This window comes from Malus domestica, chromosome 03, assembly GCF_042453785.1.
Source record: "Malus domestica chromosome 03, GDT2T_hap1".
In the NCBI taxonomy this organism is placed as follows: domain Eukaryota; kingdom Viridiplantae; phylum Streptophyta; class Magnoliopsida; order Rosales; family Rosaceae; genus Malus; species Malus domestica.
In genome coordinates this window covers 37,699,314-37,760,261 of record NC_091663.1, presented here as the reverse complement: position 1 = coordinate 37,760,261, position 60,948 = coordinate 37,699,314, and the positions used below count along the sequence as shown (strand labels likewise).

Here is a 60,948-nt window from a genome sequence, read left to right as displayed (position 1 = left end):
GTTACCTAATATCTGAATGTCTGTTTTTTACAATCTTTTACGTATGTGATCTTGAAGCATATAGAAACAAGTTTGACGGTTAGATCATTCAAATTAATTTTCCATACTGCAAATATTAATTTTTGATAATGTTCAGGGTTTTGGCTTTTTTCCTTAAATGAATGGTATGGAACAATATTATTTTATATTTAAAAAAAAATGTTTGTAGAATTTAGTGTTTTGCCGTTTCCCAAAAATAAATTTGGCTTCCCTCTTCTTTTTCCCACAATTCCCAAACTCTTGTTTTTATGCAATTTAAGCAGTTTGGCTTTTTTTCCAAATTAATTAGGGTTTTGGCATGTCCCTCCCTTTTCTCCCCCAATTTCCAAAAATGTTTCCTAAAATTTGTTCCGCCCACGGCCAAAAAAAAAAAGGAGGGAAACTACACTCTTGATTAGATTAGGGTTGCATCTATGCCATTATTTATATTAATGCCTCCAACCTTCAAAGGAGGGAACAAAAACTCTCCATAATCAATATTGGAAGTGCACAACCGTGAGCATACAGGTAACCCTAAAGTCATCATGTTTGTCTAGTTCGTCCAGTTTAGGTTTTGTGACAATGAGTTCTCCTTGTGCCAATTTTAAGTTTAGGGTTTATGTATATATTAAATTTCAATTTTATTCATTTTTCATGGCTGCTGGGATTTTCTAACAATTAGGGTTTATGTATATATTTTGCCTTCTGCCATTGAAACCCTAATTCTAGTCGATTTTATTTTAGCTTTCATGGTTTCGTTTTTTCATTTTTCTATCTTTCGGTACTATTGGCATCTAATTTTCTTGTATTTGTATGATTGATAGATATGGCAAAAAAGGGAATGGAGCCAAAAAAATTCATCTAGCACACGTCGTCTGTCATCTAGACTCTCTTTAAACCAACATGATACCACCACTGAACTACATGACAATGAAATACAAGAGACCCAACATGCAAATATACAAGGTAATTTTATATGTGGATTTTTAATTTATATGTACAAAAAGAAAAGCTACAATGGGATTTTGACTTTGCCTAATCAAGTCTGGGTTCTTGGCCATCAGACTTGTAGCTTTTCCATGACTAGACGATCAAACTTGTAGCTTTTTAGGTCTATGACTAGACGATCAAACTTTTAGTTTTTTTGATTTGGTAGTTTTTAGGTCTATGACTAGACGATCAAACTTGTAGCTTTTCCATGATATATATGATGGATTAGTTTGAATCATTCTAATTTCTAACAATTTTTGTGTTTGACAACACGCATCATGAAATTAAAATAAAAAATGTATGGGTTTGATCATAAAATTTATAATCAAATACCTGAAGACAAAGGAAGATCAACTAAGAGGACTAGATGATTCGTCTCTAATTTTTTTCTCCCATCCCCGAGTTCAAATAAGCTTGATAGAAATTAAAAACAAGTAAATCATATGCTCAGTTGAAAACTTTATTCTTTGGTTAACAAAATAAATAAGTCAATTTCAAGTAGGCCAACTCTTAAATCTTGATGTTAGGCTAAAAACAATCCAACCATGTTTGCCATGCACTTGATTAAAAACTAATTTTTTTGCAGTTTAAATTAACTAACCCCGTTTGCCTCACACTTATTAAAATCATGATGAAAAAAAAAACAATATATGCACAAATTCAATTTAATTTGGTTCGATTTTTAATAATATATCCTTAAAAAAAATTATATCAAACTAGTGTTGAACGGTTAGATATAAAACCAATTATTAAATTGGAATGTATAGTTTAACTTCAAAGTATACTTGAAGATAAAAGAGAGTGATATTTCGTTTGCTTAATTTCATGATTCAAAGGTTGTTGTTTGTTTTATAAACTTTGTCCCATGCTAAAAGAAACTAATTGTCTCATAATTATGTCTTACTTAGCTTTGTGTTTTCTTTGTAAAATTGTAGCCACGGCAACAAGAGGAATGAGTCAAAATAGAGCACCGCACACTACTACTCATTCACCTACATCCTCTTCAGACCAACTTGGTGTTACCCAACCATCACATGGTAGCGAAATACATGAGACACAACAAACATCTATTGAGAATCAACCTTCAAGTGTCCAAGGTACCTTATTTATATCGGTTTGAAAAGGCTAAAGAACTTTATGTATGTTATCATAATTTCAATCTTTTTTTTACATGATATTGTGTGTATTACCTATGCTTACATATTACAATTTTATTGAAGGAAAAAATGGACAACAAAAAGAATACTGCTATGGAAGAACAAAATGAAGTAAATGATTGGGTTATATACAAGGAGGTGATTGGTGGCCCAAGTCATGGTCGTCTTCTTGGTGTAGGTGCTGGCTTTAGTACTAAAGATGCATATCCCTCAAATAGCCAAAGTTGTAATAAACGTATGTGCTTAGAACGTGAAGAAAGCCATGAGCAATTGAAGGACCAAGTCCACACTTAACAAATAAGTTGAATTCTTTGCAAGAATTAGTTGAAAGATTGATGCCAAACAACTCAAATAATTATGCGCGCTCAGGACCATCTGCTTCTATGGTAAATTGTTTTATTTCATTTTTATTGTTTGTCTTACTGTTGAATAATATATTATTTCTTTACTTACTCTCTTTATTGTTTGTTTGACAGGAGAATGTTGAAAGTTAGTCAGATGCTCAACATGAAGATTAGTAGTGCATCATACTTTCATTTTGATATTATCAAATATCTGAACTTGTTAGGTTTTATTCGTGGGATATTGTTCTTTTTATTTTTTCCAATTTAACTATTGTCCATTTTCTTTTTTAAATAATTTATGAATAATCTTGCTTGGATATTGAGAAATTTAATACAATGGTTTGGTTAATTTATTAGTAACGATTACATACCTATTTTTATCATATTTTAATTTCAATATATAATTTAATTATAAATAGAATAATAGCTTTTTTGATTGTAAATTCCTCTTGTTAATGTGCACATTTCTAACAAAGACGCTCATATAGAAAAAATCCATTTTCAACCAAATATTGGTTATGAAAAAATTTGCGACGACTAAATATGGTCAATAATATTTATTTCCAATGAAGCTTCACCGTCAAAAATATATATTAACGACAAAACTTTACCATTGCAAATATATATATATTCGACGAGTCTTCATTGTCGAAAATATATATATTCCTGACGAAGCTTGCCATTGCAAATATGTATTACCGACAAAACTTCACCGTTGGAAGTACATATTTTCGACGATGCTTGATCATAGCAAATATGTTTTTATGCCTATTTCTGTCAAGCCGTTATGTATTTTCGACAACCTTGTATGGTCGGTAATTGTAATTGCGATGATTGTGCACTCTTGTAAAAAAAGATGATTTTGTTGGAAAATGATTTTCTGACACAATTGTTTGGTCGGAAAAACGTGATTGCAAAAAACATTTGTCGTCACTTAAAAAGTAATTCTGACAACTCTATAAGTATTTGCGACCAAAATTCCATGTCGAAAATAAAATAAGTTTGCCATTTTGAACATTCATTTCCAACATAAATATAACTATTAACAACGAGTCATGTGTGTCGAAAATGCATTAATTCCAACGGCTGGTCGGAACAAAAGTATTTCCAATGGGACAATTTCCGACGCTCAGCGAGGGCTTTTTCCCGTCGGAAATAAATAGTTTCGACGACAAAATGCCTTTTCCAACAGTATTTGACCCTCACTAATGACACTTTGTTTTGTAGTGGCTTATTCAGAATACAACCAAATCCTCATGAACCCCTCAGACCAAGAACACACAGCCTTCACTACTGATAGGGGATTATATTGCTACAAAGTCATGCCCTTCGGTCTAAAGAATGCAGGAGCAACTTATCAGAGACTGGTCAATTCAATGTTCGCCGAACAGATTGGGAAGAGCATGGAAGTTTACGTTGATGATATGTTAGTCAAGAGCAAATATGCTGACCAACACATCACCAACCTATCTGAAACTTTCACCATTCTAAAGAGGTATCGAATGAGGTTGAACCCCAACAAATGTGCCTTCGGCGTGGGCTCTGGCAAATTCTTAGGCTTCATGATTAGCCAACGAGGCATTGAAGCTAACCCCGAAAAGATCAAAGCAATCATCGACATGAAAGAGCCAGTAACTTCAAAAGACATCCAAAGCCTTACTGGCAAGGTGGCAGCCTTAACCAGATTCATCTCTAAGGCCACAGACAGATGTGCTCCTTTCTTCAAAGCACTCAAGGGAAATAAGAAGTACATTACATGGACGGAGGAATGTGCCAAGGCATTCAGGAACCTCAAAGAGTACATGAGTAAAGCCCCTCTGCTCTCCAAACCAGAAGTTGGTGACACTCTCATTATCTATCTATCGGTTTCGGCTTCAGCAGTTAGTTCTGTTCTTATTCGAAAGGACAATGGGGTCGAAAGGCCAGTCTACTACGCTAGCAAGGCCCTACAAGATGCGGAGACACGATACTCTAACATTGAGAAATTAGCTCTAGCATTGGTCGTGTCTGCTCGGAAACTTCGCCCTTATTTCCAAGCACACGCCATCATCGTGCTTACCAATCACCCTCTTCGACAGATACTCCAGAGTCCTGACACGTCTGGACGAATGATCAAATGGGCGATAGCATTGGGTGAGTTTGACATCTCCTACCAACCAAAACCAGCCGAAAAAGGTCAAGCAGTAGCAGATTTCATCGCCGACTTCACATATCCTGTTGACATTGCTTCTACACCTGAAGCAGTAGCTTCATTACCATCGGAAGCTCAGAAAGTAGAATCAACGACCCCAACATGGAGTCTGTATGTTGATGGCTCATCCAACCAACAGGGCTGCGGAGCAGGATTAGTCCTCACTACCCCCGACAAAGTGGCGATGGAATACGCTATTCGTTTCAAATTCAAGGCATCGAACAACGAGGTCGAATACGAAGCCCTTCTAGCATGCTTACGTTTAGCCAAACATCTTGGGGTTAAACGAATTGATATCTTCAGTGACTCCCAATTAGTGGTCAACCAAGTCACAAACAACTTTGATGCTAAGGATAGCTCCATGGCAGCATATCTTGCGCAAACGCGACTTTTGCTCAAGCACTTCCACTACCAAATCACCCAAGTTCCTTGAGCGGCAAACAGTCATGCAGACGCTTTGGCTCGCCTCGCCTCGGCAGTGGAAGACAAGATTGGGAGAAAAATTCATGTCGAATTGTTGGCAGAACCAAGCACCATGGTCGCGGAGGTGTGCAATTTACAACAAGAAGATAGTTGGATCACCCCAATTTATAAATTCCTTGCTCATGGCACCCTCCCAATTGACAAAGTCCAAGCTAAGCAGATTCGTTACAAGTCTGCCCGCTACCTGATCATTAATGACCAACTCTACAAGCGCGGTTTCACCCTGCCATACCTAAGATGCCTTACACCTGCGGAGGCGGAAATTGTCCTTCGGGAAATACATGAAGGAGTCTGCGGAGATCATGCTGGGTCTCGATCCCTAGCACACAAGACTTTTCGCCAAGGATACTATTGGCCAACACTCCACCAAGATGCCATCAGAATATCTCGCTCATGTGATAAATGTCAACGCTACGTAACTATCCCTCACTCCCCTCCCGAGCCGCTCACTCCTATGATCAGCCCTTGGCCCTTCGCCCAATGGGGACTTGATTTGATCGGCCCAATGCCTGCAGGGAAAGGCAAGGTCCGCTATGCAATCGTTGCAGTTGACTACTTCACAAAGTGGGCTGAAGTAGAACCCTTGGCAACCATTACTGAGGGAAAAATAGAAGACTTCGTATGGAAGAACATCCTCTGCAGATTCGGCATTCCCAATGCGATAGTCACGGACAATGGGCGGCAGTTCGACAACAAGAAGTTCAAGATGTTCTGCTCTAAGTTCAACATCAACTTATGTTTTGCCTCTCCAGCCCATCCCCAGTCTAACGGACAAGTCGAGGCCGTTAACAAAATAATCAAGCGCACTCTGAAAACTAGCTTGGACAAAGCTAAAGGTTGTTGGCCAGAATTTGTACCCCAAGTCCTTTGGTCATACCGCACTTCATATCGGACTTCCACAGGAGAAACTCCATTCTCACTTGCTTTTGGTACAGAAGCAGTTGTCCCAGTTGAGCTTGAGCAAGCAACATACCGAATCCAGAACTACATACAGAGTGAGAACGACAAGCAACTCACCCTCAACCTGGATCTAGTCGAGGAACACAGAAATCAGGCTCACCTGAGGAATGTCGCCTACAAGCAGCGCATCTCCAACTACTACGACTCAAGGGTCAAACCTCGCTCTTTCAAAGTGGGAGAATGGGTACTGAAGAAAAGATTACTCTGTGATAGAGTCCCGAGTGAAGGAACATTCAGTCCTAATTGGGACGGACCGTTCGAGGTCGTCGGCATCAGCCGCCCTGGCTCCTACAAGCTCAGAAACTCCGACGGCAAGACCCTTGGCTATCCATGGAATGCTGACCACTTGAAGTACTATTACAAATAGACTCACATTGTACAAGTGTTAAGCTACAGCCGTTCGGCATCCTATGTAACAAAGACCATTTGGTATGAATTCAATAAAGAAGTGATTTAGCCAACTCGGCCATAAACTCTTTTCCATTCTGAGCAATGAAACACTCAAGTGTTGAAGCTTCAACGCAAATGTTTCCAATACAAAACAAAATCTAAGTATGTGTCAACAAGACTATACAAAGGATCTACATCATACATTCCAACACATTCATACATAAACATCATACATTCCAACACATTCATACATAAACATCATCATTCCAATACATTCATACATAAACATCATACATTCCAACACATTCATGCATAAACATCATACATTCCAACACATCCATACATAAGCCAACTATGCTTCGAAAGGGTTCAACACACTTTGTGTCATTCGACATTTGCCACAATGTGCCTCGACACCTTGCCCTTATTCTCACCAACTAGGTGATGAAGGAACTCACCTTCGTACCACCAACTAGGTGATGAAATGTACAACCCGTACTCTAATATTATTTGGAAACTTGCCACCCTTATCACCAATCAGGTGAAGAAGGAACTCATCTTCATGCCACCAACCAGGTGATGAAATGTGCAACGCATACTCTCCTTCATGTCACCAACCAGGTGATGAAATGTACAACGCGTACTCTCCTTCATGTCACCAACCAGGTGATGAAATGTGATGAAAGGTGATTAAGGAATTCACATTCGTACCACCAACCAAGTGATGAAAGCAACCTATCATTCATTCCATTAACCAGAAGACGAGTGGTACAACTTGTACATGTGAACTCCTAGCATTCACAAATAATCAAAAACCATCAAGCTTTACAACTCAACTAGGGGAGCACTTATGCCTAACAAGAGCTATAGTCACCAACAAAGTCTTATTGCAAGCCCACAATGGCTTTAATGCATGGTATACGAAGATCAAGCTCTTCAGCCCTCTTGCATCTGCTTCAGACATTTCTCCTCTGTAACAATGCAAACACTACAACTCATAGAAAGCTTCAAACGCTCTTGATCAAGACTGTTCGAAGCAAATTCAATTTATATGGTTCATCCAAACCTTCGACTACTACAAGAGGTGGCTTGCATCACAATCTCTCGCTTAACAGTATGGAAGCAAAATTTGTATACGTTGTCTCTCCCACATTTTCAAATTTCTAGTTTTCCCAAAAAAAAAAAAAAAAAAAAAAAAAGAAGAGGAAATTGGAAATTGGGAAATTCAACAAAGCTTCATCAATGGAACACAACTACAAATCTCAAAAGCTTCGCACTATATTCATCAAGATAGTGCGAAGCACAATCAATTTATGGTGCCAACAAAAGCTTCATCAATGGAGGACAAATATCAATCTCAAAAGCTTCTCACTATGTTCATCAAGATAGTGCGAAGCACAATCAATTTATGGTGTCAACACCAAAGCTTCACCTATAAAGCTTCAACACCAAAGCTTCACCTATAAAGCTTCACCTATAAAGCTTCAACCCCAAAGCTTCACCTATAAAGCTTCAACACCAAAGCTTCACCTATAAAGCTTCACCACCAAAGCTTCACATATCAAGCTTCAACCCCAATGCTTCACCTACAATACCAAATTTCAACACCAAAACACATAAAAGCTTCACACACTCTTCATCAAGATAGTGCGAAGCTAATTCCAGTGGAGCTGAATTTTGGACATCTTATAGTTCTTGAGCAGATGAACAACTTTCACGAAGGAAATTTTTCTATTTGAGCGACGGAAGTTAGAGTGTTGAAGCTCCAAACATGACGGTCAGATTTCTGCAAGCTTCAAAGCTGCTGCGGTGTTTCGAAGATCTGGAAATATTCAACCGTTAGTTTGTTCTGAATTTTTGATATGTTATGGAAGAGATGATGAGGAACAACTTCGATGAAGAAAGTATGTTGATCTGAACAAGAGAAAATGGAGTTTCGAAGCTCACAACAAGTCTGACGGGTTAACAGAAAATTGATGAATAGTTACTCATCATACTTGAATTTCTGAAGTTGTACTACTCCGATGGATCTCAAATTTGGATATGTTGTAGTTCACAAGATAAGGAACAACTTTCATGAAGACGACTTTGCAATCTGAGCTATAGAGAATGGTGTTATCTTGCATCCACTCAGGCTGATTAGTGGAAACGAAAAGCAATTCCACCAAAGAAAAGATGAAAAAGAGAGAAAAGCTACTAATTGCACTTGATCTTGTCTAGTCAATAGCATGCAGCATCAAACACACAAAAGTTGGAAATATTTTTAGATAAAGCATATACGAATGTGTGACATCGAAACAAGGATTCGTTACTTTGACAAATTAGTAACAAGCGAGACACCTCATTCGGCAACTCTCTTCGCCTGAAGACTTGGGGGACTCCCACCATATGCTACTGCACCTTGATACTCGACAGTCTCACAACCACTCAGTGACTTGGATTTTTCAAGTCTCCAACCGAGAAGTTTTCCTCACTCGGGAAATTAAGGGAACACTACCTCAAACTACACGCTTCACTCACAAAGCTTCAACAATACAAGTTTCAACAAAAGAAAAAATTCAAAGAACTTTCTGAAGAAGGCTTTGGTGTATTTAACACAATATGTTGAAATGAAGCAAAGCTCATTTATTAATATTTTCGATAAAGCCACAAATATGTACATATACATGAGTCAAAATAAACAAACAAAAGGGAGCCTTCACAAAGGTTGCTTAGGGGAAGTCTCAGCAGTCGGTAGAGCCCCAGAAAGAGAAAGCACCGGAGGGTGGTTATCCGGAGCCTCAGTACTTGACAAAACCCCAGAAGGAGGAGGCATTGGAGGTTCATCATTTGAAGCTTCATTACCAGGTACAGCCCCAGAGGATGAAGGCAATAAATGCCTTTGGAACAAACCCACAAACCGCTGATGATCAAGTAAAACCTTACCATCAGATTCCTTCATCTGGTCAAGCTTCCTCTTCATGTTTGTAGCATAGTCATGGGCGAGCCGGTGCAACTGTTTATTCTCATGCTTGAGCCCTCTAATCTCCTGTTTGAGATTCATCACTTCAGCAGCCAATGATTCAACTTGGCGGGTTCTAGCAAATAGGCGTTGGGCCATATTAGACACAGAACCTGCACACTGAACACTAAGAGCCAGAGAGTCCTTAACAGCCAACTCATCAGACCGTTTGGAAAGTAGTCTGTTATCTTTGGGAGTGAGAAGGTTCCTGGCCACCACTGCAGCGGTCATATCATTCTTCATCACAGAATCCCCAACGGTAAGAGGACCAGTAGGGGATATGAAGGATGGGCGCCATATGTTGTCTGGAGAAGGCGTGGCTGTCTCTTCTCCAAGGTTCAAGTCAAAACGACGGTCGGAGGGTCCAGACATTTTCAAATGTGTTGAAGAGGGAAAAGGTCAAACAAATCAAGATCTTAGAAGTGCAAGAAGGGAGCTTCTACTGGTAGAGATTCAAGTATGCTGTGGAACTTAATGCCAGTCTCTATAAAAATCTGCACTCGACGGAGCTTCAGAAATCGAAGAGGCGTTTGCTTTCTCAAAAGCTGGGCTGCTCAGAGACCACGAGGGCTGATCTCAAAAATCGAAGAGGCGGTTCCTTTCTCAAAAGTTAGGCTGCTCAGAGACCACGAGGGCCGATCTTAGAAATCGAAGAAGCACCTTCTTTTTCAGCCTCGTCAGCACCTGTCACATGCACACTCAGCTTTGCGGAAATTACGGGCAATCTGTCGAAGATTTCTGGTGAAGTAGAAAACACGTGAATCTTACTGTTCAATCACCACTCTCCACATGCACCATCAACTCCTCGGGTACCACATATAACTTTGTCAAAGATCTCTGACAAATTTTAGGCACGAGAATTTCGAAGTTCCAGTTACCCTACTATTACCCACAAGGGTAAAGGAACAGCACCACTGCTTGACAACTGGAAAGTCCCTATGTGTGTCGACCTCCGTGTTTTGCGGCAAGACAGGTTGGCAAGAACGTCCAACCTTTACTCACATTCGAGAAAAGACTCCCAACATAATTACTTTCTCAAAAACTGAAGTAGCACCGCTTTCCGAATCTCGAGAGTCAGATCCTCGACAGGATTGCTTGTTCGAAAACCGAAGAGGCACAACTCTCAGAACTTCGAGAGCCAGATTTCCTTAGACAAAGCTTGTCTGTAATCTTCACACGTAACCTCAGCTTTCCAGATACCACATACCACTTTTTCAAAGTGCTCTGACAAAGTTAAAACACGTGAAGCTGGCAGCTCCCACTACATTGCTGTGACCAAGAAGGGTAAAGGAATAGCATTACTACTTGTTATTGGGAAATCCCTATATACATCGACCTCCCTCCTCAACGGACAGGCAAACCTGCAAAAATGCTCAACCCTTTCTCGCATTCGAGAAGGCACCCTCAACATAACCTCTCGAAATACTCAGCTTTATTTCCCCCCGATAATACCTCAGCAAATAAGCCAAACCAAGAACAAGAGTATCTCATATCATCAGGGTCGAAAGCAAGAGTATCCCATATCATGCTTTCTCCCTGTCTTTGTCTTTGTCCTTGTCCACACCTGCAGGACAAGGAGAAAAATAGCAGTCAGTCGGAAGCTGAAATCAAACCTCCAATCTGGAACAGACTGCCTGGAACCTTTGCCTGGTTGCTTACTTAGCATTGCTCTCGAGTACTCATCCTCAACTGCTGTCAAGGTCACGAATTCCACCAGCAAATACCTCATGACAGTTGATCAGATATTGGCTCTTTACACTGAAGCTGCCAAGCGTGGATGAGTCACTATGAAGGAATGTTCTGAATGACCATTTAAATGCAAAGGTTGCACACCACTTCTGCCATGCAAAAGATTGAAGCAGAAGGTTCAACGGTGAGCTGAAACAGATCACTACAGCACGACACCTTTCCATACCACATTCACTATTCCATCAACAGCAACAGTATCCCATATCATCAAGGTCGAACATACTCTAGATTTGATGGACTTGTTTTGACCCTCAAATTCTTGAGTCGGCCTTATACTCTGAAGGGAACCAGAAAACCCTCCAGCACAGTTCAAGAATTAGCCTGTGGAAAGTTACTTATTCAAAAGCAAAAGTATCTCATATCACCTCTTCTCCATTTGTTTCTCCTTATCCTGGCAGCTGAATGAGAGACAAGGAAAAGGAGAATAATCAACCGGAAGCCGAAGACGAACCTTCGATCCTGGGTTGCTTGCTTGGAAGTTTGACTGCTTACCTTGTCTGTCACCTCTTTCGGCAGATCTCTTAGCTCGGCGACTTGGGGGACTCCTACTATAGGGTTTGTATCGCACTTGACCAAGCCCGAAACTACAAGTAAGCTTCAAGTGAAATTGATACATTACCTTGTGCATCTTCATCGGTTAAAGATACCACCCCTGGATAGAGGAAAAGTACTTCCAGAGAAGATGCCACATCTACATATGAGACAGATAAGGCAAGTGAAAATGATACCACACCTCGGTACTTAGAAGTTTCATGATTACTCAGCGGCTTGGATCTTGCAAGTCCCCAACCGAGGAGCTTCCCTCACTCGGGAACTTAGGGGAGCACTGTTTGTACCATACTTGACCAATCCCGAAACTACTGAGCACCGGTCAACGTTATACCGTCAAGGACCTAGAAGAGCTTCCCTTCAACCAGGAGGCCAATCACAATGCGACACGTGTCGACATCAGAAGCCAATCACAGCTCGACACGTGTCAACATCAGAAGCCAATCACAACACGACACGTGTCGATGTTAGAACAAAACTAGAAACTCTCCTCTATAAATAAGGATCATTCTCCCACAATAATCTCTAATGTCATTTTGTACTAAACTATTCACTAGAACTCACTAAACCAGAGCTTGAACCTATGTATTTGTGTAAACCCTTCACAATTAATGAGAACTCCTCTACTCCGTGGACGTAGCCAATTTGGGTGAACCACGTACATCCTATGTTTGCTTCTCTGTTTCTATTCATTTACGTACTTATCCTCACTAGTGACCGAAGCAACCAAGCGAAGGTCACAAAACCTGACACTTTCTGTTGTACCAAAGTCCTCGCTGATTTTGTGCATCAACAGTGTGTATGAGTGCAAATGTGCTCCAATTTCTTTCACAAGCAGATGAAGAAGCTGTTTGTGATAATACTTTGATTGCTAACTTTCTCACAGTTGGTGCATCGGTCTCATACATGATCCACCATTCAGCTACAATGAAAAACAATGTTGATAAGCCTAATAACTCCAACAAATTCTATTATAAACTTATCGTGAAATATGTTTACACTCACTAGGAGACATTTTTGTTTGAGCAGCAACTGATGTTGGTTCTCCGAAAGTTCTTCTTGCATCTTTAAACCATGTTAGCTGAATTCAATAAATCGTGTTAGTTTAATCCAACAAAATAATTATTATAATTTAAGTAATTGTGTACTTCATTTCCAAATTGGCCAACTGCTAGTAATGCAGGGTCTAATTTAGAGTATACATTATGTACAACACGTATAAGGGTACCATCATCTCCAACATCGCGTCTGTATTGGTATCGAGGATTCAAATAATATGTTGTTCAAAGAAACACATACTCTAATAAGAGAAATAATACTTATGCAACTAAAATAAATGAATTGCAAATTATGACATAATTTATACCTGCTGCATGCAAATCGTGGTATAATGTTTTATACCATCGGTCTTCAATTATCTTTATGACCCACCTTGCACCATGTTTTCTTTTCAATTCATCATTCACTACACACATCAACTCATATATTGCCCCCATAGTAGGATACACTTCTATGTCAACGATCCGTAAAACTTTGTAAAGAGGTTCAAACATTTGGCACACATGTTTTGATTGAGTCCAAAAAGCATGATCAAGCACTATACTTTCCACCATACGACCTGCATTTGAGCGGCTGAAATTGTGGTTGGCCCAATCGTCACTAGTGAATAGTTGATTCAACCCTGCTTTCTTCTTAAGTAGACTGTTTAATGCAATATAGTTGGTGGCGAATCGAGTGGTAGCTGGACGAATAATTTCTCCTTTGCAAAATTCATGCATCTTTGTCAACAACCAACCGTGATTATAAATATAATTTGTGATCGTTCTAGCTCTTTTTACCACAGTAGCAACATTCTCTCTCTTCCCCATTGCCTCAAACATGAGATCAATACAATGTGTTGCACATGATGTCCAAAACACATTATGATGCTTCATTAACTTTTTTCCAGCTTTGACAAATGCAGAACCGTTGTCGGTCACGACTTGGACAACATTATGCTCTCCCACCTCTATGATTACATCCCTCAATAATTTGTAAATATACTTGTAGTTCTTTATATTGTCTGAAGCATCAACAGATTTCAAAAAAATTGTCTTTCCCTTGGAGTATACCATGAAGTTTATGATAGACAATCTGGTCGGGCTAGTCCATTCGTCACACATGATTGTGCAACCATTAGTTTCCCACTTTGACCTCAACTTGTTAACATACTCACCAATGTCTTTATACTCCATATCCAAATATTTGTTTCTTATCTCATAGGGAGTGGGAGGTTGTACTCCAACACCGGCCTGTTGACATCCCACTACCATATTTTTGAAATGATGTGATGATGCTTTCTCAACAGGGACATTTTCATAGATAAAGAACTTGCTAATTAGACGCCCCATTCCTCCTTCACATTACCTCCAGTGAAATAACTTCAAACACTATTTTGACGTGCTTTGGATGACTTATATAAACTTGGGGCTATTGGTGGTGTTGGTTGTGATTCTCTAAGACTGCCTCCCCGTCTCATTTGTGCACCACCATTTGTCCCGGAACCTTGTGCTCTATTAGGAATTTTATGAAGGTGTTCTCTTTCCCATGCTGATTGTTTGGAGGCATGTAATGCTTGTTTCAAACTGCGTCGTTCTTCAGGTCCCATGTCATCATCACATTCGTCCTCATCGTCATCATCATCACTGTCAACCGCTTGGCCATAGACTTCTCCACGTAGCCCAGCTCGAATATTTTTCATTCCATGTGTTATCTTTTCCTTCTGCTGTTTTTTATTTTTTAATAATGTGCTGATGAATGCCTTCACTTCTGGGGGGACATTATCGCATCGTTGGACATTATGTGCTGGATCTAATCCACTAAGATGATACTTAAGTCGTGTCACTCTGCCACTCTTCATTACCCGACCACAATATTTACAAATTGTGCCCTGTTTGTTTCCGTCTTTTGGGTCTCCATGTTCCCAAGCTGGATCACGTTTAGTAACTCCACTGGACATCTTAAACGTACCTATATTTATTTTTCATGAAAATTAGGCAATTATTTTTTGGCCAAAAAATATAGTAGTGACAGAAACATATTAAATAGGAAGTAAAGTTATTTTACAGAAGAATTAAATAGGAAGTAAAGAAAATGATTGTAAGAATTTACGTAATTATAAAAATAATATGGAATAATAAAACCTAATATTAATGAATAATAATCCAATTTGATAATAAAATAATAAATAACATTAAACATATTAAAATTATTCTAGGGAATAATTATACAACATTACTTAATTACTTCAAAAAATTAACATGCAAGTATAAATTACAATAATATAAATATAAGTTCGTAAACTTACCTTAAATATGGAACCCTTTGTGTTGAACCTCTGGAATAGATCTGGAATGACTCTGAAAGGGGTAAGGGAAGAAGAAGAAACGAAAAGGTGTAATAGAGGTTTTAATTTTCGAATGGTCAAAAAATGTGTGATGATCTGATACTCCACCTCTGAGAATGTGAAAGAATAACACAGTGGCACACGATTTTGAATGGTCTGAAATTGTAAAAGTTGTCCATGGTCTAATACTCCACCATTATTTTTGTCCATGTTCTGAAATTGTACAAGTTGTAATTGTAAAAGTTGTCTGTGTTTTGAATTATTTAGATGCTTTTGAATGAAACCACCATTATTTTTGTCCATGGTCAAAAAATGTGTGATCATCTGATACTCCACCTCTGAGAATGTGAAAAAATATCACGCGTGGCACACGGTTTTGAATGTTGATGCATGAAACCACCATTATTTTTGTCTTGTAAAAAATTGTACCATTCCTAAAAGCTGTCAAAGTTGAATTATTTAGATGCTTTTCTTTTCTCACACACACACACACGCCACCGACACACACACACACGCACACACAGGGATCACACACGCACACCACACACGCACAACAACACACGCACACACAACTCGTCTCTGGATCCTTCTCTCTTCTCCCTCTCCTTTTTCCCACAAACACACACACAGATCTCACAGATCTCTCGAATTCTCGATCCTTCTCTCTTCTCCCTTCTCCCATACACACGCACAGAGACCTTTCTCGATCCTTCTTCCACATGGCATTCTCCTCCTCCCTCGCCTTCCTCCTCGTTCGCGTATTCCGCCTCATCGGCGAACCCAGGAACTCTCTGGCAAGTTCTCTTGATCCTTCTCCGCCTTCCTCACCGATCCCACCGATAATAACCCCACCTCTGTCGTTGACTCCAGCGACGACCCCCAATCGCCCCCAAACCCCAACCTCAACCTCCACAACAACCACCCATTCTCCTCCTCCTCTCGGAGCCTGCCCCGCCGGCGCCGCGCTCGCCTCCGTCTCTGTTCCACGTCTGCTTCAACCAAGACCACGCCTGCTTCGCCGTGGGGACAGACCACGGGTTCTGGATCTACAACTGCGATCCGTTCTGCAAGCTCCTTCGCCGCGACTTCGACAACGGCAGGGAATCGGCGTCGTTGAGGTGCAGATCTTGGGTTTAAGCATGGATTGCAGAGAGATCTGGGCAGCTGGGGGGATAACGCAGCCTCGGCTGCCTTTCCGTCGACGGATCCACGACGACTTTTTCGATAATATCGAATATATCGCGATATTATCGATAATATCGCGATATTTTGACGATAATGAGACAGATACGTGGGAAAATATCAGAGCCTCTGAAAAATGATAATATCGGCGAAATATCGCCGATATTATCGATATTTAATACATTGGTCCAGACAATATGATAACATTAAAAAACACATTTTCTTCATTAGGAATTCCAACCCACTTTTTCCTTCAAAATGTCTTCAATGTAGTGAAAGTCCTATGCAAGCTAATCTTCACTATCAAAGATCGTAGTGTTAAAGACTCTTTCCATTTGGGCAAGCGATTCCTATGAAGCATGCATTCCTATTGTGGCACTTGGTAAATGGTTGAGGAGTACATACATCGTGTAGGGATGACGGATTGTTTGCATATGACTAGGCGCGCAAGTGGGAGCAGTAACTCAATAAGCCTAAAACGAACCCCTTCTTTTATTTTTTCCTTTTTATTTTTTTAGAAAGAGTACTGGTATCTCTAACCGAATGGTTATAGTCAATAGTACCATGTAGATTAAATACCCCGTTTACCAAACAAGACGTTGAAGGTTTCATTTAACCGTGACCTTATATATATGCTACCGCATTAGTCCCGCTTGCGATTCTATTTTTGTACAATTGAGGAAGAGCAAACCGAACTTATTACCTACGTTTTTAGGTACAAACCCCTTGCAATCTTTTAATTAGTATTTAAATAAAGGACAATGCAGGGGACAACGTAAACCTTATATGGTTATAATTGAAAGATGAAAATCAAATTACAATATCTACATTAATCTCCACTATTACATTCCTATTACATTTCTATTATATATTGTAAACCATTTAAGATTGATTTATATTGAAATAAATCAAAACAGACTAATGTGCAGAGCTGAGTTTTAAGAAGAGTAACACACAAAACCGACTATATTACTGACTGTAATACAAAGGAGTGGTTTTTGCTCGAGATCAAGGATGCTACATACAACATGCTCATAGGTATCATAGGTACCGTTTGGTACGCAGATAGGACGGAACGGGACGGGATTGGACGGAACAGGATGAGATGGGACGGGACGGAACAGGATGAGATGGGACGGGACGGAACATGACAAAACAGACGATGTAAATATTGAAAAGAATAAAGAGAAATTTTGTCATAAAATGCTATAAATTTTTGTTCCACGGATGTGGAACATGTCGTTCTAGGAAGAAGAGATGAAACGAAAAATCAGCCAAATTTCGTCCCATGGAACAACCCGTTCCACAGTTTTTAGGTGCACTAAACGTGGGATGGAACGGCTCGTCCCGTTTCGTCTCGTCTCACGTACCAAACGGTACCTAACGCCATTTGATATATTTATGCAGTACTGTAAATTAATAAAGCTAATTATGATCAAAATAAATGCGGAATTGGGAAATTGTTTACAGATATATATACACAATGAGTAAACTGATCAGAGTTAGAATGACTCCCCACGTAAAGCTCTGAGCACCCTGGACTGAGGAGCATCAGGGTCCCCACGGATGGCATTCTCTTTCCATATCCTTGCAGCTCTACGGAGTGCCTCCTCAGCCGTGTCCAACTGCTCGGGCCTCCATCCAATGACATCTCTACCTGCACCAGACTCCGACACAGAGTCTGCCGTGCCGTCTGTTGCACGCGTAATGGGCTTTCGGGTGTCTGCATACTCAACCTCTGACAGTGGTGAGGCCTTGTGATGCTTGTAGTACTCTCTATCATCCTCTTCACGCTCCTCCTTCCGGTCTCTATCTCTATCTCTCATCGACTGCTCTTTTTCCTGCGTGTCCATTTCATTTGATGAGTCAATTGACAATGGTGTGCCGTCCAGCCCCACACAGCTCACCTTTTCCAACAAACTAGTAGCAGCTTTTCCGTGGCTACTTATATGTCTCTTCTGAGTATAATTGGTTGGGTGGTCCGAGGGCTGCAGGTTCACTCCTGTGTTCTCTAGCCTTGGGGAACTCGCGTTTGTATACGAGGGTTTATTAGGAGGTGCAAGAGGTTCTGTTCCTTTTCCTCTGCCGCTGGCGCCGCGCTGCTCAACAACAGCTGGTTTCTCCTGTGCAACATCTTCTGGACCCTAAACATATATGTATGTATATGTTGGGATTTTAGAAATAAATTAATGCACTACTTGAGAGCAAAATTGATTATATATAATTGGAGTTTAGAAATAGATATGTCTCTGAATTATATGAATTAATTTACTTGATAAAGCTACAAATTAATTAATGTCCATATATATAAAAGTTAACATAGCTTACTTTGTCTGCGGTGGTGAGACCAGGGTCAGATTCATAGTCCCCACCAGCGTGAATGGCTGGGTCAGCAGTGCCGGTGCGACTAGCGGTGGCAGAAACAAGTCCTCGTAGTAGTACTACTCGAGCTGCGGCTAATTGATGAGGACCATGGCCCCAAATCGACCTGCTTTTTGCTACAGAAGCTGCACCCAACGATAGTCTTGAATAATAATATTGCATTTTGAACATCGATCGCTATTCAGTATTCACTAGCTAAAGCCTCGTAAGTATCAATTGTTATTCAAGTTGTAAGCTTTTCTTGAAACTGAATTGATGGGGTTGGAGTGACTAAAGTTGGATCCGGGAAGTCCTGGTAGCTGCTACAATTTATTCATATGGAATGGAAGCAGCTAGAATAGAATAGAATAGAATACAGATCCATTGGTTGCGTCAAGTGGGGTTGGGAGTGTAATGTACATGTACTGACGTGGCAACAGTTTAGAATGTTTGGTGTACTTTGCGTGTCACCTTCTAGGCAAGAGGAATCCAGAAGCTTTGGTTGGACTTGCATTTTCTATTTCGGTTTTTATGAAATTAACTCTCACTATTAGGATGATTTCTAAAATTAAAAATTATTCAATGTAGTTCCTGAAATAGGTATCGCAAATCAATATGGTTATTCTGTCATAATTTTGTTAAAAAATCCATTAAGGGCTGATGTGACACATAAATGGGCTTCATAAGATTTATGAGTTTTTACCACAAATGATTCATGAAATTGACCTAAACCATCAAGATGGTCCCTAAAATTGACTCACACCATCAATATGGTCTCTAAAATTAAAAATCAATCAATATAGTGCTTGAAAATAGATGTCGCAAATAGATATGATCATTCCGCCACTATTTTGTAAAAAAAAATTATTATGTGCTGATGTGAGTTTAATAATTAATTAAAAAAGTTGTCTAAATACCTTTTTGCACAATGGCTATTTTTTTCTTATAGTATTGCTTACTCCAAAGAGAGATCTCTTCCAAAAATTCTCAAAGGCACAAGGCTTAACCAAGGCCTAAGAGGGGGTGTGGAAATATTTTTCAACCAGCAATAGAAGCACATCAGTTATAACCTTATTATCTCAAAGCAGACCTCGCCATTCTTTGCATCACCAGACCACCAGGGAAGCGCCGAATAAGCTCTCCAAGATTAAGGTTGTGAGGATGTTAATCGTCTAAATGTTAACGGTGATGTCCCAGAAGTCGTTGCCAATAGGGCAAGTCGTCACCAAAGGTGATCTCGATCTAAGTTCAATTCGGTGAAAGATGTTGAAGTGTGTAAAGATGAGTGTATTGATTTTTTTTTAGAGAATAGAGAGTGAAGGAGGTAGAGAAATATAGACTGGGATCAGAGGTGATTGCAAGATTGGGGTTTTTGGGTTGACAATTTTTTTATTAACTATTAAATTATTAAACCTATTTGTAATTTTTTTTAATTTAATTACACTTGTGTGACCCATTTATGTATCGCATTAGCACATCACATAATTTTTGACATAATTGTGATGGAAGGACTACATTGATTTGAGACACTTACTTGTGTGACTACATTGGTCAATTTTCAATTTTAAGGACCATTTGTGAGAAAAAATGACTTATGGGGCCCATTTATGTGGCACTTAACAGAATTGTAACGGAATGACCACATTAATTTACGACACGTATTTGAAGGACTACATTGATTGATTTTCAATTTTAGGGAAAATCTTGATGGTGAGGGTTAATTGATAAAAACCCTTTTTTTTTTTTGACAAAGGAATAAAATTACAAAGAAAACTTCTATAGATCTCTAATCGGTACATAACAAAATTAATCGTAGGCATAACTTGGAAAAATTACAAAATCAAACATATACATCTCATAGTTATGGCCTAATTAATTAGTTGAGTCATCTGCTGCCATATTGGTTTTTATGTAAATATGATGAAACATATAATAGATTTTGTCTTGTAAGATGTCATATGTCTTGTATAAGATACTAAATTTGCTGTGAAATTTGTAATTGTTTCTGCATAATTTACATTAAGATTTTTTAGTCTCCTTCCACAACATCATGTTTCAGTTGAAGTCGAACTGCCTAAAACTAAATGAGAGCTTATTTTAACACCAATGCTTCTACCCGTAAAACATTTGAAATTCAATGAAACAGGATGTTTTTTAAATTATTAATCATCGTGTTTAAACTATCTAATTGTCTTAGTGATTCGCGACTAATAGAATATTTAGAAAAGTAATTTGATGCAACTTTGGTGGAAAGGTTTCTTGAATTTGGCACTGGTTTCTTGTGGTTAATAATTGTAATTTCACTTAAGATGAATACGACGTCTTAAGGGTTGCATGGTTTTTCAAAAGGTTTTCAAAAAACTTAATGAGTATTTCATGTTCATATATGTTCTGAATGGCCGGATGGATTGCATGTTGTTGATGCACAAAATCAGCGAGGACTTTGGTACAACAGAAAGTGTCAGGTTCGTGACATTCGCTTGGTTGCTTCGATCACTAGTGAAGATAAGTACGTAAATAAATAGGGACAGGGAAGCAAACACAAGATGTACGTGGTTCACCTAGATTGGCTACGTCCACGGAGTAGAGGAGTTCTCATTAATTGTGAAGGGTTTACACAAATACATAGGTTTAAGCTCTCCTTTTGTGAGTTCTAGTGAATAGTTTAGTACAAAATGACATTAGAGATTATTGTGGGAGAATGATCCCTATTTATAGAAGAGAGTTTCTAGTTTTGTTCTGACATTGACACGTGTCATGTTGTGATTGGCTTCTGATGTTGACACGTGTCGCGCTGTGATTGGCTTCTGATGTCGACACGTGTCGCATTATGATTGGCCTCCTGGTTGAAGGGAAGCTCTTCTGGGTCCTTGACGGTATAACGTTGACCGGTGCTCAGTAGTTTCGAGATTGGTCAAGTATGGTACAAACACATGGTAAATACACGTTCTATGTTGGAGGTTCCAAGTAGGATATATATTAGAAAAACCATGTATAGTAGGAAAACCTAACTGTCAAAATATACATGGGTAATTCACTTAAGATGAACACCACGTTTTAAGGGTTGCATGGTTTTTCAAAAGGTTTTCAAAAAACTTAATGAGTATTTCATGTTCATGTGTGTGGGATAGAGAGGGGGAAGCTAGCCAAATGTGGGATTCCATGGCTAGTTGTATCCGAAAAGTAGCAAAAGAGGTATTAGGAGAGTCCAAGGGCTTTGCCCCACACCAAAAGGAATCTTGGTGGTGGAATGAGGAGGTACAAACAAAGGTGAAGGCTAAGAAGGAATGTTGTAAAGCCTTATACAAGGAGAGGACTGATGAAAATGGTGAAAGGTATAGAAAAGCGAAGCAAGAGGCGAAGAAAGCTGTCAGAGAAGCTAAGTTAGTGGCTTACGACGATATGTATAAACGACTAGATACCAAAGAAGGAGAGTTGGATATCTATAAACTATCTAGAGCAAGGGAAAAGAAGACAAGGGACCTAAACCAAGTGAGGTGCATCAAGGATGAGGATGGAAAGGTTCTTGCTACAGAGAACGCGGTTAAAGACAGATGGAGAGGTTATTTTCATAATCTTTTCAATGAAGGACATGAAATGAGTGCTTCTTTAGGGGAGTTGAGTAACTCAGAAGAGTGTAGAAACTACTCTTTTTATCGTCGAATCCGGAAGGAAGAAGTGGTTGTAGCTTTGAAGAAGATGAAGCATAAAAAAGCAATAGGCCCAGACAATATACCAATCGAAGTGTGGAAACTTTTGGGAGAGACAGGTATAACATGGCTCACTGACTTTTTCAATAGGATTTTGAAAACGAAGAAGATGCCAAATGAGTGGCGAACGAGCACTTTGGTGCCTATCTACAAGAATAAGGGCGACGTACAAAATTGCATGAACTATAGGGGTATTAAGCTAATGAGTCATACAATGAAGCTCTGGGAGAGAGTCATTGAGCATAGATTGAGGCAAGAGACACGGGTTTCGGACAACCAATTCGGGTTCATGCCAGGGCGCTCAACCATGGAGGCAATCTATCTCTTACGAAGATTGATGGAAAGATATAGAGATGGGAAAAAGGATTTACACATGGTCTTTATAGATTTGGAAAAAGCGTATGATAGGGTCCCAAGAGACATTCTTTGGAGGATTTTAGAGAAGAAAGGAGTACGAGTAGCATATATCCAAGCTATAAAGGATATGTATGAAGGAGCAAAGACTGCCGTAAGAACTCATGAAGGACAAACCGAAAGCTTTCCCATAACTGTAGGATTACATCAAGGCTCATCCTTAAGTCCTTACCTTTTTGCGTTGGTAATGGATGAGTTAACAGGACATATTCAAGATGATATTCCTTGGTGTATGCTTTTCGCAGACGATATAGTGTTGATAGATGAAACTCAGGAAGGGGTAAATGCAAAGCTTAACCTTTGGAGAGAAGTGTTGGAATCTAAAGGTCTTCGCCTAAGCCGATCAAAGACAGAATATATGGAGTGCAAGTTCAGTGCAAATGGAGGCCAAAACGAGTTAGGGGTGAGGATCGGAGATCAAGAAATACCAAAGAGCGACCGTTTTCGTTACCTAGGATCTATCTTGCAAAAGAACGGAGAATTAGATGGAGATCTCAACCATAGAATACAAGCTGGATGGATGAAGTGGAAGAGTGCATCCGGCGTGTTGTGTGACCGCCGTATGCCACTGAAGCTCAAGGGAAAATTTTATAGGACGGCAATAAGGCCGGCGATGCTGTATGGCACAGAATGTTGGGCGGTGAAACATCAACACGTACACAAAATGGGTGTAGCAGAGATGAGGATGCTTCGTTGGATGTGTGGGCACACGAGAAAGGATAAGATTAGGAATGAGGATATCCGGGGTAAAGTAGGAGTAGCCGAAATTGAAGGAAAGATGAGAGAAAATCGGTTACGGTGGTTTGGACATGTGCAAAGAAGGCCTACTGACGCTCCGATTAGAAGATGCGACTATGGGACAGAGGTTCAGGGCCGAAGGGGTAGAGGAAGACCTAGGAAAACTTTGGAAGAGACTCTAAGAAAAGACTTAGAGTACTTGGATCTAACGAAGGACATGACACAGGATCGAGCACAATGGCGTTCTAAGATTCATATAGCCGATCCCACTCAGTGACTTGGATTTTCCAAGTCTCCAACCGAGAAGTTTTCCTCACTCGGGAAATTAAGGGAACACTACCCCAACCTACATGCTCCACTCAGAAAGCTTCAACAAAAGAAAATTCAAAGAACTTAGCGAAGAAGGCTTTGGTGTATTTAACACAATACGTTGAAATGAAGGAAAGCTTATTTATTGATATCCCCGATAAGTTACAAATATGTACATATACATGAGTCAAAATAAACACACAAGAGGGAGCCTTCACAAAGGTTGCTTAGGAGAAGTCTCAGCAGTCGGTAGAGCCCCAGAAAGAGAAGGCACCGGAGGGGGATCATTTGGAGCCTCAGTACTGGACAGAACCCTAGAAGGAGGAGGCATCAGAGGTTGATCATTCGGAGCTTCATTACGCGGTACAGCCCCAGAAGACGAAGGCAATAAATGCCTTTGGAACAAACCCACAAATCTCTGATGATCAAGTAAAACCTGACCATCAGTTTCCTTCATCTGGTCAAGCTTCCTCTTCATGTTTGTAGCATAGTCATGTGCGAGCCGGTGCAACTGTTTATTCTCATGCTTGAGCCCTCTAATCTCCTGTTTGAGACTCATCACTTCAGCCGCCAATGATTCAACTTGGCGGGTTCGAGCAAATAGGCGTTGGGCCATATTAGACACAGAACCTGCACACTGAACACTGAGAGCCAGCGAATCCTTAACAGCTAACTCATCAGACCGTTTGGAAAGTAGTCTGTTATCTTTGGGAGTGAGAAGGTTCCTGGCCACCACCGCAGCGGTCATATCATTCTTCATCACGGAATCCCCAACGGTAAGAGGACCAGTAGGGGAGACGAAGGATGGGCGCCATATGTTGTCTGGAGAAGGCGGGGCTGCCTCTTCAACAAGGTTCAAGTCAAAACGACGGTCGGAGGGGCCAGACATTTTCAAAGGTGTTGAAGAGAGAAGAGGTCGGACAAATCAAGATCTTAGAAGTGCAATAATGAAGCTTCTACTGGTGGAGATTCAAGTGTGCTTTGGAACTTAATGCCAGCCCCTATAAAAATCTGCACTCGACAGAGCTTCAGAAATCGAAGAGGCGCCTGCTCAGAAATCGAAGAGGCGTTTGCTTTCTCAAAAGCTGGGCTGCTTAGAGATCACGAGGGTTGATCTCAGAAATCGAAGAGGCGTTTGCTTTCTCAAAAGTTGGGCTGCTCAAAGACCACGAATGCCGATCTCAGAAATCGAAAAGGCGCTCGCTTTCTCAAAAGCTGGGCTCCCCAGAGACCACGAGGGCCGATCTCAGAAATCGAAGAGGCACCTACTTTTCCAGCCTTGTCAGCACCTGTCACACGCACACTCAGCTTTGCGGAAATTATGGGCATTCTGTCGAAGACTTCTGGGGAAGTAGAAAACACATGAATCTTACTGTTCAATCACCCACTTCCCACACGCAACAATAGCTCATGGGTACCACAGATAACTTTGCCAAAGTTCTCTGCCAAAGTTGAGCACGTGAAGCTTGCAGCTCTCACTACATCGCTCTGACTAAGAAGGGTAAAAGAATAGCAAAGAAACAGCACTAACAAAGTTTAGACCCATAAATTTTGAAGGTCTAGCTACCATATTATTACCCACAAGGGTAAAGGAACAGTACCACTGCTGGATAATTGGAAAGTCCCTGTGTGTCAACCTCTGTGCTTCGTGGCAAGGTAGACTAGCAAACATGCCCAATCTTTACTCACATTCGAGAAAACACTCCCAATAAGATTGCTTGCTCCAAAATCGAAGAGGCACCGTCCTCCGAATCTCGAGAGCCAGACTCCCAACATGACTACTTTCTTAAAAATCGAAGAGAGGGTAAAGGAACAGTACCATTGCTGGATAATTGGAAAGTCCCTGTGTGTCAACCTCTGTGCTTCGTGGCAAGGTAAACTAGCAAACATGCCCAACCTTTACTCACATTCGAGAAAACACTCCCAACAAGATTGCTTGCTCCAAAATCGAAGAGGCACCGCCCTCCGAATCTCGAGAGCCAGACTCCCAACATGATTACTTTCTCAAAAATCGAAGAGACACTGCTCCCCGAATCTTCGAGAGCCAGACCCCCAGCATGATTGCTTTCTCAAAAATCGATGAGGCATCGTTCTCCGAATCAATCGAAGAGGCGCTCGCTTTCTCAAAAGATGGGCTGCTCAGAGACCACGAGGGCCGATCTCAGAAATCGAAGATGCACCTACTTTTCTAGTCTTGTCAGCACCTGTCACACGCACACTCAGCTTTGCGGAAATTATGGGCATTCTGTCGAAGACTTCTGGTGAAGTAGAAAGCACATGAATCTTACTGTTCAATCACCCACTTCCCACACGCAACAATAGCTCATGGGTATCACAGATAACTTTGCCAAAGTTCTCTGCCAAAGTTGAGCACGTGAAGCTTGCAGCTCCCACTACATCGCTCTGACTAAGAAAGGTAAAAGAATAGCAAAGAAACAGCACTAACAAAGTTTAGACACATAAATTTTGAAGGTCTAGCTACCATATTATTACCCACAAGGGTAAAGGAACAGTACCACTGCTGGATAATTGGAAAGTCCCTGTGTGTCAACCTCTGTGCTTCGTGGCAAGGTAGACTAGCAAACATGCCCAACCTTTACTCACATTCGAGAAAACACTCCCAACAAGATTGCTTGCTCCAAAATCGAAGAGGCACCATCCTCCGAATCTCGAGAGCCAGACTCCCAACATGACTACTTTCTCAAAAGCGAAGAGAGGGTAAAGGAACAGTACCATTGCTGGATAATTGGAAAGTCCCTGTGTGTCAACCTTTGTGCTTCGTGGCAAGGTAGACTAGCAAACATGCCCAACCTTTACTCACATTCGAGACAAAACTCCCAACAGGATTGCTTGCTCCAAAATCGAAGAGGCACCGCCCTCCGAATCTCGAGAGCCAGACTCCCAACATGATTACTTCCTCAAAAATCGAAGAGACACTGCTCTCCGAATCTCGAGAGCCAGACCCCCAGCATGATTGCTTTCTCAAAAATCGAAGAGGCATCGTTCTCCGAATCTCGAGAGCCAGATACCACATACCACTTTTTCAAAGTGCTCTGACAGAGTTAAAACATGTGAAACTGGCAGCTCCCACTACCGTGCTATGACCAAGCAGGGTAAAGGAATAGCATTACTACTTGTTGTTATGGAGACTCCTATATATGTCGACCTCCATCCCCAACGGACAGGCAGACCTACAAAAATGCTCAACCCTTCATCATATTTGAGAGGGCACTCCCAACGAAGCCTTTCGAAATATTCAGCTTTCTTTCCCCCCGATAATACCTCTGCAAACAAGCTATACTAGAGCAAGAATATCTCATATCATCAGGGTTAAAAGCAAGAGTATCCCATATCATGCTTTTTCCCTGTCTTTTCCTTTGGCCTTGTTTTTACCTGCAAGACAAGGAGAAAGAGAGCAATCAGTCAGCACTTGGAATCAAGCTTCCAGCCAGGAACTGACTGCCTGGAACCCCTTACCTGATTACTTACCTGGCATTGCTCTCGAGTACTCATCTTCAACATCTTATGTTTCCAGGGAAGATTCCGCATCTGCTTGAGGAACAGATAGGGCAAGTGCGAAGGATACAAGGAAGCATGTGGAGACAAGCGTAACAGCACACGTGCCGATACATCCATTACTCTGTCAAAAGCAAAAGTATCCCATATCAGCAGGATGGAACGTACTCTAGATTTGATGGACTTGTTTTGACCCTCAAATTCTTCAGTCGGCCTTATACTCTGGAGGAAACCAGAAAACCCTCCAGCTCAGTTCAAGAATAAGCCTGTGGAAAGTTACTTCTTTAAAAGCAAAAGTATCTCATATCATCTCTTCTCATTTTTCTTCTCTTTATCCTTCATGCTGCTGCAAGATGGGGAGAAGGTGAACAATCAGTCGGAGCTCTGATTGCTTACCTTGTCTGTCACCTCTTTCAGCAGACCCCCTAGCTCGGCGACTTGGGGGACTCCTACTACATGGTTTGTATCGCGCTTGACCAAGCCTGAAACTACAAGTAAGCTTCAAGTGAAATTGATACATTACCTTGTGCATCTCCACCAGTTAAAGATACCACCCCTGGATGGAGGAAGAGTACTTCCAGAGAAGATGCCACATCTACCTATGAGACAGATAAGGCAAGTCAAGACGACACCACACTCCGATACTTAGAAGTTTCGTGATTACGAGATCATTCTCCCACAATATTTCCTAATGTCATTTGTACTAAATCATTCACTTGTACTCACTAAAGGAGAGCTTGAACCTATGTACTTGTGTAAACCCTTCACAATTAATGAGAACTCTTCTATTCCGTGGACGTAGCCAATCTGGGTGAACCACGTACATCTTGTGTTTGCTTTCCTATCTCTATCCATTTATATACTTATCCACACTAATGACCGGAGCAATCTAGCAAAGATCACAAAAAGCGACCGTTTTCGCTACCTAGGATCTATCTTGCAAGAGAACGGAGAATTAGATGGAGATCTCAACCATAGAATACGAGCTGGATGGATGAAGTGTAAGAGTGCATCCGGCGTGTTGTGTGACCGTCGTAGGCCACTGAAGCTCAAGGGAAAATTTTATAGGACGGCAATAAGGCCAGCGATGTTGTATGGCAAAGAATGTTGGGCGGTGAAGCATCAACACGTACACAAAATGGGTGTAGCGGAGATGAGGATGCTTCGTGGGATGTGTGGGCACACGAGAAAGGATAAGATTGGGAATGAGGATATCCGAGGTAAAGTAGGAGTAGCCGAAATTGTAGGAAAGATGAGAGAAAATCAGCTCCGGTGATTTGGACATGTGCAAAGAAGGCCGACTGACGCTCCGGTTCGAAGATGTGACTACGGGACAGAGGTTCAGGGCCGAAGGGGTAGAGGAAGACCTAGGAAAACTTTGGAAGAGACTCTAAGAAAAGACTTAGAGTACTTGGATCTAACGGAGGACATGACACAAAACCGAGCGCAATGGCGTTCTAGGATTCATATAGCCGACCCCACTTAGTGGGAAAAGGCTTTGTTGTTGTTGTTGTTGTTGTTGTTGTATATGATCTGAACGGCCGGATGGATTGCATGTTAAATACATGTTCTATGTTGGAGGTTCCAAGTATGATATATATTAGGAAAACCATATATATTAGGAAAACCTAACTGTCAAAATATGCATGGGTAATTCATAAGTAACTAAAAGAACTACGTAGAGTGTTAAGGTGACGGCGGAACCCTAGTGTCTCTTCAAATTGTTTTTCTTTAAATTGTTTTTTAGTTGATTTATTTAATTGTTTTTATTTTAAATTCAGTTTTAATATTTTAGTTCATAAAATCAACTTTTTCCAAACTTTGTTTTCAAATAATTAATTAAGATTTGGATTTTACATAAATTATTCATTCAATCCCTGTGAAAAATGATCTTACTTGAGCTGTTATACTAGCATAACCTGTATTCTTACAAGTATTTTTAAGTATTTTTATTCTTATTTGTTCCGGTGGTAAAAATCATATCACTCTTTCTGATACCAATGTTAAAAAATTGAAAATGAGAAAGGAAGAAAAACTGATTACAAATTATGATAACTTATTTCAAAACAACTACATAATAAAAGGACTACATCTCTATAAGATTTAATCTTTCCTACAGTTGCAATTATATATAAAGCCTGAACATGAAACAAACAGGATAATAATCTTGAATTCTAGAAAAAATGAAATGAATCCTAATCCTTACCTTACTGCAAAAAAAAAAAGAAAAAAAAAGAAACCAAATTGCTCTAGGCCTGGGTGACTTTCCAACAGCCCCCACCGCTAAACCTGATTGATTCTATACATCTTTGCTGTGTCGACCGAGTGTGAGGCAAATCTGAGCAAGGAGACCAAATATAGAAGCAAGAAAGCACATGATGGAGGACAATATAAGCACTGCCCAGTCCCCAAGGGTTTTTTTGGGAGAGTGGGTCCTGTCTGATAGGAGCAACGCCATATATACTGCTTCACTCAGGGCGTAGGCTGAAACCGGGTCTGATTCTTCTGCCAGAAATCCATACTCGCTAAGGCACGTTACGATGTCGTATACTCCACTCGTCTCCGATACACCGAGGCACTCACATATCTTCAGCCGCCCTTCAATCCTCTCCTCAGTTGTTAACATGTCACCATGTGTCAAGATCAAAATGGTGCTCTCATCATCTGTATGCATATATACATATATAATATATATGCAGCAACTCATTAAATTTCAAGGAAACAAGATTTGCATACATTAAGACTACAGAAAACTAACTTACTGTAAATATTGGTGAAAGCATTATTGACAGAGCAGAAAAGCTGTTTTGTGGCGTCCATTGGCTTAGAATCACCAGCTTGAAAGGCCTTGTAGATTTCTGCCATGTTAGCCACCACCATTGCACAATTGACTTTCCTCCTCGCAAACTTTGAAATCACATCCATATCAGGAAGATTCGTCAACACAGATTCTTCGACGTCATCGCCCGGTCTCAAGCACACTTGGTTATGGTGAATCCCATCACTCATCCAACTTGACAATTCTTGAAGGCCCTCGCCTATTCGGTTGTAGTCAAATCCCCTCGAGTCATACACACAGAAGCCACTTCGCAAAGACCTCAGCACATTGTGCTCTTTCAGAATCATACTAGTACTCTTCGGATTATTTGAAAAGCTTCCTACAATTTTAATTAATATTATAAAAATTAATGATTTATTATTATGTGTCTGTGCAATGTGCATATATAAGAAGTGATGGAGTTAAATAAAAAGGTAGCATACCAGGTGGTGGTGATGTTTGAGCAAAGGGTACGAGTCCAGAGCGACCCAAAACGGAGTACATGAGGTTGACAAGAGAGCTTTTACCAGAAGCAGAGAAGCCAACCAAGAGAATTGTGGCCACCGGCGGAATGTCCATGTTTTCCTTAGCAAGACCTCCTGTTGGCATCCAGAAGTCACCCGAGCGATACATGAGCAACTTGTGCCGAAGCTCATTCACCCCTTCCTGATGGGTTGATACCAAAGCCAGTCTCTCCAACTCTCTCACCACTCGCATCCTTGCTGCTGCTGTAAAATGACTAGATGCCCTGCCACCGCCAGGGAATATGAGGCGCTCATGATCAAGCTTCATCTGCATCTTCTTTACATGATCAAACTCTGCAGCCCATCTCCACCAATAATAGTTGTTATTATCACTATCATTATCATTAGGAGCTATTGATCTTGAAGAATTAGAATAGTCATCAGGATGATCTGTTGTTGATTCATCACTGGAAAATAGTAGCTGGTCCTTCATCGTATATCTATCTATCGATCGATCTTCCTTAATTAATTTCCTCTCTAGATACGTAGCTAGGAATTGGAGGCCTCAAACTAATCAACGATGAAGGGAGAGCGTGAACAGTAGGACATTGTATGTTTCGTGTTTTTGCATGGTCCAAGTTTAACGAAAGGCTAGACAATCTCCAAAATGGAGAAAAGTTACCCGCCACGAATGAAGGAGGTCCACATGGCTCACGGGAACAACGTCCGTTACCTTATGGCTGCTTCCTCGCACTTTCCTCCACTTGATGGTGATGATAAGCACATGCACTAGTACAACACTAGAGACATAACGTACGAAGCAGATATTCCAGATCAAGGACGGATTATCAGTTTTTGACATTTTTATCCACTTATTTTTAGAGGAAGTTGAGGTTTAATAATTAACTTCTTATAAGTACATACAAAATCTCTTAATTCTCTAATACTCTAAAAAATTACCATCCCCCTCTGAATTTCATAGCAGTGTTTCACAACAACCAGTAGCCACACACGACACATGCGATGAATGGTGAAGGGTAGTCTCGCCTTACGCCAACGTGCATGGTCACTTGTTGCATCTTATTTGTTTTATTTTGCGGTGCAAATACCTGGTGATATTTTATTTTATACAACTTTTTAGATGTTTTTGTTTGCACCCAAATTCATATATGGCCTTTGGGCTTAGATTAAAGTTGAACTGTTTGGGTTATTTCGGGCCTTTTGATTCCAAGTCCAGATTATAATATTCTGGGTAAATTGATTTTTGGCCATTCATAGGATTTCGTCTAAGAGTTTAGTTCGGAAATGTAGTCTTCGTGAAAGTGGTTCACCGAGAATCAAACCTTATTCTCGCTGAGAGTTTCGTTTGGGAACAAAATTCGAGTCGTAGACAGAGTACGATCATCCGAGTAAAAGGCCTCACATCAATCTATCAATTAAATTTCTCTCGGGGGTTATGTGTTTTATCAAACATTTTTTGCCTCGTTTGTGGCATTATTGATGTCTAACCAGAAGTCGCCGACGTCTACTAATAAGGTGAAGGAAGCTAAATGGTTGTACTCACAGGAATTTACAACTGAAGGTCGACGAAAAATCCCTACGAAAGAAATTCCACTGTAGTGCTTCGCTAAGGAAACTTTGCTTACTCTTGCAAGCAACTTGTGAAGAAAGTTGAGATTCTACCATAAAACTAATTGGCAATATGAAAAGCACTACAATCTCTTATAAGCTCTTGCAAGGTTTTCTCTTTTACCAATGTGGGACTCTTCTACCTTCACATTCCCACAAGTTAGTCTTCTAGCTTCTTCATGTGTGGATTGCTCAATGACCTTGAAGTTCAAGTATCTTTATATGATTAATCTGAAATACCGTTTGTCGAACCTTGATGTTTGAGAAAATTGTGATCGAGACTGAGCCTTGTGTCCAGGACCCAGACTATAGAAGCGATCAGCAAGGCCTTGGTTTCAAGGGTGGAAAATTCAGACCGAGAGATTCCTTTCTCGGCAGTAAATGTTTGAACAAGAAGTTTTGGTTTCACACACCTAAGGTATTTCGAATGCGTATTGTGTTGCGAGTTATATATTTATATATTAGTGTTGACCTTAAAAACTACCAAGCCTACGTGACGTGTAGGCTGAGTAATTAATAAGCTAACTACGTCATTCGGTTGTGTGCAGGGTGTGGAACCAAAAATAATCACAAGGCGACACGTGGATTTTTTGGTAAAAGAGGACAAAAATACCCTTGAGGCATATCGAGATTCCTACGCGCGAGCGGCGGACAATCATCCTCAACCAAGTCAAAAATGCTCCAAAAAAGGTAATCAATTCCAATTTATCTCATCCATCCTCATTATATGTAATTACTTCATAACCTATAAATTATCCCATAAAAATAGAGATTAATTGGCTAATTAATGAATTAATTCCTAATTAATTCATTAATCACCAAATTAATCACCCATTATACCCCAAAAATCACACCAAGGGCCGGCCATTCCCATCCAAAAAGATCCTATCATATTCTCTACCTTTTCCACCATTTTCCCTTTTTAATTATTTGGTAACTCCTAATTAAACCTAAATTAAACCCAAAAAAACCCGAGCCACCTCCTATCCCTATAAATATACTCTCATTCTCACCAAAAAGCCAATTTCCAACACTTTGGCAAAAATCCCAAATTTCTCTAAACACTTTCTCTCTAAATTCTAACTTTGGCATCGGAGGTTCTTTGGCCAAAGCCCCCCCATTCATCGTGGGCGCGTGAGGCTCTTGGCCTTAACCTAAGGTGTTAATTGTTTTGTAGGTGCAAAATTGTCCAAGACCAAGGAGGAAGAAATTTACATCCACAAATTGGTGCTTTCATTGAGAGTTGAAATCCATACTCGTAGAAGACTCTGGCACAAAAAGGTTTTTTCTTTATTTTCTAGTCCATTTGAATATTTTTCATACGTTCTTATTATTAGAATTTTTTATTTGCAAAGGTTCTTTGATAAAACATATAAGCAAAATATAATGGCTCGAAATTTAGAAAATTCCACAAGTGAAAATTCTAATGTTCAAGAAATGGGATTGCGGAGATCCGTGACGCTAAATGCGACAATAAGTGGAGCAGCACCACCACCACGAGTTTCCACCATGGGAACCACCACGGTGGCTACCTTGGTAGCCACCCGTGGCGAGGTCCATGGTGCCTTCACCACGGCTCGAGCTGTGCCATCCAAGGCTCACGGCACCAAAGCCACGGCCCAAGTCGTGCCATCCAAGTTTGCACGGGCCCGGGCCCAAGCCTCGCATTCGCTTGCATCACATACTAAGCAGCCTGCTCCCGCCAAGCAACCTACTCCCGTGGCCCAACTTGCTCCCGCCAAGCAACCTGCTCTCGCGGCCCAACCTGCTCCGGCCAAGCAGTCTGCTCTCGTGACCCAGCCTGCTCCTGACGAGCAGCCCACTCCCGTGGTCCAGCCTGCTCCTACCAAGCAGCCTGCTCTCGTGACCCAGCCTGCTTCCATCGAGCAGCCCACTCCCGTGGCCCAACCTGCTTCTGTCGAGCAGCCCACTCCCGTGGCCCAACCTGCTTCTGTCGAGCAGCCCACTCCCGTGGCCCAACCTGCTCCTGCCAAGCAGCCTGCTCCCGATGAGCAGCCCACTCCCGTGGTCTAGCCAGCTCCAGTCGAGCAGCCCACTCTCACGGCCCAGCCTACTCTCGTGGCTTTCCAAGCAGCCCAAGTCGGCCCAAGACTATCTCAACAATCCGGACCTACCATCGAGCTGGGGGCATTCTCACCATATTTTTTCGCGGATTTGACATCTCGCGCCCGGAGTCTACCACCCTTCAACTACCCAAGGAGGCGCATTCCTTCCAAGCTCTTCCAATCCAAATGGCGAACAACACTTGTCTCGACAAGTCATAGAGTTGACGAGCGCCCTTGCACAACAGACAACCTTGGTGAATCAACTTTTGCAACGCATCGGGATCCAACGTGCCCCGGACGAGGTATCCCGAAGTAGGACAAGGGCAGACAAACCTTTCCAGCAGTGTCCCGGAAAGCAGCCATTCGACCAGCCACGAGCCGAACGTTTGGGCAGTGTACATTCCCGTCTTAGCGCGCGGAGGAGCATGCACTATCGACTAGGCCCACGGATGAGCATACAATCACGGTTGGGGTCATACTTCGATAGTCAACATAAGCAACCTTCCGGGCAAATTGTCCATTCGCGGCTAAGCCCACAAAGAGCATCCTCCACCTCACATCAGAGTAGGCAGCACGACGGACGGAGAGAAGCAGTCACTCAATCCCGCTCAAGTTCAACCAGCAGCCTGCGAAGAACTCGCTCGCCTGCTAGGAACCACCACATGCACTGCATCCGCGACATAGACGAGCCAAACACATAGAAGAGCAGCCTAGACCAGCAAGTCATGGCTAGGGGCAGCCGAGAGCTCCGCTACCCCAACAAAAGCAAATTCAGGAAGAAGTAGAGAGACTATTGACCAAGCGATTGCATGATTTCCAACGCAACGAGATCACCGACGAGGCACTACGACGGAACATGACCAACATAAGCAGGTCACCCTTCATGGACGAGATCGAGCAGGCAGAGCCTCCACGCGAGTTCAGCATGCCACATTTCACATCTTTCAAAGGGGATGAAGACTCAGAGAGACACTTAAAGTGCTACTGAACCGCAATGATCCTTTATCGAAACAACGATAATCTCATGTGCAAGATATTCGCCACCACTCTACAAGGCGAGGTGCAAGATTGGTTCTACACCATGCCGCCACAATCCATCCAGAATTTTTACGAACTTTCTTTGGTTTTCACCAAAGAATATTCATCTTATCGCTCGATCAAAAAGAAGTCTGACCATTTGTTTGACGTCAAGAAGAACCCAAATGAGTCAATTCGCGACTATGTGAGGAGGTTCAAAGTAGAGAAGGCAAAAATAGTCGGATGCAACGACTCGATAGCTAGAGCAGCCTTCCAAAAATGACTTCCAGCAGACCACCCGCTATTCGAAAAATTGATCATGAAAGAAGATCTAACTCTGGCAGACTCTTTTGCTTTGGCAGAGAAGCATGCACTTTGGGATAAGGCTCGCCAATGCACATTCAAGAACTTGAAGAAGTACCCGACATCACCTCCCTAGAAGCAGCGGGGGACTTATTCGCATGTTTGACGGTATCTAAAGTAGCAATAACCTCTATCATCATGTGAGAAGAGATGGGGGCCCGACTACCTATATTCTACAGTTACTTGTATTATACAGTTCAAAAGCTCTCCTCGATGCTATTAAAAATTCGAAAGCTAACTTTGGCGATAGTTGTTGCAACCCAGAAGCACAAGTTTTACTTTCAAACGCATGCGGTCATCCTCATGACGTACTATTCTGCCCAATCCAGACGTGCGATGATAAAGGCGTAGACCCTGACGGATGTAAAGTTTTCTGACGAACGCAACACTGGAAGGACACACTCGAAAGCAAGTTTTGTCCTCGTCACCCTAAAAGATTCTACATAGGAGCAACATGTACCGGCAGTTGAGTACCATTTCTTGCTGCGCACCACACGGCCCTAACCGACCCTTGTTCAATGATTCAATTCTAGAGTGGCCCAATACTGGCAGTTGAGCATCTCCTGCTGCATATAACATGGCCCCATCTCCACAGCTCCCTACTGCGCCTTCACGCCTGTTGAGCTATATATTTTCATAAACAAAATATATTAGCAAATCTTAATAAAAATGGGGAGACTTTAAAATAATAATAGTAATAATAATAGTCCAAAATATGGACTGACTAGAAATAAGGCTCACTTTATGTGTGTGTGCATATATTCTTATGTATACTATATTTATATAATATATATAAGAAATAAAGAGAAAAAAAAAAACTACACCCGCATACGTGGACCTCAACATACACCACGTCTGAAGGAGTTTGTCATCTACATGACAACCGGGTATAGAGAATGTGTGTATCTAGAACCCTCTAAAACTCCCACGTTCTCCACTCAAGAGATGGTTTTCTCTTAGCATCTCCACACCCCAGGAAAGTTGCATCCCACTAAACTTCAACTACCATGTCCACTGTTCGCCTATAAAAAGGCATCGAACCAAAGCAAAAAAAAAAAAAAAAAACAAAAAGAAGAGGAGAGACTCTGTAGAAATTGAGAGACAACGGTGAAGAACGAACGACAAAGAAGAACAAAGCAAGAGAGTAAGGGGAAAAATACACAACAGCAAAAAAGAAAAAAACGCAGGAAAGGAGGAAGGTGTACACACGGCAAAGAACATCAAAGTGTGCACACGACAAAGAACATTAAAATACCCAAAGGTATTAATCTTTATCTTTAATTTGTTCTTGGTTTTGTGTATTGGGTGCAGCTTTTTGCAGGATGAATGAAAGAGGAACTTGGCTTTTCCTCTTTCACCGAAGCCAGAAAGATGGATGGGCAAATTTCCCCATGGCAGCCAATTGATAAGAGAAGAAAAAAATCTCTTCTCCTTCCCCCTCAATTTTGCCGACAACAGGTAAAGCAATCCACCCCTTTTAATAGGGGCGTTGCTTTGATAAAAACCCAGTCACCACCGCTCTTCAACCGTTGTCTCTAGCAGTCCTTCGGAAGAACCCAAGGGCCCCGAGGACGGTGAACCAAGCAATCAGCCAAACCACAATACCATCGCTCTTCAACCGTTGTTTCCAGCAGTCATTCGGAAGAAGCCCAAGGGCAGTGCCATCCGCACTCCGAGGACATTGAGCCAAGCAATGTAGTTAGGCACGTGGGTCCAGACCATCAACAAATTCGATAAAGGCTCGTATGAGAAGATGGCAGCGATGTTTAGTGTGAAGAAGTGAAAGAAAAAAAAATGCAACACCAATCGCCACGAGCCATCCCCTATCCCACTGACCGTGGCGCGAATAACACAAGGCCTTCAGAAAATGTGGAAGACATCCGAAGGCAAGAAAGCCGAGAATTTAGGAAAAGGGACATGTCCCCAGGTCCAAGGATGCAGCGGAAATGGTTCTAAAGTTGCACTGTAAAACAGAATACAGAAGCTCAAAGGCTTTCTGTGAAGCTCCTGCAGCCTCTCGGGTGTCTAAAGAGGTTTTCGACATCTCTCTTTCTCTTCTCGGAGATGCAACGGAAAAGAAACCATCACTCTGCATGTTTGAACAAGTGGAAAAGAAGAACCCAGCATGTCCAACGATGGTTCCGAGGCTCTCCAACAGTGCAAAGATGGACACACCAGCAGCAGCCATGCCGTGATCTCTGCCTAGCAAGTTTGTCCATGCCGAGAAGAAAAAGAAGCAGTTTGTGCCGCTGCAGTTTAGTCCCATGAATTTCTTCGGGGGTGGTCTAAACCACCCCGTGAAGTTCCAATCAAACCTGAAATTTCCGTGAGAGTTCCGACGCCATGCTCTGTCTTTTCAAAGTTGAAGATGTTGAATACTGCAGCAACAAGCAACAAGCACGAACATGGAAAAGCAACAACAAAATGACGGATGTGAAGACAAAATGACGGATGTGAAGTCAAAATGAATGAAAAGGAAGGAAAACAAAAGAAGGAAAAGTTGCTCATCACGTAGGAAAATTGCTCTACATGGAGATTAAATAAAGAGAAGAAAACCAATGGCCTTTTCACTCGTTTTATTCATATAAGAGTTTATCAATTTTGGCTCTGAGAACAAGAAGTATGGAGACCATGTCCTCAAAAACCTGTCCTTCATAAGATCACCAAAGAATTTGACACGTTACTGCTGCTCCATTCTTCGAAGACGTTCCAAGGAAAAGAGGAACAAAGAAATAGTCATGTTCATCACGTGGGAATCTGCTCATATAAAGGAAAAGTAAGGTCGATCGAAATTAGAAGTCCCACTGGAATTGAAGACCTTTAAAGTTAAATAAAGAGGTGTAAAGCTTGATGTCAGATTGGTCATAAGTTTAGGTCTGATGGGTTCGAAACCACATGTTTAAATGGGTTTGGAAAGTTCAAAGAAAAATATAAAAAGAGAAAGGGGAAATGCTAACTGAAATCAGCAAAATTGCCCACGTGAAGAAGAAGAGTAAAGCTTTAAAGTCACATAAAAAAAAGGGGAGGAGTAAAGCTTGTTGTCAGAAAGCTTGAAAATCCAAAGTGGGTTCAAAGTTCCAGGGGTTGAAAATTCAAAAGAAAAGTATATAAAAAAGGGGCATGAAGCCGCGTTAAACTTCAAAAGACACGAAGCAATATCAAGTATCAAATAGTATAAACCCGCGTCGTCGTCTTGGAGTAAAGAAGAAGAGGGATTGATGACCAAGTTTCTTTTAAAATCTGTTCAAATTAGAAAGTGAAGGAAACAATCTCCAGCAAGCAAATAAAAGGTGAAAAGGTGAAGAGGTGAAGTTTGGCATTTTCAAAGAGTACATCCCTCCAAGTTTGTTGTAACAATATGAAAGCAATGATATAGAGACCACCAAGTTTTTAAGTTTAGAGGGGATCATGTGAAGAACAAAAGAAGGCCACCACTTCCATCTAATTATGGTCTTTGTAAATTTTGCATTCGATCAAAGCATGGAGACAAAATGACAAGAGTACAAAAACAAAATTTGCCTCTTGTGGAATACCACTCACGTGGACATTATGAACATGGCCCCATGGATTGAATATGGTGCATGGAAAAAGGAAAATATGGAAACAAACTGACAAAAAAAAGTACAAAACAAACTGACAAAAAAAATTACAAAACAAATTTGTCCCTTGATGTTTCTACGACATGGGGACAGAAAGCCTACAAAATTAATCCTACAAAAGTCAAAATGACAACTGGAAGACCAGGTTCAGGCTCAAAAGTGCACCAAAATTGATACAGCTGCTGTCCATGCTCCACCTGCTCAATAGAACACTTATCAAGGCTTCTATGAGCACCAAAGATAAAGTAAAGAATAGATATTAATCACACTGTCATCTCAATCTCACGACAGTGGCTCTATGACACCAAAGATTGAAATAACATCATTGTTTCCTAAAAAAATATGGAGATAATTTATGAACTACGCCGGTTTGATTCCGTTAAGGATACGTAGGCAGTTTGATATCAAGTTTTAGACACAACCGTGAAACCGAAACGAATCCCTGGTTTATATAAACTAAATTCACTCATACTATCAAATACCAAAATGGCACGAAGCCAAAGAAAAGTTTCAAAGGGCACAAAGCCGTATCAAATCTCGAGTGGCACGAAGCCGAAGAAAAATCTCAAATGGCATGAAGCGAATCAAATGCTCCTTGCCTGCACGAGCTGAAACTGCACAAAGCATCAAACCTAAACAAATACATGAACTACGAGTGACTTGATCCCTCAACGAGGGTACGTAGGCAATCTAGGATTCTACCTAGATGCAGTCACAAAATCAAACAAACACCCAAATCCTCAAGTTATGATTTATTCAAATTAGAATCAAAGGGTATGCCTTTCCAAAAGAAGGGTTGTAATTAATAGGCGCGTAGCCTAGAATGGGTCGAACTCGAATTAATAAAACCCTCTTCGGAAAAATGAACGAGGGTGAAATTGTGTCGAGTGAATTATTTGTTTACATATTATGTACAATTTTTGCTCTACATAATTTTTGGCATGCTCGGTGGGACCCATTTTCCCTTTCATCTCTAATTTTGATGATAATTAATGTACTATGTGTTTTCTTTTTTGCAGAAAAAGGAAGCATGGCACCATAAGTTACTATTTACTTCCACGAACTCCCTGTTGTTGAATCCAAACTTGGACATGGAAAGCATTCTAGTCACCGAATCTCATTCACCATTGATCATGCACCAACTAATTGCAGCATGGTGAAGACCAAGGTAGCAACAAAAATAAGTAAGGTGGCTGTGAAAGTCATCAAAGTTGGACCGAAGAAATGCCCGTCCAAGAACGCCCTAAGGAACGCAAGGAAGAGAGCAGCACGAGCTCTTAATAAGAAGATCGCTAAGGAGCGTGTACTTAAAGATATTGAAATCATCTCAAGGGAGCTTCTTCATCTAAGGACACAAAGGTGCCTCGACGCAAGATTGTCAAAGTGACATCATCACCACTTACCAAGGTTCCCGTCATTACTCAAATCATGATCGAAACAATCCTAATCACTTTACCTACAACGGAGTTGGTCATGATGACCTCCGTCGAGGAAAATGAAGAAATCTTGCCAGTAGTGTCTGGAAATGTTCAACAAAAAGCCAAGGCCTATGAAGTTGTCGAGGAAGGTAACAACATTCAATTCGAGGGGCCTATCACACGTGCAAGGGCCCGAGTATTGGCAATCCATTCTCCCGAGAGTTCATCTTCCCTTGGAGACACTTTTGGAGGAAATGAATATTTTTTTCAAGAAGAGATTCCTAGAGTAATGACTCAATTCCAAAGGTTAGAGATAAATGAAAACGTTGAATATGAGAACATGCAAGTTCTGATGACTGGCGCATCAAATGCAGAAGAACAATTGCTAGAAATACAACGAAAACTAGCAGAAAAAGAAGCAGAAATGGCAACTTTGGTAGCTAATAAGGAAGCTGAAATTGCGACTTTGGCAGCTCAGTTAGCTACTCAAGCTAGCATAAATAATGCTGAAGAAAGAGCAAGGAAAGAAACAGAAGGAGAAAGTTCCGGTACCCAACTCACACATCAAGATATCAATGCAATTTTCGCTGAAAAGATTCGTGAATTTCAAATATCTTTAACGACACCAATTCTTGGATACCGGAAGCCTTATCCAGCTCATTATGACACAGTGCCATTTCCCCAAGGGTATCAAAAACCGAGCTTTGATAAATTTGATGGTTTAAGTGGTTTTCCTCAAGAACACTTAGCTCATTTTTACTCAGCTTGTGGGGAGACATCGCAGTCGGGTCCCTTATTGGTTCGGCAATTTGTTTAGTCACAAAGAGGGTCTGCTTTCACATGGTACACTCAGTTAGAGCCCGGATCTATTATAACATAGGATGATATGCAAAGAGCTTTTCTAGCTCAATTCGTCAGTTCAAAGAAGAAGGTCACGTTAATGGATTTAGCTCAAACAACACAAAGGCTTGGAGAAAGCGCGAGCGAATTCATCACAAGATGGAGGAGCCTTAACCTACAATGCATGGAAAAGATTTCCGAATTTTCGGCAGTGCAAATATGTTACAATAACCTCATCCCTGAGATTACAACATTTGTAGGAATTGCGGAGCCTCGAACTTTCGACGAGTTGGTATCCAAAGCAAGCAATGTGGAGAAGCAGATGTCTCGGAAAAATGTGATTGGAAAGATGATCCAAGACTTAGAAAAGAAGTCTGACATCAAGAAGGGGGATAACAAAAGAATGTCGAAGAAGGGAGATTCTATGGCGACATTTGTCAAAGTAGACAAGAAAAGTGACAATATAAAAAGAAAAGAAGAAACCAAAGGGACGAGGAGGCTTTCGCTCAAAGAAAGAAAAGAAGTTAAATATAGTTTCGATGATGAAGATGTTGGAACTATCTTCGACGAACTCCTTGCAGCAAAGATGATCACGCTTCCTGAACTAAAGCGTCCCGCTGAAGTAAATAAGACTGATGATCCAAAGTATTGTCGGTATCATCGACTCATCAGCCATACGATAGAGGACTGTTATATCCTTAAGGATATAATTCAAGAAAAAAATCAACAAGCATGAGATCGAGGTGGATTCATCTTCAAAACATCAGACGACAACGTCCAATATGATCGAAGGAAAATCAACACCCTCTTCTCCATTACTAGAAGGGGCAATCCCTGTAAGATTTCATGTCGATAATGAAACCACAGTTGTCCATGCTTATCCTGGCATGCCTCGTTCTGGAAATCCAAAAATTCCAACTCTGTACGAGCTCATGACGACACCAAGTTTTGATGTTTGGGAGGATTCGTCATCACTTGAATCCGAAGACGAGTGGCAAACCGTCAGTGAAAAGAAGGTGAAAAAGATTGCTAAACGTCTTTCGTCTACAAAGTGATCAAAAGGAAAATTATGGAGTGGACCATCCTCAAAAGATGGAAAGAAAAAGAAGAAAAATACTCAAAGAAAGCTTAAAGTATTTCAAGATGATGAGTACAAGCAGCCTTTTAGAGCACCAATAACCCTTGGAGACTACCTCCTTCCAAAACTTTTTAAGAGTAAGGGAGGCGAGGAAGAAATTGGAAATTGTCGCACGACCTCATGTGAAATCCACAATGATGATGAGGTAGATGAAATAACTCTACGCTCTGGCCAAAGGATCCCGTCTGTTGACAAGAAAGAAGGAAAATAAGTAGTTGATTCAGTCAAACATTCCGACAAACCAAGTGCAAGGAATGTTCCAGTCACTACCACTGTAGAGCCTACGGTAGAAGTTTCAGTCTCAACCACAAAAGCAAGTACCTTTAAGAGACATGCAAAAGATGTATTATAGTCCCAAGATGGCAAATACGACATTGTCGACCATCTTAAGCGCATCCCATATCTCCTTAGTGTGTACGATGCTCTAAAAATGTCTAAGGAGCTTAGAGAAGCACCCATAATGGCTTTAACAAATCCTGAAGTATTTGAAACAAGCTTGAAATTTGCAGAGATGGATACAACGTCACCAAAATATTGCGCTTGCTGCCTTGCAAGTATCACATTTGACGAAAGTGACCTTATACTTGGAGACGAATACCACAATCGACCCTTGTACGTCAGTGGACTAATGGGAGATACATCAATAAATCGAATCTTGCTTGATTGTGGATCAGCAGTAAACCTACTTCCTCTTCGAACACTTCGAGTTCTGGGGATGAATGTTCGTCAACTGACACCATCAATGTTAACTATTCAAGGCTTCAATCAAGTCGAACAAAAAGCAATGGGATCGATAGCATTACAAATGGAGATAGGGGAGTTGTACTCCGACGCCCTTTTCCATGTGATCGATGCTGACACATCTTATAATGTTTTATTGGGACGTCCGTGGCTTCATACATATGGTGTCGTTCCTTCTACACTCCATCAATGCTTCAAGTTTTTGGTGAATGGCGAAGTCAAAAAAGTCCTAGCGGACACCGACCCATTTAGGGGCAAAGAAGTGAATTACGCAGATGCAAAATTCTACAAACAATCAAAAGTCACTTTTTCGCAACCAACAAAAAATGAGGTGGTGCAGAAGGAATCACGATCACTAGTTATGGAGAGGGTAAAGCCATCAAGGCTAGTCAAAATCGCGAGTTCTAAAACTCTGAAATCTTGAAAAATAGGTCTTAATTGTTCATTACAAGATCGAAAAGAACCTGAAAAAAAGGCAATGGAACAAATCCAAAATGCATTTGAAGCACTCATGACCAACTACACAAAGCCTCTACGCAAAATCAACCAATCGATTCCTGGGGGCAATTTGGTAGTCTCAACAAATTTGCAAAGGAATAATGGTCGACAGGGTCGCATTGTTTCGTTCAAAAGAAATGAGTCTTCATCAAAGGTTCCATTAAAGATAAAAGCGAAGAGGTGCAAAGCTAAAAAGAGTGCCATCAACGTCACAGTACACCAAGAAAATGATATGCTTAAAGCATTTGTCTCAAATACCAAGAATCATGAGTTTGAAGGCTTTACTGATCTCGAGAAAGCAATGTTGACTGAAGAAGAATCTAGCAGCAAGCCACCTCGAATTTCTGTCTTCCAACGACTTGGTAAAATCATCAACTCTCAACCTAAGAAGTCTCATAAAAGCAAAAAGTGGAGAGTCAAAACCCAAAAGGTGACAATAAATCGTGACAAAAATGACGATGCGCAAGAAGAGGTACAAGACATTGTTCAAGTCAACGCGATTGGTAGCAAAGAAAAAAGCAAGGAATCTGATAACGAGCCTATTAAGTCTGTCAGACAATTCCCAACCTGCTTTCTAATCAAGAAGAAAAATGGACAGGTTTGTACCTGCATCGACTTCAGGACTTTCAATAGTGCACCCCCACTTCCAGAAAATGAAACTTATGGAACAATTGAGAAAGTAAGCATGGAAGAAGTTTGTGACTCAACTCAAGTAAATTGCGTTACCATTAAGAAGAAAAAGAATAGAATGGTGACGAATCAACTGAGCTCAAGCAATACATCCCCAGATAAAGGATAGGGGGCAAGCTAATGCCTAACAAACTCCGAGATGGAAACAAGTGCAGAGGAAACAAGTCAAGATAAATCCTTTCCTCTGAATTACGTATGACTTGATCCCTCAAAAAAGGGTACGTAGGCAGCCTATCATTAAAAATGGGTGCAGTCATAAAAAAATCAAAATCAAAATCATTTTCCCAAAATCAAGGGGTGAACTACGTTCGGCTTGATCCCTTCATGGGGTACGTAGGTAGTCTAGCTTTATTACTAGATACAGCCGTAAAAATCACTTTCCCGAAATCAAGGGATGAACTACGTTTGGCTTGATCCCTTCATAGGGTACGTAGGCAATCTGATCCCCAAAATTAGATGCAGCCATAACTCTTCAAAAATTATATATTTGTCCCCCAACGGAATTAGCATTTGTTTGAATTGTCATATGCTAATATTTGTTTGCACTCTTCCCAGGCGAGAGTTTAAGGACAAAGCATAGGTGATTTTCACTTTGTGATAAAAAAAAGTCTAATGCATTGAAAAAAACAATTGTCATGCATGCTTGGTTACGGAGAGCTAAGTCTAAATAGCAAAAATACATTTGCTCTTAGGTGTTGCACAGAAGCTATACGTGGCTAAAATATTGAAAACAACAGCTATGCTTGAAAAATGGTACAGTTATGTTTAAGGTAGCATGCCGTGTAAAAAACCTGTAATCATGAAGGGAACGTAGGTCGTGCTTTCGGTCCTACTTCAACCAAGTGATTATAAAATCTACAAGGGGAAATATGATTAAAAAAAAAAGGAGAAACCCACGGTAGGGAGAAGGGGTACATCGCAAGGGAGAAGCAAAAAAAAATCTTCTTGTCTATATCTCTCTTTTTGCAGAGAAAGAAGCAAGTGTCAATCTTTCTTCTTTTCCCGAAACAAAATGAAGGTGAGACTTTGAAAAGCCCATTGGCTTACCATGGCAACAACATCAAACTGCCAAAGAAGTTCTGAAAAAAATTCAATGGCAGCGGTAGGGACCAATTCCAAAACCAAACATAGCAAAATGGTGGAATTCCCCGCACTCAACCACAGCAACGAGAGCAATCGAAGGAAAAGGAGGATCGGGGAATACCCATCCCACCGGCAGCAGCATGAGACAAGACCAAACTCTCTCTTTTCCCCTTAAAAAGTGGGATCTCTATAAATATCAGAAATGGTCACCAACAAACAGCCCAAGCTGCACGATTTGTTCTCCAATAGCAAAACAAGCAACTCCCATGCGGCGTTAGTGGTTGCGATAAAAAAAAAGCAACATCGTCGTTGCGTCGCCGTCAACAAAAGGAGGAAGTACCAAGCACCACCTCTAGCCCAGCAAAAAGCAACAACTAGCCTTTGTTCCAAACTTCCAAGATTGTTTCTCTGCAAATAAAAGGAGAAAACTGAGTCTAAAACTCAAAAAGAAAGCTCAAGCCAAAAGATACAAAAGGACGCTTTTATCAAATCAAAACATAAATGGAGCTAGAGAAGAGAAAAATTTTCAAGCCTCGTACATGTCAAGGCTATTTCCACGCACAATGCTTGAGGGGGCAACTGTTGAGCTATATATTTTCATAAACAAAATATATTAGCAAATCTTAATAAAAATGGGGAGACTTTAAAATAATAATAGTAATAATAATAGTCCAAAATATGGACTGACTAGAAATAAGGCTCACTTTATGTGTGTGTGCATATATTCTTATGTATACTATATTTATATAATATATATAAGAAATAAAGAGAAAAAAAAAAACTACACCCGCACACGTGGACCTCAACATACACCACGTCTGAAGGAGTTTGTCATCTACATGGCAACCAGGTATAGAGAATGTGTGTATCTAGAACCCTCTAAAACTCCCACGTTCTCCACTCAAGAGATGGTTTTCTCTCAGCATCTCCACACCCCAGGAAAGTTGCATCCCACTAAACTTCAACTGCCATGTCCACTGTTCGCCTATAAAAAGGCATCGAACCAAAGCAAAAAAAAAAAAAAAACAGAAAAAGAAGAGGAGAGACTCTGCAGAAATTGAGAGACAACAGTGAAGAACGAACGACAAAGAAGAACAAAGCAAGAGAGTAAGGGGAAAAATACACAACAGCAAAAAAGAAAAAAATGCAGGAAAGGAGGAAGGTGTACACACGGCAAAGAACATCAAAGTGTGCACACGACAAAGAACATTAAAATACCCAAAGGTATCAATCTTTATCTTTAATTTGTTCTTGGTTTTGTGTATTGGGTGCAGCTTTTTGCAGGATGAATGAAAGAGGAACTTGGCTTTTCCTCTTTCACCGAAGCCAGAAAGATGGATGGGCAAATTTCCCCATGGCAGCCAATTGATAAGAGAAGAAAAAAATCTCTTCTCCTTCCCCCTCAATTTTGCCGACAACAGGTAAATCAATCCACCCCTTTTAATAGGGGCGTTGCTTTGATAAAAACCCAGTCACCACCGCTCTTCAACCGTTGTCTCTAGCAGTCCTTCGGAAGAAGCCCAAGGGCCCCGAGGACGGTGAACCAAGCAATCAGCCAAACCATAATACCACCGCTCTTCAACCGTTGTTTCCGGCAGTCCTTCGGAAGAAGCCCAAGGGCAGTGCCATCCGCACTCCGAGGACGTTGAGCCAAGCAATGTAGTTAGGCACGTGGGTCCAGACCATCAACAAATTCGATAAAGGCTCGTATGAGAAGATGGCATCGATGTTTAGTGTGAAGAAGTGAAAGAAAAAAAAATGCAACACCAATCGTCACGAGCCATCCCCCATCCCACTGACGGTGGTGCGAATAACACAAGGCCTTCAGAAAATGTGGAAGACATCCGAAGGCAAGAAAGCCGAGAATTTAGGAAAAGGGACATGTCCCCAGGTCCAAGGATGCAGCGGAAATGGTTCTAAAGTTGCACTGTAAAACAGAATACAGAAGCTCAAAGGCTTTCTGTGAAGCTCCTGCAGCCTCTCGGGTGTCTAAAGAGGTTTTCGACATCTCTCTTTCTCTTCTCGGAGATGCAACGGAAAAGAAACCATCACTCTGCATGTTTGAACAAGTGGAAAAGAAGAACCCAGCATGTCCAACGATGGTTCCGAGGCTCTCCAACAGTGCAAAGATGGACACACCAGCAGCAGCCATGCCGTGATCTCTGCCTAGCAAGTTTGTCCATGCCGAGAAGAAAAAGAAGCAGTTTGTGCCGCTGCAGTTTAGTCCCATGAATTTCTTCGGGGGTGGTCTAAACCACCCCGTGAAGTTCCAATCAAACCTGAAATTTCCGTGAGAGTTCCGACGCCATGCTCTGTCTTTTCAAAGTTGAAGATGTTGAATACTGCAGCAACAAGCAACAAGCACGAACATGGAAAAGCAACAACAAAATGACGGATGTGAAGACAAAATGACGGATGTGAAGTCAAAATGAATGAAAAGGAAGGAAAACAAAAGAAGGAAAAGTTGCTCATCACGTAGGAAAATTGCTCTACATGGAGATTAAATAAAGAGAAGAAAACCAATGGCCTTTTCACTCGTTTTATTCATATAAGAGTTTATCAATTTTGGCTCTGAGAACAAGAAGTATGGAGACCATGTCCTCAAAAACCTGTCCTTCATAAGATCACCAAAGAATTTGACACGTTACTGCTGCTCCATTCTTCGAAGACGTTCCAAGGAAAAGAGGAACAAAGAAATAGTCATGTTCATCACGTGGGAATCTGCTCATATAAAGGAAAAGTAAGGTCGATCGAAATTAGAAGTCCCACTGGAATTGAAGACCTTTAAAGTTAAATAAAGAGGTGTAAAGCTTGATGTCAGATTGGTCATAAGTTTAGGTCTGATGGGTTCGAAACCACATGTTTAAATGGGTTTGGAAAGTTCAAAGAAAAATATAAAAAGAGAAAGGGGAAATGCTAACTGAAATCAGCAAAATTGCCCACGTGAAGAAGAAGAGTAAAGCTTTAAAGTCACATAAAAAAAAGGGGAGGAGTAAAGCTTGTTGTCAGAAAGCTTGAAAATCCAAAGTGGGTTCAAAGTTCCAGGGGTTGAAAATTCAAAAGAAAAGTATATAAAAAAGGGGCATGAAGCCGCGTTAAACTTCAAAAGACACGAAGCAATATCAAGTATCAAATAGTATAAACCCGCGTCGTCGTCTTGGAGTAAAGAAGAAGAGGGATTGATGACCAAGTTTCTTTTAAAATCTGTTCAAATTAGAAAGTGAAGGAAACAATCTCCAGCAAGCAAATAAAAGGTGAAAAGGTGAAGAGGTGAAGTTTGGCATTTTCAAAGAGTACATCCCTCCAAGTTTGTTGTAACAATATGAAAGCAATGATATAGAGACCACCAAGTTTTTAAGTTTAGAGGGGATCATGTGAAGAACAAAAGAAGGCCACCACTTCCATCTAATTATGGTCTTTGTAAATTTTGCATTCGATCAAAGCATGGAGACAAAATGACAAGAGTACAAAAACAAAATTTGCCTCTTGTGGAATACCACTCACGTGGACATTATGAACATGGCCCCATGGATTGAATATGGTGCATGGAAAAAGGAAAATATGGAAACAAACTGACAAAAAAAAGTACAAAACAAACTGACAAAAAAAATTACAAAACAAATTTGTCCCTTGATGTTTCTACGACATGGGGACAGAAAGCCTACAAAATTAATCCTACAAAAGTCAAAATGACAACTGGAAGACCAGGTTCAGGCTCAAAAGTGCACCAAAATTGATACAGCTGCTGTCCATGCTCCACCTGCTCAATAGAACACTTATCAAGGCTTCTATGAGCACCAAAGATAAAGTAAAGAATAGATATTAATCACACTGTCATCTCAATCTCACGACAGTGGCTCTATGACACCAAAGATTGAAATAACATCATTGTTTCCTAAAAAAATATGGAGATAATTTATGAACTACGCCGGTTTGATTCCGTTAAGGATACGTAGGCAGTTTGATATCAAGTTTTAGACACAACCGTGAAACCGAAACGAATCCCTGGTTTATATAAACTAAATTCACTCATACTATCAAATACCAAAATGGCACGAAGCCAAAGAAAAGTTTCAAAGGGCACAAAGCCGTATCAAATCTCGAGTGGCACGAAGCCGAAGAAAAATCTCAAATGGCATGAAGCGAATCAAATGCTCCTTGCCTGCACGAGCTGAAACTGCACAAAGCATCAAACCTAAACAAATACATGAACTACGAGTGACTTGATCCCTCAACGAGGGTACGTAGGCAATCTAGGATTCTACCTAGATGCAGTCACAAAATCAAACAAACACCCAAATCCTCAAGTTATGATTTATTCAAATTAGAATCAAAGGGTATGCCTTTCCAAAAGAAGGGTTGTAATTAATAGGCGCGTAGCCTAGAATGGGTCGAACTCGAATTAATAAAACCCTCTTCGGAAAAATGAACGAGGGTGAAATTGTGTCGAGTGAATTATTTGTTTACATATTATGTACAATTTTTGCTCAACAACGCCGAGCCTAGGTGACGCAACAGAGCGGCCCAACGATGCCTTAGAAGTAGCCGAGCACACTCTAGCTGCGCCTACTCCACCCGATGGAGATTTCTGGCATTTGCATGTTGGCGGCACAGAAAAACCTTCATCACTGCCCGCAGAAAAGGCTCTAAAAAGATGAATATCATCTGGGAAAGTCTGTACAAGAACAGCAGAGAGGGCGGCAAGAGTAATTACACCCTCGCCACCATGAAACGGTAAAAAGATCGAAAAACAGTGGATGGCCTACAATCTGAAGAAGTACCATGTGTGACCTCCAGCTACATTAAAGCCCGAAGACTCAAACAGCTCGACGGGCAATACCTCACCAACCGAGGATTATCCAGTTGTTATGCAGTTCTTACCTTACATCTAAGTTCTCGTTCGTTTAACTCATTTTTCAATGAGGAATTCATAAGTAAACACGACTTGGCTTGGCTGCATGCTTACAACAACTGATCACTTCTGCACTTCAAAAGAAGACCACGCCCTTCTTAGGGACTTACCGCAGGAATTGCGCCCCCTCGAGGGACCAACCATGCTCTCCAGTGCGAGAGGATAACTAATTGCTCTCCAACACGAGAGGGTAAACCAATTCCCCGACACCCACATGGGTCAGCTCTCCAAGAACGGGAAGATAAACTCTACATTCCGAATATCCAGACGTGGATGAGCCGGGCTGCCCTAGTATAACTAGATGCATGATGGCTTGCGCCGGGATTCCTAGAAGTAGCCGCAATGGTCTTTTTCAAGGCTTAGCTAACTGAAGGATTTTGGGTCTCTTGGCCTAATCCGTGGGGAACCGGGCCCTAGAGACGGAGAGGGCACATTACGCAGTACATCCGATGGACTGCTGCCCTGGAATCCTAAAGCTGCTACCGAATGCACTAAAGTAGCCTACGGATTCCAGAAGACTGCATACGGCTTGCCCTTCAAGCAGTAAAGCCGCACTAGACTTATACAACCGCACATTCTTGTGAAAGATTAAACAAGCTAGCACGCATATACGAAGTTTTATCCACTGCCGACATGCTACATAGTCAATAAGCTTCACCTCTGCCAAGCGTGGAACAACCTACACCAAGTCCTAAAGTGTTGTGATACTTGCTACGCAACCTACGGAATTGGAGAAAGTCAAGGTTAACAGCCTAGTGGTTACGCGGACTTGTCTGCTTCTGTAAGTAAGGCATCCGGCTGCCAACCCAATGGCTAACAACTTTGCAAAGTTCTACACCAACACCTACGGTTGCATAGGCTACGCGAGCTTGTCTGCTTATAAAAAGTAGCATGCTTGCCACTGGTCTATCAAGTCTAAAGGTTAGGGCATGAACAAAAGAAGCAAAAATGAAGAAAAGCTAAGGAAAACATGTTTATAAATGACTAGCAAAGGCCGAAGGAGTTTAAACAAAACAAAAGCTACAAGGAAAAACAAAGAAAATCTTAAAGACAACCTAGATGACTACACTTTAGCAGCCTGGACATCCCACGACTATTCGGTCGCCACACCTTCAGCAGCCGCGAAGCTCTTAGCAGCAGCATCACCCCCGACTGCTCCAGCCTAGGCACCAACTTCTCCAACTACTTCACCAATACCAACATGGACGCGCAGCAGCTCATCCACTTCTTTCTTCAAACTTTCGTTGATCTTCAGTACACCTTGAAGTTCCAACACTTGGGGTTCAAGCCTATCGACGATTCTCTTGAAGTGGATCGCTTGATTATAAGCAGCAATCAACTTTTCATCCTTTGCATAAGCAGCAAAAGAAGTCTTTGGTTTTTTTTCTTAGCCGGCATCTCTTGAGCAGGCAGGGAAAATCCTTTTTCCCACCTTCACTTGCAGCAGGATCCACAACGGTGATTGATCGAGCCAATGCATCCGCCTTGATCCTATTCACCTCTTATTTTGAGAGCATCCCACGTTTCTCCTGACGAAGAGAGTTAAAGTAGCCAACGCCGTTCGTGGTACCCAGCAGGGAAGTTCAACCTAACATTCTAGCAGCTCATGAGGCCCGCAACCTCTTCATTTCTCTCAATCACCTGCCTAGCTCGCGTCATGTCCAAAAGCCCAAAAAGACATGAGCCATGTGACTTGCCTAGCACTGCGCCACATTGCCACAATCCGCGGCCCCAGCCATACAAGCTGCCTTTGGTTCTAGCCAAGTCGAGCAGCTTAAAGCAGTGGTCCCTGCCATAATACCTCATCGGCCCATGCCGAGCCGACTTCTGGCCCATGCCAGTTGACATGCCGTACCATCCCGACGGCTGTCCCGAGGTAGCACCATCCAAGAAGAAGACAAGGAAAATTAATTTTTTCTTACCTCAGTGCGGCATGAAGAAGACGAAGAAAGCAACGAAAGACGGTCATTTGCACGGGCAAGATGTAGAAAATTGCTAGAGGAGGGGGAACAAATATCCTCTAAGCTATCTCTCTCTTATAGGGTAGAATAAATCGCTCTTCAAAGTTGATTTAATAACCCACTTAAGATGGACTTAAATAGGCTTTGAGAGAAATTTATTTCCCTTTCCTAGAATGATCTAATTTCATATTAAAGAGAGAATCTATATCAAAATAGGAAGCAGTCTTAAGTTTCCTAAAGCAAGAAGATCTCTACACCTGCTGCCCTTTCCTGCAAGCAGCCCAACAGGTGTGGGGGCATTTGTGGAACCAAAAATAATCACATGGCGACACGTGGATTTTTTGGTAAAAGAGGACAAAAATACCCTTGAGGCATACCGAGATTCCTACACGCGAGCGGCGGACAATCATCCTCAACCAAGTCAAAAATGCTCCAAAAAAGGTAATCAATTCCAATTTATCTCATCCATCCTCATTATAGGTAATTACTTCATAACCTATAAATTATCCCATAAAAATAGAGATTAATTGGCTAATTAATGAATTAATTCCTAATTAATTCATTAATCACCAAATTAATCACCCATTATACCCCAAAAATCACACCAAGGGCCGGCCATTCCCATCCAAAAAAAGCCTATCATATTCTCTACCTTTTCCACCATTTTCCCTTTATAATTATTTGGTAACTCCTAATTAAACCTAAATTAAACCCAAAAAACCTTAGCCACCTCCTATCCCTATAAATATACTCTCATTCTCACCAAAAAGCCAATTTCCAACACTTTGGCAAAAATCCCAAAATTCTCTAAACACTCTTTCTCTCTAAATTCTAACTTTGGCATCGGAGGTTCTTCGGCCAAAGCCCCCCGATTCATCGTGAGCGCGTGAGGCTCTTGGCCTTAACCTAAGGTGTTAATTGTTTTGTAGGTGCAAAATTGTCCAAGACCAAGGAGGAAGAAATTTGCATCCACACAGGGCGTGCCAACTCAACGGCCGAGCTCGGCTGGTGAGTAAAATTTGTTGATGTTGCGTTGGGTGCTCTGCTGACTTCTTGATCTTGCGACTGCGACCGAGGAAGGAACACTCTCAGTCTTCGGGTTCTAGAACCTGAAGACAAGGCTGCTAGTTCTGCGAAGTTCAATATCAAATTTGGCTTTCAATGTGCCGAATGTAGTAACTTGTAACACCTCACTTCGCCGAGAAGGCTAATGAGATGACCTCTGCCAATAAGGATTCGAAAATCCTTCTCGACCGAGACTTGGATAGATAACCAGTCGGCCTCAACGCAATGTTGTTTATCCAAACTGAAGGTGCTTAAAAAATGGTTGATTCTACGGCAATAGTGTTGTTTATCTAAACTGAAGATGTTTACCGGTTCCCTTCACAGTGCTGTTTATCCAAACTGAAGATGTGTTGGCAAAAAAGGAAAATAAAAATCTCAAGGTTATTGAAAGGTTTCACGTAGAGCGAGGGTTTGCGCAGGGCAGTTTGTCTGTTGAGTTGGAGGTCCCTTTTCTGTTGCCATTGCATCTATATTTATAGGACTGATGTACTTGTTTTGCACGACTAGATAATTCTGTAGAGTCCGACTGCAACTCTAACTCATAAAAATGACTAATCCGCGACATAGGTGCTAAAACTTATCTTCAGATGGCTGATTCCTCAAAGATAATAAAAACCCTTCTTGACTTATCCCATCATAATTAAAAGCCTAGCCTAGCAAGGCTTTCTTTTCTTGCAGACTATATGGCAGCCATCAATCATTATATATATACATATATATATATAATCATATGTATATATATGTATATAATCATATATATGTGTATATATATATATGTATATAATCATATATATATATATATATATATATATATATATATGTGTATATATATACATATGTGTATATAATTATATAGCAGTAGGTAACCTTTCACACGGTATACGCAGGCCAAGCCCATCATCAATTTAATTCATCTGACAACATCCATAAATAACCCAGCCTACTTAGGTCTCCTATCTCACCATTATCCAAGCCTTGCAAATCCCATGCTATGCCACGTGATAAGAATCCAAGTCGAGTTGCTTTAACCCACACGGTACACTGCTAACAAATCCAAATTAAATCGAACTGTTCCACCTGTCTCTCTATTGGGATATAATTCGCATCCTATTTATCTGGTTTAAGAAGATGCAGATAATTTGTATTAAAAGATTATTATGATAAAAACCATAATATTATCCTTTAACAAAAACATCTTCACTTTTCCATCCGATGATTAAGAACTATGCTTACTCAACGGCCTTGATTACACGGGCCGATGGTGTAAATTTGGGTCCAAACAATTAGTTAAAGGGTAAATAGTAGTCTGTTGTGCTACATTGATGAATTGCATATGTAATACCAATTGTAACTCCTATATATACTCAACCTTGGAGATTAATAAATATACAAGAAATCCTCAAATATTATTATATATAATTTTGGTATTTTAGCATGTTTAATTCAACTTGGCATCAGAGCAGTTCGTTCTTGGTGACATGTGTGCTTAAATTTTGTGCCCACTTTTCTCAGTATCATAAAGAAAAAAAAGAGTGAACAGTGTCGTGCTACAGTACTGAGAATAGTACCGTGCTACAGTACATTGCTACAATATCATGAACAATGCAGTGCCGGAACAGTGATTCTGCTACAGTGTTTTGGTAAATTGCCTTAATTCCGCTGTATATCTTTTCTACTACAGTGTTCTGGTAAATTGCCTTAATCCGCTGTATATCTTTTGTGCTTTTATTGTTCGTGTTTTAGCTAAATGGCTTAATATACTCATTGTGTTGTTATGCATCTTGGTGGAACAAATATATAGATAATTGATACTAGGGTCACTGATTGTAACGACCCTTCCCCAATTATTACGATTTTATAAAGTGAATTTATCAAAATGCCCTTCAAGGCAAATGCGTTGACTTTTGTTGACTGCCTTGTCGAGTTATGTAAGATTCATTTTCTTGGCATATCCTCGTAGTACTCGTCGCTACGGACGTGTGGGCGCAAACAGATCTTGATTTGGAGTTATAACGAAGGAGATATTAACGTTTAAAGTCGGGGACATTTTAGTAAATTGGTTATTTTCTAGAAAGCTCCAGATTTTTGGAGCTTAATCTGGACAACCACGTGTGTGGCCCAGATTTAAAGAAAGAAAAGTAGGGCGGTGGAGATGAAATATAAATGAGAGAAAGAAGGGGGGAACTGGCCAATGAGGAAGAGAGATAAAAGGGAAGTGACCAATAAGGGAGAGAAGAAATGAGGGGAAAGGAACACTACAATAGTTTGGGTCTTTTACGACTTGAAATATACGGTGTACAGTACTGGCATGCCTTAAATGATATTATTCACAATATTCGTCAAGTTCATGTCGTAATACTTGCACATAATGTAGCATTCACGGCATCACTTTTGTGCAAGTCATTAAATAAAAATATTTACGGCTTAAGCGTTGTGTGTCGTATTTGACAATTTACACGACGCACTTTCCTTCTCTTTTAAGGCATCGCGTTATGTCGTAAAGTGAATTTTCTATATATTTGAGTCCTTACCTTTTATGGCATGAATTACACGTCGTAAATAATGGCTTCTAACTTCGCGCCTAAACATTCCCACTCCACACCTAACATTTTTCTCAAACTTCTCCCTCTTCCATATATATTTTTTTTCTTTTTAAATCTTTCATGTTTACAAAGAGATGTGTGCAGGCATCAGCAATTGCAACATTCTTCTACAAACCCCCCAAAAAAGCTAAAAAAATTGGCACCAAACGAAAATTCAAAACAACGGTAAAGCCGGCCTTTTTCCATTTCCTTCTTAAACCTTCCTTACCTCTTCCGTCTCGCAGACCCCGCGAGAACGACACAAATGGTCTCGCCTTTGTCTCCCTTCTCTCGCTTCCTTCATCTTACTCCTCATTTCTCTGTCTCTGGAATCGATCGATCTATTCGAAGAGGATCGATAGTTTTGAAATGGTGTTTAAAGGGGTAGGGGTTGTGTGTGTGCGGTCATGCTTGATGATCGTTGAAGCCATTGATTCTGCTTCTACGACATAGCCTCGACTCTGCTTCCATCTCCATTTTCTCTCCTCACTTTCTCTCTCAGAAATCACCAACGCCGGCACTGTGTTGCTAAAAAACAACCAAGCCGTTAGAAATCTCTTCGATTCTCTCTCTCATAAACTACAAAGCACATCGACTTCTGGCTGAAAAACCATGAATTTGGTCCCAATTCGAAGGAAATTTTAAGCCCATAAAAGCCTTGGTTTCCTGGTGAGTTTTCAGGCCGACTTGGGGTAGGTAATTTTGTGATTTGCAGTTTATTTGGGGAAATGATTGATGGGTTGCAGTTCATATTATGATTTATAGAATATTAGCATTTTTTTTTCTTTCATTTTAGGGTTTTTTTTACTGTTTAGTTTTTGGGTTTTGTCTAATTTTTGTGGTTTGCTTTATAGATTATTCTCTTTGGAAGCTTATTTCCAGCCTTGAGCTTCTTCTTGCCTTTCTCATTAAGTATTGGAGGAGAATTAAAACACAGGTGTGTGTGTGTGTGTTTTGTTAACGTAAGAGAGATTTATGTTGGCCTTTCGAATTTAGGCATGGCAAAGTTCACTTATTTGTCTAATATTACGCATGCCTTCGATTCTTTATTTAATTGTTCTGTTTGCGTTCGAGTGTGATGATCTAAATTTTAAATGTTTGGAATTATTCACTTAACACCAATTTGTTACATTCAGGTCTCCACCCTACATTTCACAAGTTCAAATTCCATAGAAGTTGGTTCTGCAGATTGTGTTTGCAATTAGATCAGAGATCAACCGCTCTTTTGTTATCATGCAGAAGATTGCTTTTGGGAAGGATCTGAAGCAATTCCTTTCTGTATGTTTATTGCCATGTAGCTCTGTCTTTTCTAATTGATGGTGTTCATGTTACACTGCGATTCATGATGATGTTTTAATTGTTTCTCGATTTGTAATTGTTTGTAAATAATGTGGCATATTTGAATTGCAATCTGTGTTTGTATGAAAGGGATGGCATATCATGTTGCTAACTTAATTGTTTATGTTTTTCATATTTGCGATGGTGTTATGATTGATTAAGTGATTGCTGACCTGTGACTTTGTTTGGAGCTCAAATTTTGTGAGCATTACATTGGATTGTATTGCACTTGGTTTGATGTTGTTTGGTCGACAATGCAAGGATAGGAGAAACAAAGAGGATGACACTTATAATTGCCCATCCCCATCGGCCTTCTTCAAATTTGGATCACAAGAATGGAGCAACATAGGTATTGATCATGGTGTTTTCCTTCTTTATTTAGATATGGTTAATGTAAATAATTGGACAAAAGAGCCAAACAAACCCTTTTCTCTCAAATGGAGGCGATGATGTGGTCGACGGCCACCAGCCCCAACTCAAGTGTATGGCCTTCTGTATAATCGAATTATAGGATAATTTTATTTTGGTCCATTTCTTTTTTCCTTTATGTAAGTGCAGATGTTGTGATATTTTGAATGAAGGGTGGTTCACACACTTCCTCATTTCTTAGAGCAAGTGGAGATGACGATTTGTATAAAAAGAAAAACTTACCAGGTACTTCAATTTTCTATTTTATTGAAATGTTGTATTCAGAGAGAGAAACAGAGACCAATTGTCCTTGATTAACAAGTTTCTTTGTCTACATTGCGAGAATTTGCAGTTTGCAACTTTCATTAGTTATTATATTTGATAGAGTTAAACTTAGATTTTTGAATTTTGACTTTTTTGTTTGTTTCTCTGTTGCATAGTTGGCTTCATTTCATTCCAGTAACTCTCTAAATAGGTCCAAGAACTCACTAAATAGGTAGTCAAGAAGAATTCAGTGTTGCCTTCCTTTTTTGCCTGTTGTTTACTATCTTCCTGGTTTCACTCTCACTGCTTCCTGATGTTGAGTTTATAATATATTAAGACCCAAAAACTAGATAAATGGCTAACTTTGAAGTAAATTGATAACAGAAAGCCACTAGGTCAAAAAACAGTGAGTCTTACCTTAGAGTTTTTTGGGATATCATAATTGATAACCATAACCACATTTTGTATGACAATGATTAGGCTTTCTTTCAATATCACCTTTCTTACTTGATATTAAATGTGTATTTCTACATATAGCAGTACAATAGATTTTCTTTTGCTCCATGTGCTTATGTCTATGCAGATAGAGATAGCAATTAGTGTGGTTCAAGCATCAGGAGCAGTATTTCACTATCAAATGACTTTGTTTGGAGGTGTTCAAGGAAAAGTGAAGTCTTTCAAGTGACAAATTTCTTTGTTATTAGAGGCCTATTTGGTATTTCATGTGTAGTTTGATATTGACCTTAGCTTTTGTTCAACTTGTAATACATTTTGACAATATGATCATATATGTATATATATATATATACACACATTAAAAATTAAAATTAAAATAAATGTAAATTACTTTATGCAAAATCAGCAGTAATTGTTGATGCTAGTCTTCATTTACGATGTACAACGTATGCCGTAATTGCTTTCACAATATTACGACACTCAACAAACACTGTATCAAATATAAATTACAGCACACATGTATGCCGTAATTGTTTTCGTAGTATTACGACACTTCATTAACGCCGTATCTAATTTCAATTAAGGCGCACAAGGCATGCCTTAAAGAGTATTTACGACGTGTTTTGCTTAAATTATTCAAGGCTACTAGAGAACGTTGTATTTGACAAAACATCTTTTACGATAGGGGCTTTTACTGCTTGGGGGATCACGCCGTAAATAACCGTTTACGGCACTCTTTGTGCGCCGCAAAAGACCAATTCTGTTGTAGTGGAAAGAGAGGAGATGCACCGGATCACCCTAATCCGGTTATATCCAGCCAACACACGCAACCCGGTTTTAACCCGGGGCTAATTCATCCCTACCACACCACTCATTGACCTTCCCTCGGTTTTAACCCGGGCTAATTCCGTTGTTTTTTTGGCAAATAGCATAATCCATCCCTACCACACCACTCATTGACCTTCCCTCTACCAATTCCACCCCAAAGATGGAAGAAATTGGACCCGATTTTGTGAAGAACCGAGTGGGTTGGTTCGACGGTCTTAGGCGGCGATCCGTCATTCCCAAAGGTGATTCCTTCAACCACCACCACCATTAGACTCCCCTTGAGCCCTAGAATAAAGCCCAATCAATTTTAGGGGCAGCAGAACATCGAGGAAGGAGAATTGAAGCTCACCATTTCTAGGGTTCCGACGAGTTTGAGTTAAATTGGAGTCTTTCCCAGCCAAATTGGCCTTAGTCACAGGGATGAAAGTTGCTCCACTCATTGAGATCTTCATTCCTATAAAAGTTGGTAATTTTTAGAAATAGTTGACTTTTCCAGCGAGTTAGGGTAGCCAACCGCCACCTGCGGCGGTGCGTGGCCAGTGGGCCGTCGAGACTATTTTACACTAAATTAATATCCTGATCTCAGATTTTATATCCATATAACATGATTTGAGTATTGTGAATCTAGTTTGATTAGATGCGTTGCTTAATAATTATATGAATCGACGATCCGACCGTTGGATCGTCACCAAACCTTGATACGATATAATACGTAATATTTGAGGATATTAGAAACTTATGGATCGGGAATCCGACGTACGGATCTTCCCGAATATGATATGTAAATTACGCATTCTATTGATAAAAATTCGAAGACATAATTTGATAATTGTTCTAGGCGTCGATCGTTCGTGACGTCTTGATGTTTGTGCTAGGGAGTTGCAGGGCAGACTCCAAGTGAGTGGGCTTTGGTTTTATATATATACGTATATATGCTTTATATTTTCCAAGAAATTGTTTTAAATGGATTTAGGTTTTTAAATGCCATGTCAATTGCATTACATTTTAGTATCTGCATTAGTATAGATATGCATATTATTGCATATTATTGCATGACGCTGTGGAGGCCCAGGTAAGCTTCAAGTGAGTACATATTGATGATAGCGATTGCATAGTGTATGGTTATGTTTGAATGCATTTAGTGCTCATTATCTTGCACCTCGGTGTTAGTGATCCGCTAGAGTCCAGGGCCAGCCTTCACGTGATCGTTCACCTCCCGCACCGTACGCTCACCTTGGATCCAAGGCAGGTGCCAGCCTGTCGTATAGACCACATTAGGTGGTTCCGACTCGTAGGTGACTTGCGATATTTCGCACAGCCTTC

At 40.7% G+C, this 60,948-nt stretch overlaps 2 protein-coding genes, 1 long non-coding RNA gene and 1 pseudogene across 3 annotated transcripts; all 4 read right to left on the bottom strand.

Moving 5' to 3' along the window:
• Window positions 1-17,815: 17,815 nt before the first annotated feature.
• Window positions 17,816-19,062, bottom strand: LOC114824081 (uncharacterized). The gene is made up of 2 exons (XM_029100462.2): window positions 18,728-19,062; window positions 17,816-18,543 (listed from the first exon to the last, which is right to left on the bottom strand). Exons 1-2 carry the CDS (start codon window positions 18,950-18,952, stop codon window positions 17,902-17,904), a joined length of 867 nt encoding a protein of 288 aa, XP_028956295.2. The 5' UTR covers window positions 18,953-19,062; the 3' UTR covers window positions 17,816-17,901.
• A 660-nt stretch (window positions 19,063-19,722) lies between these two features.
• Window positions 19,723-19,852, bottom strand: LOC139194869 (U4 spliceosomal RNA; annotated as a pseudogene).
• Window positions 19,853-29,472: 9,620 nt separating this feature from the next.
• On the bottom strand, window positions 29,473-31,479 carry LOC103408149 (uncharacterized). Its single transcript, XM_070819475.1, has 3 exons — window positions 30,709-31,479; window positions 30,210-30,605; window positions 29,473-30,111 (listed from the first exon to the last, which is right to left on the bottom strand). The coding sequence occupies exons 1-3, from the start codon at window positions 31,220-31,222 to the stop codon at window positions 29,747-29,749; spliced, it is 1,275 nt and encodes a 424-aa protein (XP_070675576.1). The 5' UTR covers window positions 31,223-31,479; the 3' UTR covers window positions 29,473-29,746.
• Window positions 31,480-46,174: 14,695 nt separating this feature from the next.
• Window positions 46,175-46,448, bottom strand: LOC139194600 (uncharacterized). Its single transcript, XR_011579594.1, has 2 exons — window positions 46,351-46,448; window positions 46,175-46,219 (listed from the first exon to the last, which is right to left on the bottom strand). It is a non-coding gene; the product is annotated as an uncharacterized lncRNA (long non-coding RNA).
• Between the last annotated feature and the right edge of the window lie 14,500 nt (window positions 46,449-60,948).

Coding starts and splice junctions, on each gene's coding strand:
- LOC114824081 (XM_029100462.2), bottom strand. CDS start 18,952: ATGTTCAAAATGCAATATTATTATTCAAGACTATCGTTGGGTGCAGCT. Junction 18,544..18,727: donor GTCTCACCACCGCAGACAAA/GTAAGCTATGTT, acceptor ATATATGTTTAG/GGTCCAGAAGATGTTGCACA.
- LOC103408149 (XM_070819475.1), bottom strand. CDS start 31,222: ATGAAGGACCAGCTACTATTTTCCAGTGATGAATCAACAACAGATCAT. Junction 30,606..30,708: donor TCAAACATCACCACCACCTG/GTATGCTACCTT, acceptor TTAAAATTGTAG/GAAGCTTTTCAAATAATCCG. Junction 30,112..30,209: donor TGCTTTCACCAATATTTACA/GTAAGTTAGTTT, acceptor ATATGCATACAG/ATGATGAGAGCACCATTTTG.